Source organism: Spermophilus citellus (assembly GCF_964194105.1).
Source record: "Spermophilus citellus genome assembly, chromosome: 4".
Classification (NCBI taxonomy): Eukaryota; Metazoa; Chordata; class Mammalia; order Rodentia; family Sciuridae; genus Spermophilus; species Spermophilus citellus.
Window position 1 is genome coordinate 91,270,415 of NC_138185.1, and position 72,089 is coordinate 91,342,503.

The window sequence follows — 72,089 nt, forward strand, 5'->3', positions numbered from 1 at the left end:
ATGATCAGTACCCCAATCCCACTTGGCTCACCAAATTTCGTTCTTCTAGGTTAAACCGTTTGTTGCCATCATCAGTTTTAATTTTTAGGTTTCACTCAGTTTTCTCCTATATGGATACATGTAGTTGGAACTCTAAATCAAACACGGTTTTTGCTAGCTCTTTGAAACTTGACACAATAAAGTAGTTCCAAGTTCTATCTCTATGGTTTGTTTCATATTGATATAGCCCTAAGCAGAGACTGGCGCAAATCACTTTCATATAAAGGGGTTGCCAAGCTTCCAAAAAAGTATGAGTTTCCTGAAATCTCAGCACATATTTTTTCACCCAATCTTGATGACACTTTCAGGTAATATTCAGTACCCCAATCCCACTTGGCTCACCAAATTTCGTTCTTCTAGGTTAAACCGTTCCTTGGCAGTATCAGTTTTAATTTTTAGGTTTCACTCTGTTTTCTCCTATATGGATACATGTAGTTGGAACTCTAAAACAAACACGTGTTTGTGCTAGCTCTTTCAAACTTGACACAATAAAGTAGTTCCAAGTTCTATCTCTATGGTTTGTTTCCTATTGATGTAGCCCTAAGCAGAGACCTGCGCAAATCACTTTCATGGAAAGTTGTTGCCAAGCTTCCAAAAAACTACGAGTTTCCTGAAATCTCAGCACACATTTTTTCACCCAATCTTCATGACACTTTCAGGTAAATATCAGTACCCCAATCCCACTTGGCTCACCAAATTTCGTTCTTCTAGGTTAAACCGTTCGTTGGCAGTAACAGTTTTAATTTTTAGGTTTCACTCTGTTTTCCCCTATAAGGATACATGTAGTTGGAACTCTAAATCAAACACGGTTTGTGCTAGCCCTTGGAATGTTGACACAATAAAGTAGTTCCAATTTCTTTCTCTATGGTTTGTTTCCTATTGATGTAGCCCTAAGCAGAGACTGGCGCAAATCACTTTAATGGAAAGGGGTTGCCATGCTACCAAAAAACTACGAGTTTCCTGAAATCTCAGCATACATTTTTTCACCCAATCTTGATGACACTTTCAGGTAATGATCAGTACCCCAATCCCACTTGGCTCACCAAATTTCGTTCTTCTAGGTTAAACCGTTTATTGGCAGCATCAGTTTTAATTTTTAGGTTTCACTCTGTTTTCTCCAATATGGATACATGTAGTTGGAACTCTAATTCAAACACGGTTTGTGCTAGATCTGGGAAACTTGACACAATAAAGTAGTTCCAAGTTCTGTCGCTATGATTTGTTTCCTATTGATGTAGCCATAAGCAGAGACCGGCGCAAATCACTTTCATGGAAAAGGGTTGCCAAACTTCCAAAAAACTACGAGTTTCCTGAAATCTCAGCATACATTTTTTCAACCAATCTTGAAGACACATTCAGGTAATGATCAGTACTGCAATCCCACTTGGCTCACCAATTTCGTTCTTCTAGGTTAAACCGTTCGTTGGCAGTAACAGTTTTAATTTTTAGGTTTCACTCTGCTTTCTCGTATATGGATACATGTAGTTGGAAATCTAAATCAAACACGGTTTGTGCTAGCTCTTTGAAACTTGACACAATAAAGTAGTTCCAAGTTCTATCTCTATGGTTTGTTTCCTATTGATGTAGCCCTAAGCAGTGACTGGCGCAAATCACTTAAATGGAAAGGGGTTTCCATGCTTCCAAAAAACTACGAGTTTCCTGAAATCTCAGCATACATTTTTTCATCCAATATTGATGACACTTTCAGGTAATGATCAGTACCCCAATCCCACTTGGCTCACCAAATTTCGTTCTTCTAGGTTAAACTGTTCGTTGGCAGTCTCAGTTTTAATTTTTAGGTTTCACTCTGTTTTCTCCTATATGGATACATGTAGTTGGAACTCTAAATCAAACACGGTTTGTGCTAGCTCTTTGAAACTTGACACAATAAAGTAGTTCCAAGTTCTATCTCTATGGTTTGTTTCATATTGATATAGCCCTAAGCAGAGACTGGCGCAAATCACTTTCATATAAAGGGGTTGCCAAGCTTCCAAAAAAGTATGAGTTTCCTGAAATCTCAGCACATATTTTTTCACCCAATCTTGATGACACTTTCAGGTAATGATCAGTACCCCAATCCCACTTGGCTCACCAAATTTCGTTCTTCTAGGTTAAACCGTTCCTTGGCAGTATCAGTTTTAATTTTTAGGTTTCACTCTGTTTTCTCCTATATCGATACATGTAGATGGAACTCTAAAACAAACACGGTTTGTGCTAGCTCTTTCAAACTTGACACAATAAAGTAGTTCCAAGTTCTATCTCTATGGTTTGTTTCCTATTGATGTAGCCCTAAGCAGAGACCTGCGCAAATCACTTTCATGGAAAGTTGTTGCCAAGCTTCCAAAAAACTACGAGTTTCCTGAAATCTCAGCACACATTTTTTCACCCAATCTTCATGACACTTTCAGGTAAATATCAGTACCCCAATCCCACTTGGCTCACCAAATTTCGTTCTTCTAGGTTAAACCGTTCCTTGGCAGTAACAGTTTTAATTTTTAGGTTTCACTCTGTTTTCCCCTATAAGGATACATGTAGTTGGAACTCTAAATCAAATACGGTTTGTGCTAGCTCTTGGAAACTTGACACAATAAAGTAGTTCCACATTCTATCTCTATGGTTTCTTTCCTATTGATGTAGCCCTAAGCAGAGACTGGCGCAAATCACTTTCATGGAAAGGGGTTGCCAAGCTTCCAAAAAACTACGAGTTTCCTAAAATCTCAGCACACATTTTTTCACCCAATCTTGATGACACTTTCAGGTAATGATCAGTACCCCAATCCCACTTGGCTCACCAAATTTCGTTCTTCTAGGTTAAACCGTTCGTTGGCAGTAACAGTTTTAATTTTTAGGTTTCACTCTGTTTTCTCCTATATGGATACATGTATTTGGAACTCTAAATCAAACACATTTTGTGCTAGCTCATGGAAACTTGACACAATAAAGTAGTTTCAAGTTCTATCTCTATGGTTTTTCTCCTATTGATGTAGCCCTAAGCAGAGACCTGTGCAAATCACTTTCATGGAAAGTTGTTGCCAAGCTTCCAAAAAACTACGAGTTTCCTGAAATCTCAGCATCCATTTTGTCACCCAATCTTCATGACACTTTCAGGTAAATATCAGTACCCCAATCCCACTTGGCTCACCAAATTTCGTTCTTCTAGGTTAAACCGTTCGTTGGCAGTAACAGTTTTAATTTTTAGGTTTCACTCTGTTTTCCCCTATAAGGATACATGTAGTTGGAACTCTAAATCAAACACGGTTTGTGCTAGCTCTTGGAAACTTGACACAATAAAGTAGTTCCAAGTTCTATCTCTATGGTTTCTTTCCTATTGATGAGCCCTAAGCAGAGACTGGCGCAAATCACTTTCATGGAAAGGGGTTGCCAAGCTTCCAAAAAACTACGAGTTTCCTGAAATCTCAGCACACATTTTTTCACCCAATCTTGATGACACTTTCAAGTAATGATCAGTACCCCAATCCCACTTGGCTCACCAAATTTCATTCTTCTAGGTTAAACCGTTCACTGGCAGTAACAGTTTTAATTTTTAGGTTTCACTCTGTTTTCTCCTATATGGATACATGTATTTGGAACTCTAAATCAAACACGGTTTGTGCTAGCTCTTGGAAACTTGACACAATAAAGTAGTTCCATGTTCTATCTCTATATTTTGTTTCCTATTGATGTAGCCCTAAGCAGAGACCGGCGCAAATCACTTACATGGAAAGGGGTTGCCAAGCTTCCAAAAAACTAGGAGTTTCCTGAAATCTCAGCATACATTTTTTCACCCAACATTGAAGACACTTTCAGGTAATGATCAGTACCCCAATCCCACTTGGCTCACCAAATTTCGTTCTTCTAGGTTAAACCGTTTGTTGCCATTATCAGTTTTAATTTTTAGGTTTCACTCAGTTTTCTCCTATATGGATACATGTAGTTGGAACTCTAAATCAAACACGGTTTGTGCTAGCTCTTTGAAACTTGACACAATAAAGTAGTTCCAAGTTCTATCTCTATGGTTTGTTTCATATTGATATAGCCCTAAGCAGAGACTGGCGCAAATCACTTTCATATAAAGGGGTTGCCAAGCTTCCAAAAAAGTATGAGTTTCCTGAAATCTCAGCACATATTTTTTCACCCAATCTTGATGACACTTTCAGGTAATGATGAGTACCCCAATCCCACTTGGCTCACCAAATTTCGTTCTTCTAGGTTAAACCGTTCCTTGGCAGTATCAGTTTTAATTTTTAGGTTTCACTCTGTTTTCTCCTATATGGATACATGTAGTTGGAACTCTAAAACAAACACGGTTTGTGCTAGCTCTTTCAAACTTGACACAATAAAGTAGTTCCAAGTTCTATCTCTATGGTTTGTTTCCTATTGATGTAGCCCTAAGCAGAGACCTGCGCAAATCACTTTCATGGAAAGTTGTTGCCAAGCTTCCAAAAAACTACGAGTTTCCTGAAATCTCAGCACACATTTTTTCACCCAATCTTCATGACACTTTCAGGTAAATAATAGTACCCCAATCCCACTTGGCTCACCAAATTTCGTTCTTCTAGGTTAAACCGTTCGTTGGCAGTAACAGTTTTAATTTTTAGGTTTCACTCTGTTTTCCCCTATAAGGATACATGTAGTTGGAACTCTAAATCAAACACGGTTTGTGCTAGCTCTTGGAAACTTGACACAATAAAGTAGTTCCACGTTCTATCTCTATGGTTTCTTTCCTATTGATGTAGCCCTAAGCAGAGACTGGCGCAAATCACTTTCATGGAAAGGGGTTGCCAAGCTTCCAAAAAACTACGAGTTTCCTAAAATCTCAGCACACATTTTTTCACCCAATCTTGATGACACTTTCAGGTAATGATCAGTACCCCAATCCCACTTGGCTCACCAAATTTCGTTCTTCTAGGTTAAACCGTTCCTTGGCAGTATCAGTTTTAATTTTTAGGTTTCACTCTGTTTTCTCCTATATGGATACATGTATTTGGAACTCTAAATCAAACACATTTTGTGCTAGCTCATGGAAACTTGACACAATAAAGTAGTTTCAAGTTCTATCTCTATAGTTTTTCTCCTATTGATGTAGCCCTAAGCAGAGACCTGCGCAAATCACTTTCATGGAAAGTTGTTGCCAAGCTTCCAAAAAACTACGAGTTTCCTGAAATCTCAGCATACATTTTGTCACCCAATCTTCATGACACTTTCAGGTATTTATCAGTAACTTAATGCCACTTGGCTCACCAAATTTCGTTCTTCTAGGTTAAACCGTTCATTGGCAGTAACAGTTTTAATTTTTAGGTTTCACTCTGTTTTCCCCTATAAGGATACATGTAGTTGGAACTCTAAATCAAACACGGTTTGTGCTAGCTCTTGGAAACTTGACACAATAAAGTAGTTCCAAGTTCTATCTCTATGGTTTCTTTCCCATTGATGAGCCCTAAGCAGAGACTGGCGCAAATCACTTTCATGGAAAGGGGTTGCCAAGCTTCCAAAAAACTACGAGTTTCCTGAAATCTCAGCACACATTTTTTCACCCAATCTTGATGACACTTTCAAGTAATGATCAGTACCCCAATCCCACTTGGCTCACCAAATTTCATTCTTCTAGGTTAAACCATTCGCTGGCAGTAACAGTTTTAGTTTTTAGGTTTCACTCTGTTTTCTCATATATGGATACATGTAGTTGGAACTCTAAATCAAACACGGTTTGTGCTAGCCCTTGGAATGTTGACACAATAAAGTAGTTCCAAGTTCTTTCTCTATGGTTTGTTTCCTATTGATGTAGCCCTAAGCAGAGACTGGCGCAAATCACTTTAATGGAAAGGGGTTGCCATGCTTCCAAAAAACTACGAGTTTCCTGAAATCTCAGCATACATTTTTTCACCCAATCTTGATGACACTTTCAGGTAATGATCAGTACCCCAATCCCACTTGGCTCACCAAATTTCGTTCTTCTAGGTTAAACCGTTCGTTGGCAGCATCAGTTTTAATTTTTAGGTTTCACTCTGTTTTCTCCAATATGGATACATGTAGTTGGAACTCTAAATCAAACACGGTTTGTGCTAGATCTGGGAAACTTGACACAATAAAGTAGTTCCAAGTTCTATCGCTATGATTTGTTTCCTATTGATGTAGCCCTAAGCAGAGACCGGCGCAAATCACTTTCATGGAAAAGGGTTGTCAAACTGCCAAAAAACTACGAGTTACCTGAAATCTCAGCATACATTTTTTCCTCCAATCTTGAATACACTTTCAGGTAATGATCAGTACCCCAATCCCACTTGGCTCACCAAATTTCGTTCTTCTAGGTTAAACCGTTTGTTGCCATCATCAGTTTTAATTTTTAGGTTTCACTCTGTTTTCTCCTATATGGATACATGTAGTTGGAACTCTAAATCAAACACGGTTTGTGCTAGCTCTTTGAAACTTCACACAAGAAAGTAGTTCCAAGGTCTATCTCTATGGTTTGTTTCCTATATATGTAGCCCTAGGCAGAGATTGGCGCAAATCACTTTAATGGAAAGGGGTTGCCAAGCTTCCAAAAAACTACCAGTTTCCTGAAATCTCAGCACACATTTTTTCACCCAATCTTGATGACACTTTCAGATAATGATCAGTACCCCATTCGCACTTGGCACACCAAATTTCATTTTTCTAGGTTAAACCGTTCGTTGGCAGTAACAGTTTTAATTTTTAGGTTTCACTCTGTTTTCTCCTATATGGATACATGTAGTTGGAACTCTAAATCAAACACGGTTTGTGCTAGCTCTTTGAAACCTGACACAATAAAGTAGTTCCAAGTTCTATCTCTATGGTTTGTTTCCTATTGATGTAGCCCTAAGCAGAGACTGGCGCAAATCACTTTAATGGAAAGCGGTTGCCAAGCTTCCAAAAAACTACGAGTTTCCTGAAATCTCAGCACACATTTTTTCACCCAATCTTGATGACACTTTCAGATAATGATCAGTACCCCAATCGCACTTGGCACACCAAATTTCATTTTTCTAGGTTAAACCGTTCGTTGGCAGTAACAGTTTTAATTTTTAGGTTTCACTCTGTTTTCTCCTATATGGATACATGTAGTTGGAACTCTAAATCAAACACGGTTTGTGCTAGCTCTTGGAAACTTGACACAATAAAGTAGTTCCATGTTCTATCTCTATATTTTGTTTCCTATTGATGTAGCCCTAAGCAGAGACCGGCGCAAATCACTTACATGGAAAGGGGTTGCCAAGCTTCCAAAAAACTAGGAGTTTCCTGAAATCTCAGCATACATTTTTTCACCCAACCTTGAAGACACTTTCAGGTAATGATCAGTACCCCAATCCCACTTGGCTCACCAAATTTCGTTCTTCTAGGTTAAACCGTTTGTTGCCATTATCAGTTTTAATTTTTAGGTTTCACTCAGTTTTCTCCTATATGGATACATGTAGTTGGAACTCTAAATCAAACACGGTTTGTGCTAGCTCTTTGAAACTTGACACAATAAAGTAGTTCCAAGTTCTATCTCTATGGTTTGTTTCATATTGATATAGCCCTAAGCAGAGACTGGCGCAAATCACTTTCATATAAAGGGGTTGCCAAGCTTCCAAAAAAGTATGAGTTTCCTGAAATCTCAGCACATATTTTTTCACCCAATCTTGATGACACTTTCAGGTAATGATCAGTACCCCAATCCCACTTGGCTCACCAAATTTTGTTCTTCTAGGTTAAACCGTTCCTTGGAGTATCAGTTTTAATTTTTAGGTTTCACTCTGTTTTCTCCTATATGGATACATGTAGTTGGAACTCTAAAACAAACACGGTTTGTGCTAGCTCTTTCAAACTTGACACAATAAAGTAGTTCCAAGTTCTATCTCTATGGTTTGTTTCTTATTGATTAGCCCTAAGCAGAGACCTGCGCAAATCACTTTCATGGAAAGTTGTTGCCAAGCTTCCAAAAAACTACGAGTTTCCTGAAATCTCAGCACACATTTTTTCACCCAATCTTCATGACACTTTCAGGTAAATATCAGTACCCCAATCCCACTTGGCTCACCAAATTTCGTTCTTCTAGGTTAAACCGTTCGTTGGCAGTAACAGTTTTAATTTTTAGGTTTCACTCTGTTTTCCCCTATAAGGATACATGTAGTTGGAACTCTAAATCAAACACGGTTTGTGCTAGCTCTTGGAAACTTGACACAATAAAGTAGTTCCACGTTCTATCTCTATGGTTTCTTTTCTATTGATGTAGCCCTAAGCAGAGACTGGCGCAAATCACTTTCATGGAAAGGAGTTGCCAAGCTTCCAAAAAACTACGAGTTTCCTAAAATCTCAGCACACATTTTTTCACCCAATCTTGATGACACTTTCAAGTAATGATCAGTACCCCAATCCCACTTGGCTCACCAAATTTCGTTCTTCTAGGTTAAACCGTTCCTTGGCAGTATCAGTTTTAATTTTTAGGTTTCACTCTGTTTTCTCCTCAATGGATACATGTATTTGGAACTCTAAATCAAACACATTTTGTGCTAGCTCATGGAAACTTGACACAATAAAGTAGTTTCAAGTTCTATCTCTATGGTTTTTTTCCTATTGATGTAGCCCTAAGCAGAGACCTGCGCAAATCACTTTCATGGAAAGTTGTTGCCAAGCTTCCAAAAAACTACGAGTTTCCTAAAATCTCAGCACACATTTTTTCACCCAATCTTGATGACACTTTCAAGTAATGATCAGTACCCCAATCCCACTTGGCTCACCAAATTTCGTTCTTCTAGGATAAACCGTTCATTGACAGTAACAGTTTTAATTTTTAGGTTTCACTCTGTTTTCTCCTATATGGATACATGTAGTTGGAACTCTAAAACAAACACGGTTTGTGCTAGCTCTTTGAAACTTGACACAATAAAGTAGTTCCAAGTTCTATCTCTATGGTTTGTTTCCTTTTGGTGTAGCCCTAAGCAGAGACCTGCGCAAATCACTTTCATGGAAAGTTGTTGCCAAGCTTCCAAAAAACTACGAGTTTCCTGAAATCTCAGCACACATTTTTTCACCTAATATTGATGACACTTTCAGGTAATCATCAGTACCCCAATCCCACTTGGCTCACCAAATTTCGTTCTTCTAGGTTAAACCGTTCGTTGGCAGTAACAGTTTTAATTTTTAGGTTTCACTCTGTTTTCCCCTATAAGGATACATGTAGTTGGAACTCTAAATCAAACACAGTTTGTGCTAGCTCTTGGAATGTTGACACAATAAAGTAGTTCCAAGTTCTTTCTCTATGGTTTGTTTCCTATTGATGTAGCCCTAAGCAGAGACTGGCGCAAATCACTTTCATGTAAAGGGGTTGCCAATCTTCCAAAAAAGTATGAGTTTCCTGAAATCTCAGCACATATTTTTTCACCCAATCTTGATGACACTTTCAGGTAATGATCAGTACCCCAATCCCACTTGGCTCACCAAATTTCGTTCTTCTAGGTTAAACCGTTCGTTGGCAGTATCAGTTTTAATTTTTAGGTTTCACTCTGTTTTCCCCTATATGGATACATGTAGTTGGAACTCTAAATCAAACACGGTTTGTGCTAGCTCTTTGAAACTTCACACAATAAAGTAGTTCCAAGGTCTATCTCTATGGTTTGTTTCCTATATATGTAGCCCTAGGCAGAGATTGGCGCAAATCACTTTCATGGAAAGGAGTTGCCAAGCTTCCAAAAACTACCAGTTTCCTGAAATCTCAGCACATATTTTTTCACCCAATCTTGATGACACTTTCAGATAATGATCAGTACCCCAATCCCACTTGGCACACCAAATTTAATTTTTCTAGGTTAAACCGTTCGTTGGCAGTAACAGTTTTAATTTTTAGGTTTCACTCTGTTTTCTCCTATATGGATACATGTAGTTGGAACTCTAAATCAAACACGGTTTGTGCTAGCTCTTTGAAACTTCACACAATAAAGTAGTTCCAAGGTCTATCTCTATGGTTTGTTTCCTATTGATGTAGCCCTAAGCAGAGACTGGCGCAAATCACTTTAATGGAAAGCGGTTGCCAAGCTTCCAAAAAACTACGAGTTTCCTGAAATCTCAGCACACATTTTTCACCCAATCTTGATGACACTTTCAGATAATGATCAGTACCCCAATCGCACTTGGCACACCAAATTTCATTTTTCTAGGTTAAACCGTTCGTTGGCAGTAACAGTTTTAATTTTTAGGTTTCACTCTGTTTTCTCCTATATGGATACATGTAGTTTGAACTCTAAATCAAACACGGTTCGTGCTAGCTCTTGGAAACTTGACACAATAAAGTAGTTCCATGTTCTATCTCTATATTTTGTTTCCTATTGATGTAGCCCTAAGCAGAGACCGGCGCAAATCACTTACATCGAAAGGGTTTGCCAAGCTTCCAAAAAACTAGGAGTTTCCTGAAATCTCAGCATACATTTTTTCACCCAACCTTGAAGACACTTTCAGGTAATAATCAGTACCCCAATCCCACTTGGCTCACCAAATTTCGTTCTTCTAGGTTAAACCGTTTGTTGCCATTATCAGTTTTAATTTTTAGGTTTCACTCAGTTTTCTCCTATATGGATACATGTAGTTGGAACTCTAAATCAAACACGGTTTGTGCTAGCTCTTTGAAACTTGACACAATAAAGTAGTTCCAAGTTCTATCTCTATGGTTTGTTTCATATTGATATAGCCCTAAGTAGAGACTGGCGCAAATCACTTTCATGTAAAGGGGTTGCCAATCTTCCAAAAAAGTATGAATTTCCTGAAATCTCAGCACATATTTTTTCACCCAATCTTGATGACACTTTCAGGTAATGATCAGTACCCCAATCCCACTTGGCTCACCAAATTTCGTTCTTCTAGGTTAAACCGTTCCTTGGCAGTATCAGTTTTAATTTTTAGGTTTCACTCTGTTTTCTCCTCTATGGATACATGTATTTGGAACTCTAAATCAAACACATTTTGTGCTAGCTCATGGAAACTTGACACAATAAAGTAGTTCCAAGTTCTATCTATATGGTTTCTTTCCTATTGATGTAGCCCTAAGCAGAGACTGGCACAAATCACTTTCATGGAAAGGGGTTGCCAAGCTTCCAAAAAACTACGAGTTTCCTAAAATCTCAGCACACATTTTTTCACCCAATCTTGATGACACTTTCAAGTAATGATCAGTACCCCAATCGCACTTGGCTCAACAAATTTCATTCTTCTAGGTTAAACCGTTCGCTGGCAGTAACAGTTTTAATTTTTAGGTTTCACTCTGTTTTCTCCTATATGGATACATGTAGTTGGAACTCTAAAACAAACACGGTTTGTGCTAGCTCTTTCACACTTGACACAATAAAGTAGTTCCAAGTTCTATCTCTATGGTTTGTTTCCTATTGATGTAGCCCTAAGCAGAGACCTGCAGAAATCACTTTATGGAAAGTTGTTGCCAAGCTTCCAAAAAACTACGAGTTTCCTGAAATCTCAGCACACATTTTTTCACCTAATATTGATGACACTTTCAGGTAATCATCAGTACCCCAATCCCACTTGGCTCACCAAATTTCGTTCTTCTAGGTTAAACCGTTCGTTGGCAGTAACAGTTTTAATTTTTAGGTTTCACTCTGTTTTCTCCTATATGGATACATGTAGTTGGAACTCTAAATCAAACACGGTTTGTGCTAGCTCTTTGAAACTTGACACAATAAAGTAGTTCCAAGTTCTATCTCTATGTTTTGTTTCCTATTGATGTAGCCCTAAGCAGAGACTGGCGCAAATCACTTTAATGGAAAGCGGTTGCCAAGCTTCCAAAAAACTACGAGTTTCCTGAAATCTCAGCACACATTTTTTCACCCAATCTTGATGACACTTTCAGATAATGATCAGTACCCCAATCGCACTTGGCACACCAAATTTCATTTTTCTAGGTTAAACCGTTCGTTGGCAGTAACAGTTTTAATTTTTAGGTTTCACTCTGTTTTCTCCTATATGGATACTTGTAGTTGGAACTCTAAATCAAACACGGTTTGTGCTAGCTCTTGGAAACTTGACACAATAAAGTAGTTCCATGTTCTATCTCTATATTTTGTTTCCTATTGATGTAGCCCTAAGCAGAGACCGGCGCAAATCACTTACATGGAAAGGGGTTGCCAAGCTTCCAAAAAAATAGGAGTTTCCTGAAATCTCAGCATACATTTTTTCACCCAACCTTGAAGACACTTTCAGGTAATGATCAGTACCCCAATCCCACTTGGCTCACCAAATTTCGTTCTTCTAGGTTAAACCGTTTGTTGCCATTATCAGTTTTAATTTTTAGCTTTCACTCTGTTTTCTCCTATATGGATACATGTAGTTGGAACTCTAAATCAAACTCGGTTTGTGCTAGCTCTTTGAAACTTGACACAATAAAGTAGTTCCAAGTTCTATCTCTATGGTTTGTTTCATATTGATATAGCCCTAAGTAGAGACTGGCGCAAATCACTTTCATGTAAAGGGGTTGCCAATCTTCCAAAAAAGTATGAGTTTCCTGAAATATCAGCACATATTTTTTCACCCAATCTTGATGACACTTTCAGGTAATGATCAGTACCCCAATCCCACTTGGCTCACCAAATTTCGTTTTTCTAGGTTAAACCGTTCCTTGGCAGTATCAGTTTTAATTTTTAGGTTTCACTCTGTTTTCTCCTCTATGGATACATGTATTTGGAACTCTAAATCAAACACATTTTGTGCTAGCTCATGGAAACTTGACACAATAAAGTAGTTTCACGTTCTATCTCTATGGTTTTTTTTCCTATTGATGTAGCCCTAAGCAGAGACCTGCGCAAATCACTTTCATGGAAAGTTGTTGCCAAGCTTCCAAAAAACTACGAGTTTCCTGAAATCTCAGCACACATTTTTTCACCCAATCTTCATGACACTTTCAGGAAAATATCAGTACCCCAATCCCACTTGGCTCACCAAATTTCGTTCTTCTAGGTTAAACCGTTCGTTGGCAGTAACAGTTTTAATTTTTAGGTTTCACTCTGTTTTCTCCTATATGGATACATGTAGTTGGAACTCTAAATCAAACACGGTTTGTGCTAGCTCTTGGAAACTTGACACAATAAAGTAGTTCCAAGTTCTATCTCTATGGTTTCTTTCCTATTGATGTAGCCCTAAGCAGAGACTGGCGCAAATCACTTTCATGGAAAGGGGTTGCCAAGCTTCCAAAAAACTACGAGTTTCCTAAAATCTCAGCACACATTTTTTCACCCAATCTTGATGACACTTTCAAGTAATGATCAGTACCCCAATCGCACTTGGCTCACCAAATTTCATTTTTCTAGGTTAAACCGTTCGCTGGCAGTAACAGTTTTAATTTTTAGGTTTCACTCTGTTTTCTCCTATATGGATACATGTAGTTGGAACTCTAAAACAAACACGGTTTGTGCTAGCTCTTTCAAACTTGACACAATAAAGTAGTTCCAAGTTCTATCTCTATGGTTTGTTTCCTATTGATGTAGCCCTAAGCAGAGACCTGCGCAAATCACTTTATGGAAAGTTGTTGCCAAGCTTCCAAAAAACTACGAGTTTCCTGAAATCTCAGCACACATTTTTTCACCTAATATTGATGACACTTTCAGGTAATTATCAGTACCCCAATCCCACTTGGCTCACCAAATTTCGTTCTTCTAGGTTAAACCGTTCGTTGGCAGTAACAGTTTTAATTTTTAGGTTTCACTCTGTTTTCTCCTATATGGATACATGTAGTTGGAACTCTAAATCAAACACGGTTTGTGCTAGCTCTTTGAAACTTGACACAATAAAGTAGTTCCAAGTTCTATCTCTATGTTTTGTTTCCTATTGATGTAGCCCTAAGCAGAGACTGGCGCAAATCACTTTAACGGAAAGCGGTTGCCAAGCTTCCAAAAAACTACGAGTTTCCTGAAATCTCAGCACACATTTTTTCACCCAATCTTGATGACACTTTCAGATAATGATCAGTACCCCAATCGCACTTGGCACACCAAATTTCATTTTTCTAGGTTAAACCTTTCGTTGGCAGTAACAGTTTTAATTTTTAGGTTTCACTCTGTTTTCTCCTATATGGATACATGTAGTTGGAACTCTAAATCAAACACGGTTTGTGCTAGCTCTTGGAAACTTGACACAATAAAGTAGTTCCATGTTCTATCTCTATATTTTGTTTCCTATTGATGTAGCCCTAAGCAGAGACCGGCGCAAATCACTTACATGGAAAAAGGTTGCCAAGCTTCCAAAAAAATAGGAGTTTCCTGAAATCTCAGCATACATTTTTTCACCCAACCTTGAAGACACTTTCAGGTAATGATCAGTACCCCAATCCCACTTGGCTCACCAAATTTCGTTCTTCTAGGTGAAACCGTTTGTTGCCATTATCAGTTTTAATTTTTAGGTTTCACTCAGTTTTCTCCTATATGGATACATGTAGTTGGAACTCTAAATCAAACACGGTTTGTGCTAGCTCTTTGAAACTTGACACAATAATGTAGTTCCAAGTTCTATCTCTATGGTTTGTTTCATATTGATATAGCCCTAAGCAGAGACTGGCGCAAATCACTTTCATATAAAGGGGTTGCCAAGCTTCCAAAAAACTATGAGTTTCCTGAAATATCAGCACATATTTTTTCACCCAATCTTGATGACACTTTCAGGTAATGATCAGTACCCCAGTCCCACTTGGCTCACCAAATTTCGTTCTTCTAGGTTAAACCGTTCCTTGGCAGTAACAGTTTTAATTTTTAGGTTTCACTCTGTTTTCTCCTATATGGATACATGTAGTTGGAACTCTAAATCAAACACGGTTTGTGCTAGCTCTTTGAAACTTGACACAATAAAGTAGTTCAAAGTTCTATCTCTATGGTTTTTTTCCTATTGATGTATCCCTAAGCAGAGACCTGTGCAAATCACTTTCATGGAAAGTTGTTGCCAAGCTTCCAAAAAACTACGAGTTTCCTGAAATCTCAGCACACATTTTTTCACCCAATCTTGATGACACTTTCAGGTAAATATCAGTACCCCAATCCCACTTGGCTCACCAAATTTCGTTCTTCTAGGTTAAACCGTTCGTTGGCAGGAACAGTTTTAATTTTTAAGTTTCACTCTGTTTTCTCCTATATGGATACATGTAGTTGGAACTCTAAATCAAACACGGTTTGTGCTAGCCCTTGGAAACTTGACACAATAAAGTATTTCCAATTTCTATCTCTATGGTTTTTTCCTATTGATGTAGGCCTAAGCAGAGACTGGCGCAAATCACTTTCATGGAAAGGGGTTGCCAAGCTTCCAAAAAACTACGAGTTTCCTGAAATCTCAGCACATCTTTTTTCACCCAAATATGATGACACTTTCAGGTAATGATCAGTACCCCAGTCCCACTGGGCTCACCAAATTTCGTTCTTCTATGTTAAACCGTCCGTTGGCTGTAACAGTTTTAATTTTTAGGTTTCACTCTGCTTTCTCGTATATGGATACATGTAGTTGGAAATCTAAATCAAACACCTTTTGTGCTAGCTCTTGGAAACTTGACACAATAAAGTAGTTCCAAGTTCTATCTCTATGGTTTGTTTCCTATTGATGTAGCCCTAAGCAGAGACTGGCGCAAATCACTTAAATGGAAATGGGTTTCCATGCTTCCAAAAAACTATGAGTTTCCTGAAATCTCAGCACACATTTTTTCACCCAATCTGGATGACACTTTCAGGTAATGATCAGTACCCCAATCCCACTTGGCTCACCAAATTTCGTTCTTCTAGGTTAAACCGTTCGTTGGCAGTAACACTTTTAATTTTTATGTTTCACTCTGTTTTCTCCTATATGGATAAATGTAGTTGGAACTCTAAATAAAACACAGTTTATGCTAGTTCTTGGAAACTTGACACAATAAAGTAGTTCCAAGTTCTATCTCTATGGTTTGTTTCCTAGAGATGTAGCCCTAAGCAGAGACTGGCACAAATCACTTTCATGGAAAGGGGTTGCCAAGCTTCCAAAAAACTACGAGTTTCCTGAAATCTCAGCATACATTTATTCAACCAAACTTGAAGACACTTTCAGGTAATGATCAGTACCCCAATCCGACTTGGCTCACCAAATTTCCTTCTTCTAGGTTAAACCGTTCGTTGGCAGTAACAGTTTTAATTTTTAGGTTTCACTCTGTTTTCTCCTATATGGATATATGTAGTTGGAACTCTAAATCAAACATGGTTTGTGTTAGCTCTTTAAACTTGACACAATAAAGTAGTTCCATGTCCTATCTCTATGGTTTGTTTAGTATTGATGTAGCCCTAAGTAGAGACTGGCGCAAATCACTTTCATGTAAAGGGGTTGCCAATCTTCCAAAAAAGTATGAGTTTCCTGAAATCTCAGCACATATTTTTTCACCCAATCTTGATGACACTTTCAGGTAATGATCAGTACCCCAATCCCACTTGGCTCACCAAATTTCGTTTTTCTAGGTTAAACCGTTCCTTGGCAGTATCAGTTTTAATTTTTAGGTTTCACTCTGTTTTCTCCTCTATGGATACATGTATTTGGAACTCTAAATCAAACACATTTTGTGCTAGCTCATGGAAACTTGACACAATAAAGTAGTTTCACGTTCTATCTCTATGGTTTTTTTTCCTATTGATGTAGCCCTAAGCAGAGACCTGCGCAAATCACTTTCATGGAAAGTTGTTGCCAAGCTTCCAAAAAACTACGAGTTTCCTGAAAATTCAGCACACATTTTTTCACCCAATCTGGATGACACTTTCAGGAAAATATCAGTACCCCAATCCCACTTGGCTCACCAAATTTCGTTCTTCTAGGTTAAACCGTTCGTTGGCAGTAACAGTTTTAATTTTTAGGTTTCACTCTGTTTTCTCCTATATGGATACATGTAGTTGGAACTCTAAATCAAACACGGTTTGTGCTAGCTCTTGGAAACTTGACACAATAAAGTAGTTTCAAGTTCTATCTCTATGGTTTCTTTCCTATTGATGTAGCCCTAAGCAGAGACTGGCGCAAATCACTTTCATGGAAAGGGGTTGCCAAGCTTCCAAAAAACTACGAGTTTCCTAAAATCTCAGCACACATTTTTTCACCCAATCTTGATGACACTTTCAAGTAATGATCAGTACCCCAATCGCACTTGGCTCACCAAATTTCATTTTTCTAGGTTAAACTGTTCGCTGGCAGTAACAGTTTTAATTTTTAGGTTTCACTCTGTTTTCTCCTATATGGATACATGTAGTTGGAACTCTAAAACAAACACGGTTTGTGCTAGCTCTTTCAAACTTGACACAATAAAGTAGTTCCAAGTTCTATCTCTATGGTTTGTTTCCTATTGATGTAGCCCTAAGCAGAGACCTGCGCAAATCACTTTATGGAAAGTTGTTGCCAAGCTTCCAAAAAACTACGAGTTTCCTGAAATCTCAGCACACATTTTTTCACCTAATATTGATGACACTTTCAGGTAATTATCAGTACCCCAATCCCACTTGGCTCACCAAATTTCATTCTTCTAGGTTAAACCGTTCGTTGGCAGTAACAGTTTTAATTTTTAGGTTTCACTCTGTTTTCTCCTATATGGATACATGTAGTTGGAACTCTAAATCAAACACGGTTTGTGCTAGCTCTTTGAAACTTGACACAATAAAGTAGTTCCAAGTTCTATCTCTATGTTTTGTTTCCTATTGATGTAGCCCTAAGCAGAGACTGGCGCAAATCACTTTAACGGAAAGCGGTTGCCAAGATTCCAAAAAACTACGAGTTTCCTGAAATCTCAGCACACATTTTTTCACCCAATCTTGATGACACTTTCAGATAATGATCAGTACCCCAATCGCACTTGGCACACCAAATTTCATTTTTCTAGGTTAAACCTTTCGTTGGCAGTAACAGTTTTAATTTTTAGGTTTCACTCTGTTTTCTCCTATATGGATACATGTAGTTGGAACTCTAAATCAAACACGGTTTGTGCTAGCTCTTGGAAACTTGACACAATAAAGTAGTTCCATGTTCTATCTCTATATTTTGTTTCCTATTGATGTAGCCCTAAGCAGAGACCGGCGCAAATCACTTACATGGAAAAAGGTTGCCAAGCTTCCAAAAAAATAGGAGTTTCCTGAAATCTCAGCATACATTTTTTCACCCAACCTTGAAGACACTTTCAGGTAATGATCAGTACCCCAATCCCACTTGGCTCACCAAATTTCGTTCTTCTAGGTGAAACCGTTTGTTGCCATTATCAGTTTTAATTTTTAGGTTTCACTCAGTTTTCTCCTATATGGATACATGTAGTTGGAACTCTAAATCAAACACGGTTTGTGCTAGCTCTTTGAAACTTGACACAATAAAGTAGTTCCAAGTTCTATCTCTATGGTTTGTTTCATATTGATATAGCCCTAAGCAGAGACTGGCGCAAATCACTTTCATGTAAAGGGGTTGCCAAGCTTCCAAAAAACTATGAGTTTCCTGAAATCTCAGCACATATTTTTTCACCCAATCTTGATGACACTTTCAGGTAATGATCAGTACCCCAGTCCCACTTGGCTCACCAAATTTCGTTCTTCTAGGTTAAACCGTTCCTTGGCAGTAACAGTTTTAATTTTTAGGTTTCACTCTGTTTTCTCCTATATGGATACATGTAGTTGGAACTCTAAATCAAACACGGTTTGTGCTAGCTCTTTGAAACTTGACACAATAAAGTAGTTCAAAGTTCTGTCTCTATGGTTTTTTTCCTATTGATGTATCCCTAAGCAGAGACCTGCGCAAATCACTTTCATGGAAAGTTGTTGCCAAGCTTCCAAAAAACTACGAGTTTCCTGAAATCTCAGCACACATTTTTTCACTCAATCTTGATGACACTTTCAGGTAAATATCAGTACCCCAATCCCACTTGGCTCACCAAATTTCGTTCTTCTAGGTTAAACCGTTCGTTGGCAGGAACAGTTTTAATTTTTAAGATTCACTCTGTTTTCTCCTATATGGATACATGTAGTTGGAACTCTAAATCAAACACGGTTTGTGCTAGCCCTTGGAAACTTGACACAATAAAGTATTTCCAATTTCTATCTCTATGGTTTTTTCCTATTGATGTAGGCCTAAGCAGAGACTGGCGCAAATCACTTTCATGGAAAGGGGTTGCCAAGCTTCCAAAAAACTACGAGTTTCCTGAAATCTCAGCACATCTTTTTTTACCCAAATATGATGACACTTTCAGGTAATGATCAGTACCCCAGTCCCACTGGGCTCACCAAATTTCGTTCTTCTATGTTAAACCGTCCGTTGGCTGTAACAGTTTTAATTTTTAGGTTTCACTCTGCTTTCTCGTATATGGATACATGTAGTTGGAAATCTATATCAAACACCTTTTGTGCTAGCTCTTGGAAACTTGACACAATAAAGTAGTTCCAAGTTCTATCTCTATGGTTTGTTTCCTATTGATGTAGCCCTAAGCAGAGACTGGCGCAAATCACTTAAATGGAAAGGGGTTTCCATGCTTCCAAAAAACTACGAGTTTCCTGAAATCTCAGCACACATTTTTTCACCCAATCTGGATGACACTTTCAGGTAATGATCAGTACCCCAATCCCACTTGGCTCACCAAATTTCGTTCTTCTAGGTTAAACCGTTCGTTGGCAGTAACAGTTTTAATTTTTATGTTTCACTCTGTTTTCTCCTATATGGATAAATGTAGTTGGAACTCTAAATAAAACACAGTTTATGCTAGTTCTTGGAAACTTGACACAATAAAGTAGTTCCAAGTTCTATCTCTATGGTTTGTTTCCTAGAGATGTAGTCCTAAGCAGAGACTGGCACAAATCACTTTCATGGAAAGGGGTTGCCAAGCTTCCAAAAAACTACGAGTTTCCTGAAATCTCAGCATACATTTATTCAACCAAACTTGAAGACACTGTCAGGTAATGATCAGTACCCCAATCCGACTTGGCTCACCAAATTTCCTTCTTCTAGGTTAAACCGTTCGTTGGCAGTAACAGTTTTAATTATTAGGTTTCACTCTGTTTTCTCCTATATGGATACATGTAGTTGGAACTCTAAATCCAACACGGTTTGTGCTAGCTCTTTGAAACTTGACACAATAAAGTAGTTCCAAGTTCTATCTCTATGGTTTGTTTCCTATTGATGTAGCCCTAAGCAGAGACTGGCGCAAATCAATTTCATGGAAAGGGGTTGCCAAGCTTCCAAAAACTATGAGTTTCCTGAAATCTCAGCACACATTTTTTCACCCAATCTGGATGACACTTTCAGGTAATGATCAGTACCCCAATCCCACTTGTCTCACCAAATTTAGTTCTTCTAGGTTAAACCATTCGTTGGCAGTATCAGTTTTAATTTTTAGGTTTCACTCTGTTTTCTCCTATATGGATACATGTAGTTGGAACTCTAAATCAAACACGGTTTGTGCTAGCTCTTTGAAACTTGACACAATAAAGTAGTTCCAAGTTCTATCTCTATGGTTTGTTTCCTATTGATGTAGCCCTAATCAGAGACAGGCGCAAATCACTTTCATAGAAAGGGGTTGCCAAGGTTCCAAAAAACTATGAGTTTCCTGAAATCTCAGCACACATTTTTTCACCCAATCTTGATGACACTTTCAGGTAATGATCAGTACCCCTATCCCACTTGGCTCACCAAATTTCGTTCTTCTAGGATAAACCGTTCATTGACAGTAACAGTTTTAATTTTTAGGTTTCACTCTGTTTTCTCCTATATGGATACATGTAGTTGGAACTCTAAATCAAACACGGTTTGTGCTAGCTCTTGGAAACTTGACACAATAAAGTAATTCCAAGTTCTATCTCTTTGGTTTGTTTCCTATTTATGTAGCCCTAAGCAGAGACAAGCGCAAATCATTTCATGGAAAGGGGTTGCCAAGCTTCAAAAAAACTATGTGTTTCCTGAAATCTCAGCATACATTTTTTCACCCAATCTTGATGACACTTTCAGGTAATGATCAGTACCCCAATCCCACTTGGCTCACCAAATTTCGTTCTTCTAGGTTAAACCGTTCGTTGGCAGTAAGAGTTTTAATTTTTAGGTTTCACTCTGTTTTCTCCTATATGGATACATGTAGTTGGAACTCTAAATCAAACACGGTTTGTGCTAGCTCTTTGAAACCTGACACAATAAAGTAGTTCCAAGTTCTATCTCTATGGTTTGTTTCCTATTGATGTAGCACTAAGCAGAGACCGGCGCAAATCACTTTCATGGAAAGGAGTTGCCAAACTTCCAAAAAAATCCGAGTTTCCTGAAATCTCAGCATACATTTTTTCACCCAATCTTGATGACACTTTCAGGTAATGATCAGTACCCCAATCCCCCTTGGCTCACCAAATTTCGTTCTTCTAGGTTAAACAGTTCGTTGGCAGTAAGAGTTTTAATTTTTGGGTTTCACTCTGTTTTCTCCTATATGGATACATGTAGTTGGAACTCTGAATCAAACACGGTTTGTGCTAGCTCTTTGAAACCTGACACAATAAAGTAGTTCCAAGTTCTGTCTCTATGTTTTGTTACCTATTAATGTAGCGCTAAGCAGAGACCGGCGCAAATCACTTTCATGGAAAGTGGTTGCCAAACTTCCAAAAAACTACGAGTTTCCTGAAATCTCAGCATACATTTTTTCACCCAATCTTGATGACACTTTCAGGTAATGATCAGTATCCCAATCCCACTTGGCTCACCAAATTTTGTTCTTCTAGGTTAAACCGTTCGTTGGCTGTAACAGTTTTAATTTTTAGTTTTCACTCTGTTTTCTCCTATATGGATACATGTAATTGGAACTCTAAATCAAACACGGTTTGTGCTAGCTCTTTGAAACTTGACACAATAAAGTAGTTCCAAGTTCTGTCTCTATGGTTTGTTTCCTATTGATGTAGCCCTAAGCAGAGACCAGTGCAAATCACTTTCATGGAATGGGGTTGCCAAGCTTCCAAAAAACTACGAGTTTCATGAAATCTCAGCACACATTCTTTCACCCAATATTGATGACAATTTCAGGTAATGATCAGTACCCCAATCCCACTTGGCTCACCAAATTTGTTATTCTATGTTAAACCGTTCGTTGGCTGTATCAGTTTTAATTTTTAGGTTTCACTCTGTTTTCTCCTATATGGATACATGTAGTTGGAACTCTAAATCAAACACGGTTTGTGCTAGATCTTGGAAACTTGACACAATAAAGTAGTTCCAAGTTTTATCTCTATGGTTTGTTTCCTATTGATGTAGCCCTAAGCAGAGACCGGCGCAAATCATTTCATGGAAAGGGGTTGCCAAGCTTCCAAAAAACTACGAGTTTCCTGAAATCTCAGCATACATTTTTTCACCCAATCTTGAAGACACTTTCAGGTAATGATCAGTACCCCAATCCCACTTGCCTCACCAAATTTTGTTCTTCTAGGTTAAACCTTTCGTTGGCAGAAACAGTTTTAATTTTTAGGTTTCACTCTGTTTTCTCCTATATGGATACATGTAGTTGGAACTCTAAATCAAACACGGTTCGTGCTAGCCCTTGGAAACTTGACACAATAAGGTAGTTCCAAGTTCTATCTCTATGGTTTTTTTTCTATTGCGTAGCCCTAAGCAGAGACTGGCACAAATCACTTTCAAAAAAGTGGTTGCCAAGCTTCCAAAAAACTACGAGTTTCCTGAAATCTCAGCATACATTTTTTCACCCAATCTTGATGACACTTTCAGGTAATAATCACTGCCCCAATCCCACTTGGCTCCCCAAATTTTGTTCTTCTAGGTTAAACCGTTCGTTGGCAGTAACAGTTTTAATTTTTAGTTTTCACTCTGTTTTCTCCTATATGGATACATGTATTTGGAACTCTAAATCAAACACGGTTTGTGCTAGCCCTTGGAAACTTCACACAATAAAGTAGTTCCAAGTTCTATCTCTATGGTTTGTTTCCTATTGATGTAGCCCTAAGCAGAGACTGGCGCAAATCACTTTCATGGAAAGGGGTTGCCAAGCTTCCAAAAAACTACGAGTTTCCTGAAATCTCAGCATACATTTTTTCACCCAATTTTGATGACACTTTCAGGTAATGATCAGTACCCCAATCCCACTTGGCTCACCAAATTTCGTTCTTCTAGGTTAAACCTTTCGTTGGAAGAAACAGTTTTAATTTTTAGGTTTCACTCTGTTTTCTCCTACATGGATACATGTAGTTGGAACTCTAAATCAAACACGGTTTGTGCTAGCTCTTGGAAACTTGACACAATAAAGTAGTTCCAAATTCTATCTCTATGGTTTGTTTCCTATTGAGTAGCCCTAAGCAGAGACTGGCACAAATCACTTTCAAGGAAAGGGGTTGCCAAGCTTCCAAAAAACTACCAGTTTCCTGAAATCTCAGCATACATTTTTTCACCCAATCTTGAAGACACTTTCAGGTAATGATCAGTACCCCAATCACACTTGGCTCACCAAATTTCATTCTTCTAGGTTAAACCTTTCGTTGGCTGTAACAGTTTTAATTTTTAGGTTTCACTCTGTTTTCTCCTATATGGATACATGTAGTTGGAACTCTAAATCAAACACGGTTTGTGCTAGCTCTTGGAAACTTGACACAATAAGGTTGTTCCAAGTTCTATCTCTATGGTTTGTTTCTATTGAGTAGCCCTAAGCAGAGACTGGCACAAATCACTTTCAAATAAGTGGTTGCCAAGCTTCCAAAAAACTACGAGTTTCCTGAAATCTCAGCATACATTTTTTCACCCAATCTTGATGACACTTTCAGGTAATGATCACTGCCCCAATCCAACTTGGCTCCCCAAATTTCGTTCTTCTAGGTTAAACCGTTCGTTGGCAGTATCAGTTTTAATTTTTAGGTTTCACTCTGTTTTATCCTATATGGATACATATATTTGGAACTCTAAATCAAACACGGTTTGTGCTAGCTCTTGGAAACTTGACACAATAAATTAGTTCCAAGTTCTATCTCTGTGGTTTGTTTCCTATTGATGTAGCCCTAAGCAGAGACTGGCGCAAATCACTTTCATGGAAAGGGGTTGCCAAGCTTCCAAAAAACTACGAGTTTCCTGAGATCTCAGCACACATTTTTTCACCCAAACTTGATGACACTTTCAGGTAATGATCAGTACCCCACATCCACTTGGCTCACCAAATGTCGTTCTTCTAGGTTAAACCGTTCGTTAGCAGTATCAGTTTTCATTTTTAGGTTTCACTCTGTTTTCTCCAATATGGATACATGTATTTGGAACTCTAAATCAAACACGGTTTGTGGTAGCTCTTTGAAACTTGACACAATAATGTAGTTCCAAGTTCTATCTCTATGGTTTGTTTCCTGTTGATGTAGCCCTAAGCAGAGTCCGGCGCAAATCACTTTCATGGAAAGTTGTTGCCAAGCTTCCAAAAAACTACAAGTTTCCTGAAATCTCAGCACACATTTTTTCACCCAATCTTGATGACACTTTCAGGTAATGTTCAGAACCCCACTCCCACTGCGCTTACCAAATTTCGTTTTCTAGGTTAAAACGTTCGTTGGCAGTAACAGATTTAATTTTTAGGTTTCACTCTGTTTTCTCCTATATGGATACATGTAGTTGGAACTCTAAATCAAACACGGTTTGTGCTAGCCCTTGGAATCTTGACACAATAAAGTAGTTCCAAGGTCTATCTCTATGGTTTGCTTCCTATTGATGTAGCCCTAAGAAGAGACTGGCGCAAATTACTTTCATGGAAAGGGGTTCCCAAGCTTCCAAAAAACTACGAGTTTCCTGAAATCTCGGCACACATTTTTTTCACTCAATCATGATGACACTTTCAGGTAATGATCAGTACCCCAAATCCACTTGGCTCACCAAATGTCGTTCTTCTAGGTTAAACCGTTCGTTAGCAGTATCAGTTTTCATTTTTAGGTTTCACTCTGTTTTCTCCAATATGGATACATGTATTTGGAACTCTAAATCAAACACGGTTTGTGGTAGCTCTTTGAAACTTGACACAATAATGTAGTTCCAAGTTCTATCTCTATGGTTTGTTTCCTGTTGATGTAGCCCTAAGCAGAGTCCGGCGCAAATCACTTTCATGGAAAGTTGTTGCCAAGCTTCCAAAAAACTACAAGTTTCCTGAAATCTCAGCACACATTTTTTCACCCAATCTTGATGACACTTTCAGGTAATGTTCAGAACCCCACTCCCACTGGGCTTACCAAATTTCGTTTTCTAGGTTAAAACGTTCGTTGGCAGTAACAGTTTTAATTTTTAGGTTTCACTCTGTTTTCTCCTATATGGATACATGTAGTTGGAACACTAAATCAAACACGGTTTGTGCTAGCCCTTGGAATCTTGACACAATAAAGTAGATCCAAGGTCTATCTCTATGGTTTGCTTCCTATTGATGTAGCCCTAAGAAGAGACTGGCGCAAATCACTTTCATGGAAAGGGGTTCCCAAGCTTCCAAAAAACTACGAGTTTCCTGAAATCTCGGCACACATTTTTTTCACTCAATCATGATGACACTTTCAGGTAATGATCAGTACCCCAATCCCACTTGGCTCACCAAATTTCGTTCTGCTATGTTAAACCGTTCATTGGCAGTAACAGTTTTAATTTTTAGGTTTCACTCTGTTTTCTCCTATATGGATACATATATTTGGAACTCTAAATCAAACACGGTTTGTGCTAGCTCTTGGAAACTTGACACAATAAATTAGTTCCAAGTTCTATCTCTGTGGTTTGTTTCCTATTGATGTAGCCCTAAGCAGAGACTGGCGCAAATCACTTTCATGGAAAGGGGTTGCCAAGCTTCCAAAAAACTACGAGTTTCCTGAGATCTCAGCACACATTTTTTCACCCAAACTTGATGACACTTTCAGGTAATGATCAGTACCCCAAATCCACTTGGCTCACCAAATGTCGTTCTTCTAGGTTAAACCGTTCGTTAGCAGTATCAGTTTTCATTTTTAGGTTTCACTCTGTTTTCTCCAATATGGATACATGTATTTGGAACTCTAAATCAAACACGGTTTGTGGTAGCTCTTTGAAACTTGACACAATAATGTAGTTCCAAGTTCTATCTCTATGGTTTGTTTCCTGTTGATGTAGCCCTTAGCAGAGTCCGGCGCAAATCACTTTCATGGAAAGTTGTTGCCAAGCTTCCAAAAAACTACAAGTTTCCTGAAATCTCAGCACACATTTTTTCACCCAATCTTGATGACACTTTCAGGTAATGTTCAGAACCCCACTCCCACTGCGGTTACCAAATTTCTTTTTCTAGGTTAAAACGTTCGTTGGCAGTAACAGTTTTAATTTTTAGGTTTCACTCTGTTTTCTCCTATATGGATACATGTAGTTGGAACTCTAAATCAAACACGGTTTGTGCTAGCCCTTGGAATCTTGACACAATAAAGTAGTTCCAAGGTCTATCTCTATGGTTTGCTTCCTATTGATGTAGCCCTAAGAAGAGACTGGCGCAAATCACTTTCATGGAAAGGGGTTCCCAAGCTTCCAAAAAACTACGAGTTTCCTGAAATCTCGGCACACATTTTTTTCACTCAATCATGATGACACTTTCAGGTAATGATCAGTACCCCAATCCCACTTGGCTCACCAAATTTCGTTCTGCTATGTTAAACCGTTCATTGGCAGTAACAGTTTTAATTTTTAGGTTTCACTCTGTTTTCTCCTATATGGATACATATATTTGGAACTCTAAATCAAACACGGTTTGTGCTAGCTCTTGGAAACTTGACACAATAAATTAGTTCCAAGTTCTATCTCTGTGGTTTGTTTCCTATTGATGTAGCCCTAAGCAGAGACTGGCGCAAATCACTTTCATGGAAAGGGGTTGCCAAGCTTCCAAAAAACTACGAGTTTCCTGAGATCTCAGCACACATTTTTTCACCCAAACTTGATGACACTTTCAGGTAATGATCAGTACCCCAAATCCACTTGGCTCACCAAATGTCGTTCTTCTAGGTTAAACCGTTCGTTAGCAGTATCAGTTTTCATTTTTAGGTTTCACTCTGTTTTCTCCAATATGGATACATGTATTTGGAACTCTAAATCAAACACGGTTTGTGGTAGCTCTTTGAAACTTGACACAATAATGTAGTTCCAAGTTCTATCTCTATGGTTTGTTTCCTGTTGATGTAGCCCTAAGCAGAGTCCGGCGCAAATCACTTTCATGGAAAGTTGTTGCCAAGCTTCCAAAAAACTACAAGTTTCCTGAAATCTCAGCACACATTTTTTCACCCAATCTTGATGACACTTTCAGGTAATGTTCAGAACCCCACTCCCACTGGGCTTACCAAATTTCGTTTTCTAGGTTAAAACGTTCGTTGGCAGTAACAGTTTTAATTTTTAGGTTTCACTCTGTTTTCTCCTATATGGATACATGTAGTTGGAACTCTAAATCAAACACGGTTTGTGCTAGCCCTTGGAATCTTGACACAATAAAGTAGTTCCAAGGTCTATCTCTATGGTTTGCTTCCTATTGATGTAGCCCTAAGAAGAGACTGGCGCAAATCACTTTCATGGAAAGGGGTTCCCAAGCTTCCAAAAAACTACGAATTTCCTGAAATCTCGGCACACATTTTTTTCACTCAATCATGATGACACTTTCAGGTAATGATCAGTACCCCAATCCCACTTGGCTCACCAAATTTCGTTCTGCTATGTTAAACCGTTCATTGGCAGTAACAGTTTTAATTTTTAGGTTTCACTCTGTTTTCTCCTATATGGATACATGTAGTTGGAACTCTGAATCAAACACGGTTTGTGCTAGCCCTTGGAAACTTGACACAATAAGGTAGTTCCAAGTTCTATCTCTATGGTTTGTTTCCTATTGATGTAGCTCTAAGCAGAGACTGGCGCAAATCACTTACATGGAAAGGGGTTGCCAAGCTTCCAAAAAAATACGAGTTTCCTGAAATCTCAGCATATATTTTTTCAACCAATCTTGAAGACACTTTCAGGTAATGATCAGTTCCCCAATCCCACTTGGCTAACCAAATTTTGATCTTCTATATTAAACCGTTCATTGGCAGTAACAGTTTAAGTTTTTAGTTTTCACTCTGTTTTCTCCTATATGGATACATGTAGTTGGAACTCTAAATCAAACACGGTTTGTGCTAGCTCTTTGAAACTTGACACAATAAAGTAGTTCCAAGTTCTATCTCTATGGTTTGTTTCCTATTGATGTAGCCCTAAGCAGAGACTGGCGCAAATCACTTTCAAGGAAAGGGGTTGCCAAGCTTCCAAAAAACTACGAGTTTCCTGAAATCTCGGCACACATTTTTTTCACTCAATCATGATGACACTTTCAGGTAATGATCAGTACCCCAATCGTACTTGGCTCACCAAATTTCGTTCTTCTAGGTTAAACAGATCGATGGCAGTAACAGTTTTAATTTTTAGGTTTCACTCTGTTTTCTCCTATATGGATACATGTAGTTGGAACTCTAAATCAAACACGGTTTGTGCTAGCTCTTTGAAACTTGACACAATAAAGTAGTTCCAAGGTCTCTCTCTATGGTTTGTTTCCTATTGATGTAGCCCTAAGCAGAGTCCGGCGCAAATCACTTTCATGGAAAGGGGTTGCCAAGCTTCAAAATAACTACGAGTTTCCTGAAATCTCAGCAAACATTTTTTCACCCAATCTTGATGACACTTTCAGGTATGAATCAGTACCCCACTCCCAATTGGCTCACCAAATTTCGTTCTTCTAGGTTAAACCGTTCGTTGGCAGTAACAGTTTTAATTTTTAGGTTTCACTCTGTTTTCTCCTATATGGATACATGTAGTTGGAACTCTGAATCAAACACGGTTTGTGCTAGCCCTTGGAAACTTGACACAATAAAGTAGTTCCAAGTTCTATCTCTATGGTTTGTTTCCTATTGATGTAGCTCTAAGCAGAGACTGGCGCAAATCACTTTCATGGAAAGGGGTTGCCAAGCTTCCAAAAAAATACGAGTTTCCTGAAATCTCAGCATATATTTTTTCAACCAATCTTGAAGACACTTTCAGGTAATGATCAGTTCCCCAATCCCACTTGGCTCACCAAATTTTGTTCTTCTATATTAAACCGTTCATTGGCAGTAACAGTTTAAGTTTTTAGTTTTCACTCTGTTTTCTACTATATGGATACATGTAGTTGGAACTCTAAATCAAACACGGTTTGTGCTAGCTCTTGGAAACTTGAAACAATAAAGTAGTTCCAAGGTCTATCTCTATGGTTTGTTTCCTATTCATGTAGCCCTAAGCAGAGACTGGCGCAAATCACTTTCATGGAAAGGGGTTGCCAAGCTTCATAAAATACGAGTTTCCTGAAATCTCAGCACACATTTTTTCACCCAATCTTGATGACACTTTCAAGTAATGATCAGTACACCAATCCCTCTTGGCTCACCAAATTTCTTTCTTCTAGGTTAAACCGTTCGTTGGCTGTAACAGTTTTAATTTTTAGGTTTCACTCTGTTTTCTCCTATATAGATACATGTAGTTGGAACTCTAAATCAAACACTGTTTGTGCTAGCTGTTGGAAACTTGACAAAATAAAGTAGTTCAAAGTTCTATCTCTATGGTTTGTTTCCTATTGATGTAGCGCTAAGCAGAGTCCGGCGCAAATCACTTTCATGGAAAGGGGTTGCCAAACTTCCAAAAAACTACGAGTTTCCTGAAATCTCAGCATACATTTTTTCACCCAATCTTGAAGACACTTTCAGGTAATGATCAGTACCCCAATCCCACTTGGTTCACCAAATTTCGTTCTTCTAGGTTAAACCGTTCGTTGGCAGTAACAGTTTTAATTTTTAGGTTTCACTCTGTTTTCTCCTATATGGATACATGTAGTTGGAACTCTAAATCAAACACGGTTTGTGCTAGCCCTTGGAAACTTGACACAATAAAGTAGTTCCAAGCTCTATCTCTATGGTTTGTTTCCTATTGAGTGGCCCTAAGCAGAGACTGGCACAAATCACTTTCAAGGAAAGGGGTTGCCAAGCTTCCAAAAAACTACGTGTTTCCTGAAATCTCAGCATACATTTTTTCACCCAATCTTGATGACACTTTCAGGTAATGATCACTACCTTAATCCCACTTGGCTCACCTAATTTCGTTCTTCTAGGTTAAACCGTTCGTTGGCAGTAACCGTTTTAAATTTTAGTTTTCACTCTGTTTTCTCCTATATGGATACATGTAGTTGGAACTCTAAATCAAACACGGTTTGTGCTAGCTCTTGAAAACTAGACACAATAAACTAGTTCCAAGTTCTATCTCTATGGTTTGTTTCCTATTGATGTAGCCCTAAGCAAAGACCGGCGCAAATCATTTCATGGAAAGGGGTTGCCAAGCTTCCAAAAAACTACGAGTTTCCTGAAATCTCAGCATACATTTTTTCACCCAATCTTGAAGACACTTTCATGTAATGATCAGTACCCCAATCCCACTTGGCTCACCAAATTTCGTTCTTCTAGTTTAAACCGTTCGTTGGCAGTAACAGTTTTAATTTTTAGTTTTCACTCTGTTTTCTCCTGTATGGATACATGTAGTTGGAACTCTAAATCAAACACGGTTTGTGCTAGCTCTTTGAAACTTGACACAGTAACGTAGTTCCAAGTTCTATCTCTATGGTTTGTTTCCTATTGATGTAGCCCTAAGCAGAGACTGGCGCAAATCACTTTCATGGAAATTTGTTGCCAAGCTTCCAAAAAACTACGAGTTTCCTGACATCTCAGCACAAATTTTTTCACCCAATCTTGATCACACTTTCAGGTAATGATCAGTACCCCAATCCCACTTGGCTCACCAAATTTTATTCTTCTAGGTTAAACAGTTCGTTGGCAGTATCAGTTTTAATTTTTAGGTTTCACTCTGTTTTCTCCTATATGGATACATGTAGTTGGAACTCTAAATCAAACACGGTTTGTGCTAGCTCTTTGAAACTTGACACAATAAAGTAGTTCCAAGTTCTATCTCTATGGTTTGTTTCCTATTGATGTAGCCCTAAGCAGAGACTGGCGCAAATCACTTTCAAGGAAAGGGGTTGCCAAGCTTCCAAAAAACTACGAGTTTCCTGAAATCTCGGCACACATTTTTTTCACTCAATCATGATGACACTTTCAGGTAATGATCAGTACCCCAATCGTACTTGGCTCACCAAATTTCGTTCTTCTAGGTTAAACAGATCGATGGCAGTAACAGTTTTAATTTTTAGGTTTCACTCTGTTTTCTCCTATATGGATACATGTAGTTGGAACTCTAAATCAAACACGGTTTGTGCTAGCTCTTTGAAACTTGACACAATAAAGTAGTTCCAAGGTCTCTCTCTATGGTTTGTTTCCTATTGATGTAGCCCTAAGCAGAGTCCGGCGCAAATCACTTTCATGGAAAGGGGTTGCCAAGCTTCAAAATAACTATGAGTTTCCTGAAATCTCAGCAAACATTTTTTCACCCAATCTTGATGACACTTTCAGGTATGAATCAGTACCCCACTCCCAATTGGCTCACCAAATTTCGTTCTTCTAGGTTAAACCGTTCGTTGGCAGTAACAGTTTTAATTTTTAGGTTTCACTCTGTTTTCTCCTATATGGATACATGTAGTTGGAACTCTGAATCAAACACGGTTTGTGCTAGCCCTTGGAAACTTGACACAATAAAGTAGTTCCAAGTTCTATCTCTTTGGTTTGTTTCCTATTGATGTAGCCCTAAGCAGAGACTGGCGCAAATCACTTTCATGGAAAGGGGTTGCCAAGCTTCCAAAAAAATACGAGTTTCCTGAAATCTCAGCATATATTTTTTCAACCAATCTTGAAGACACTTTCAGGTAATGATCAGTTCCCCAATCCCACTTGGCTAACCAAATTTCGTTCTTCTATGTTAAACCGTTCATTGGCAGTAACGGTTTAAATTTTTAGGTTTCACTCTGTTTTCTCCTATATGGATACATGTAGTTGGAACTCTAAATCAAACACGGTTTGTGCTAGCTCTTGGAAACTTGAAACAATAAAGTAGTTCCAAGGTCTATCTCTATGGTTTGTTTCATATTGATGTAGCCCTAAGCAGAGACTGGCGCAAATCACTTTCATGGAAAGGGGTTGCCAAGCTTCAAAAAAATACGAGTTTCCTGATATCTCAGCACACATTTTTTCACCCAATCTTGATGACACTTTCAAGTAATGATCAGCACCCCAATCCCACTTGGCTCACCAAATTTCGTTCTTCTATGTTAAACATTTTGTTGGCAGTATCAGTATTAATTTTTAGGTTTCACTCTGTTTTCACCTATATGGATACATGTATTTGGAATTCTAAATCAAACACGGTTTGTGGTAGTTCTCGGAAACTTGACACAATAAAGTAGTTCCAAGGTCTCTCTCTATGGTTTGTTTCCTATTGATGTAGCCCTAAGCAGAGTCCGGCGCAAATCACTTTCATGGAAAGGGGTTGCCAAGCTTCAAAATAACTACGAGTTTCCTGAAATCTAAGCACACCTTTTTTCACCCAATCTTGATTACACTTTCAGATAATGATCAGTAAGCCAATCCCACTTGGCTCACCAAATTTCCTTCTTCTAGGTTAAACTGTTCGTTGGCAGTAAAGTTTTAATTTTTAGGTTTCACTCTGTTTTCTCCTATATGGATACATGTAGTTGGAACTCTAAATCAAAGACGGTTTGTGCTAGCTCTTTGAAAATTGATACAATAAAGTAGTTCCAAGTTCTATCTCTACGGTTTTTTTCCTATTGATGTAGCCCTAAGCAGAGAACGGCGCAAATCACTTTCATGGAAAGGGGTTGACAAGCTTCCAAAAAACCACGAGTTTTCTGAAGTCTCAGCACACATTTTTTCACACAATCTGGATGACACTTTCAGGAATAGATCAGTACCCCAATCCCACTTGGCTCACCAAATTTCGTTCTTCTAGGTTAAACCATTCGTTGGCAGTAACAGTTTTAATTTTTAGGTTACACTCTGTTTTCTCCTATATGGATACATGTATTTGGAACTCTAAATCAAACACGGTTTGTGCTAGCTCTTGAAAACTTGACACAATAAAGGAGTTCCAAGTTCTGTCTCTATGGTTTGTTTCCTATTTATGTAGCCCTAAGCAGAGACTGGCGCAAATCACTTTCATGGAAAGGGGTTGCCAAGCTTCCAAAAAACTACAAGTTTCCTGAAATCTCAGCACACTGTTTTTCACCCAATCTTGATGACACTTTCAGGTAATGATCAGTACCCCAATCCCACTTGGTTCCCCAAATTTTGTTCATCTAGGTTAAACAGTTCGTTGGCAGTAACAGTTATAATTTTTAGGTTTCACTCTGTTTTCTCCTATATGGATACATGTAGTTGGAACTCTAAATCAAACACGGTTTGTGGTAGCTCTTTGAAACTTGACACAATAAAGTAGTTCCAAGTTCTATCTCTATGGTTTGTTTCCTTTTGATGTAGCCCTAAGAAGAGACTGGCGCAAATCTCTTTCATGGAAAGGGGTTGCCAAGCTTCCAAAAAACTACGAGTTTCCTGAAATCTCAGCACACATTTTTTCACCCAATCTTGATGACACTTTCAGGTAATGATCAGTACCCCAATCACACTTGGCTCACCAAATTTCATTCTTCTAGGTTAAACCTTTCGTTGGCTGTAACAGTTTTAATTTTTAGGTTTCACTCTGTTTTCTCCTATATGGATACATGTAGTTGGAACTCTAAATCAAAGACGGTTTGTGGTAGCTCTTTGAAACTTGACACAATAAAGTAGTTCCAAGTTATATCTCTACGGTTTGTTTCCTATTGATGTAGCCCTATGCAGAGATCGGCGCAAATACTTTCATGGAAAGGGGTTGACAAGCTTCCAAAAAACCACGAGTTTCCTGAAATCTCAGCACACATTTTTTCACCCAATCTTGATGACACTTTCAGATAATGATTAGTACCCCAATCCCACTTGGCTCACCAAATTTAGTTCTTCTAAGTTAATCCGTTCGTTGGCAGTAACAGTTTTAATTTTAAGGTTTCACTCTGTTTTCTCCTATATGTATACATGTAGTTGGAATTCTAAATCAAAGACAGTTTGTGCTAGCTCTTTGAAAATTGACACAATAAAGTAGTTCCAAGTTCTATCTCTATGGTTTGTTTCCTATTGATGTAGCCCTTAGCAGAGACCGGCGCAAATCACTTTTATGGAAAGGGGTTGACAAGCTTCCAAATAACCACGAGTTTCCTGAAATCTCAGCACACATTTTTTCACCCAATCTTGATGACACTTTCAGATAATGATCAGTACCCCAATCCCACTTGGCTCACCAAATTTCGTTCTTCTAGGTTAAACCGTTCTTTGGCAGTAACGGTTTTAATTTTTAGGTTTCACTCTGTTTTCTCCTATATGTATACATGTACTTGGGACTCTAAATCAAAGACGGTTTGTGCTAGCTCTTTGAAACTTGACACAATAAAGTAGTTCCAAGTTCTATCTGTATGGTTTGTTTCCTATTGATGTAGCCCTAAGCAGAGACTGGCACAAATCCCTTTCATTGAAATGGGTTGCCAAGCTTCCAAAAAACTACGAGTTTCTTGAAATCGCAGCACACATTTTTTCACCCAATCTTGATGACACTTTCAGGTAATGATCAGTACCCCAATCCCACTTGGCTCACCAAATTTCGTTCTTCTAGGTTAAACCGTTCGTTGGCTGTAACAGTTTTAATTTTTAGGTTTCACTCTGCTTTCTCCTATATGGATACATGTAGTTGGAACTCTAAATCAAACACGGTTTGTCTAGCTCTTTGAAACTAGACACAATAAACTAGTTCCAAGTTCTATCTCTATGGTTTGTTTCCTATTGATGTAGCCCTAAGCAGAGACTGGCGCAAATCACTTTCATGGAAACGGGTTGCCAAGCTTCCAAAAAACTACGAGTTTTGTGAAATCTCAGCACACATTTTTTCACCCAATCTTTCAGGTAATGATCAGTACCCCAATCACACTTATCTCACCAAATTTCGTTCTTCTAGGTTTAACTGTTCGTTGGCAGTAACAGTTTTAATTTTTAGGTTTCACTCTGTTTTCTCCTATATGGATACATGTAGTTGGAACTCTAAATCAAACACGGTTTGTGCTAGCTCTTGAAAACTTGACACAATTAAGTAGTTCCATGTTCTATCTCTAAGGTTCTTTCCTATTGATGTAGCCCTAAGCAGAGACCGGCGCAAATCCTTTCATGGAAAGGGGTTGCCAAGCTTCCAAAAAACTACGAGTTTCCTGAAATCTCAGCACACATTTTTTCACCCAATCTTGATGACACTTTCAGGTAATGATCAGTACCCCAATCCAACTTGGCTCACCACATTTCGTTCTTCTAGGTTAAACCGTTCGTTGGCAGTAACAGTTTTAATTTTTAGGTTTCACTCTGTTTTCTCCTATATGGGTACATGTAGTTGGAACTCTAAATCAATTCGGTTTGTGCTAGCTCTTGGAAAGTTGACACAATAAAGTAGTTCCAACTTGTGTCTCTAAGGTTTCTTTCCTATTGATGTAGCCCTAAGCAGAGATCGGCGCAAATCCTTTCATGGAAAGGGGTTGCCAAGCTTCCAAAAAACTACGAGTTCCCTGAAATCTCAGCACAAATTTTTTCACCCAATCTTGATGACACTTTCAGGAAATGATCAGTACCCCCATCCCACTTGGCACACGTAATATCGTTCTTCTAGGTTAAACCGTTCGTTGGCAGTAACAGTTTTAATTTTTAGGTTTCACTCTGTTTTCTCCTATATGGATACATGTAGTTGGAACTCTAAATCAAACACGGTTTGTGCTAGCTCTTTGAAACTTGACACAATAGAGTAGTTCCAAGTTCTATCTCTATGGTTCGTTTGCTATTGATGTAGCCCTAAGCAGAGACCGGGGCAAATCAATTCCATGGAAAGGGGTTGCCAATCTTCCAAAAAAGTATGAATTTCCTGAAATTTCAGCACACATTTTTTCACCCAAACTTGATGACACTTTCAGGTAATGATCAGTAACCCAATCCCACTTGGTTCACCAAATTTCGTTCTTCTAGGTTAAACCGTTCGTTGGCAGTAACAGTTTTAATTTTTAGGTTTCACTCTGTTTTCTCCTATATGGATACATGTAGTTGGAACTCTAAATCAAACACGGTTTGTGCTAGCTCTTTGAAACTTGACACAATAAAGTAGTTCCAAGTTCTATCTCTATGGTGTGTTTCCTATTGATGTCGCCCTCAGCAGAGACCGGCACAAATCACTTTCATGGAAAGGGGTTGCCAAACTTCCAAAATACTACGAGTTTCCTGAAATCTCAGCACACATTTTCTCACCCAATCTTGATGACTCTTTCAGGTAATGATCAGTACCCCAATCCCACTTGGCTCACCAAATTTCGTTCTTCTAGGTTAAACCGTTCGTTGGCACTAACAGTTTTAATTTTTAGGTTTCACTCTGTTTTCTCCTATATGGATACATGTAGTTGGAACTCTAAATCAAACACGGTTTGTGCTAGCTCTTGGAAACTTGACACAATAAAGTAGTTCCAAGTTCAATCTCTATGATTTGTTTCCTATTGATGTAGCCCTAAGCAGAGACTGGCGCAAATACTTTAATGAAAAGGGGTTGCCAACCTTATAAAAAACTACGAGTTTCCTCAAATCTCAGCACACATTTTTTCACCCAATCTTGATGACACTTTCAGGTAATGATCAGTACCCCAATCCCACTTGGCTCACCAAATTTCGTTCTTCTAGGTTAAACCGTTCATTGGCAGTAACAGTTTTAATTTTAGGTTTCACTCTGTTTTGTCCTATATGGATACATGTAGTTGGAACTCTAAATCAAACACAGTTTGTCTAGCTCTTTGAAACTAGACACAATAAAGTAGTTCCAAGTTCTATCACTATGGTTTGTTTCCTATTGATGTAGCCCTAAGCAGAGAGCGGCGCAAATCACTTTCATGGAAAGGGGTTTCCAAGCTTCCAAAAAACTACAAGTTTTCTGAAATCTCAGCACACATTTTTTCACCCAATCTTGATGACTCCTTCAGGTAATGATCAGTACCCCAATCCCACTTGGCTCACAAAATTTCGTTCTTCTAGGTTAAACCGTTCGTTGGCAGTAACAGTTTTAATTTTTAGGTTTCACTCTGTTTTCTCCTATATGGATACATGTAGTTGGAACTCTAAATCAAACACGGTTTGTCTAGCTCTTTGAAACTAGACACAATAAACTAGTTCCAAGTTCTATCTCTATGGTTTGTTTCCTTTTGATGTAGCCCTAAGAAGAGACTGGCGCAAATCTCTTTCATGGAAAGGGGTTGCCAAGCTTCCAAAAAACTACGAGTTTCCTGAAATCTCAGCACACATTTTTTCACCCAATCTTGATGACACTTTCAGGTAATGATCAGTACCCCAATCCCACTTGGCTCACCAAATTTCGTTCTTCTAGTTTAAACCGTTCGTTGGCAGTATCAGTTTTAATTTTTAGGTTTTAATCTGTTTTCTCCTATATGGATACATGTAGTTGGAACTCTAAATCAAACACGGTTTGTGCTAGCTCTTGAAAACTTGACACAACAAAGTAGTTCCAAGTTCTATCACTATGGTTATTTTCCTACTGATGTAGCCCTAAGCAGAGAGCGGTGCAAATCACTTTCATGGAAAGGGGTTTACAAAGCTTCCAAAAAACTACAAGTTTTCTGAAATCTCAGCACACATTTTTTCACCCAATCTTGATGACTCCTTCAGGTAATGATCAGTACCCCAATCACACTTGTCTCACCAAATTTCGTTCTTCTAGGTTAAACGGTTCATTGGCAGTAACAGTTTTAATTTTTAGGTTTCACTCTGTTTTCTCCTATATGGATACATGTAGTTGGAACTCTAAATCAAACACGGTTTGTGCTAGCTCTTGAAAACTTGACACAACAAAGTAGTTCCAAGTTCTATCACTATGGTTTGTTTTCTATTGATGTAGCCCTAAGCAGAGAGCGGCGCAAATCACTTTGATGGAAAGGGGTTTCCAAGCTTCCAAAAAACTACAAGTTTTCTGAAATCTCAGCACACATTTTTTCACCCAATCTTGATGACTTCTTCAGGTAATGATCAGTACCCCAATCCCACTTGGCTCACCAAATTTCGTTCTTCTAGGTTAAACCGTTCGTTGGCAGTAACAGTTTTAATATTTAGGTTTCACTCTGTTTTCTCCTATATGGATACATGTAGTTGGAACTCTAAATCAAACATGGTTTGTGCTAGCACTTGAAAACTTGACACAATAAAGTAGTTCCAAGTTCTATCTCTATGGTTTGTTTCCTATTGATGTAGCCCTAAGCAGAGACTGGCGCAAATCACTTTCATGGAAAGGGGTTGCCAAGCTTCCAAAAAACTACGAGTTTCCTGAAATCTCAGCACACATTTTTTCACCCAATCTTGATGACTCTTTCAGGTAATGATCAGTACCCCAATCCCACTTGGCTCACCAAATTTCATTGTTCTAGGTTAAACCGTTCGTTGGCAGTAACAATTTTAATTTTTAGGTTTCACTCTGTTTTCTCCTATATGGATACATGTAGTTGGAACTCTAAATCAAACACGGTTTGTGCTAGCTCTTTAAAACTTGACACAATAAAGTAGTTCCAAGTTCTATATCTATGGTTTGTTTCCTATTGATGTAGCCCTAAGCAGAGACTGGCGCATATCACTTTCATGCAAAGGGGTTGCCAAGCTTCCAAAAAAAAAACGAGTTTCCTGAAGTCTCAGCACACATTTTTTCACCCAATCTTGATGACACTTTCAGGTAATGATCAGTACCCCAATGCTACTTGGCTCACCAAATTTCATTCTTCTAAGTTAAACCCTTAGTTGGCAGTAACAGTTTTAATTTTTAGGTTACACTCTCTTTTCTCCTATATGGATACATGTAGTTGGAACTCTAAATGAAACATGGTTTGTGCTAGCTCTTGAAAACTTGACACAATAAAGTAGTTCCATGTTCTATCTCTATGGTTTGTTTCCTATTGATGTAGCCCTAAGCAGAGACTGGCGCAAATCACTTTCATGGAAAGGGGTTGCCAAGCTTCCAAAAAACTACGAGTTTTCTGAAATCTCAGCACACATTTTTTCACCCAATCTTGATGAATATTTCAGGTAATGATCAGTACCCCAATCTCACTTGGCTCACCAAATTTCATTGTTCTAGGTTAAACCGTTCATTGGAAGTAACAGTTTTAATTTTTAGGTTTCACTCTGTTTTCTCCTATATGGATACATGTAGTTTGAACTCTAAATCACACACGGTTTGTGCTAGCTCTTGAAAACTGGACACAATAAAGTAGTTCCAAGTTCTATCTCTATGGTTTGTTTCCTATTGATTTAGCCCTAAGCAGAGACTGGCGCAAATCACTTTCATGGAAAGGGGTTGCCAAGCTTCCAAAAAACTACGAGTTTCCTGAAATGTCAGCACACATTTTTTCACCCAATCTTGATGACACTTTCAGGTAATGATCAGTACCCCAATCCCACTTGGCTCACAAAATTTCGTTATTCTAGATTAAACCGTTCGTTGGCAGTATCAGTTTAATTTTTAGGTTTTACTCTGTTTTCTCCTATATGGATACATGTAGTTGGAACTCTAAATAAAACACGGTTTGTGCTAGCTCTTGAAAACTTGACACAACAAAGTAGTTCCAAGTTCTATCACTATGATTTGTTTCCTATTGATGTAGCCCTAAGCAGAGAGCGGCGCAAATCACTTTCATGGAAAGGGGTTGCCAAGCTTCCAAAAAACTACGAGTTTTCTGAAATCTCAGCACACATTTTTTCACCCAATCTTGATGACTCTTTCAGGTAATGATCAGTACCCCAATCCCACTTGGCTCACCAAATTTTGTTATTCTAGGTTAAACGGTTCATTGGCAGTAACAGTTTTAATTTTTAGGTTTCACTCTGTTTTCTCCTATATGGATACATGTAGTTGGAACTCTAAAACAAACACGGTTTGTGCTAGGTCTTTGAAACTTGACACAATAAAGTAGTTCCAAGTTCTATCTCTACGGTTTGTTTCCTATTGATGTAGCCCTAAGCAGAGACTGGCGCAAATCACTTTCATGGAAAGGGGTTGCCAAGCTTCAAAAAAAATACAAGTTTCCTGAAATCTCAGCACACATTTTTTCACCCAATCTGGATGACACTTTCACGTAATGATCAGTACCCCAATCACACTTAACTCACCAAATTTCGTTCTTCTAGGTTAAACCGTTCGTTGGCAGTAACACTTTTAATTTTTAGGTTTCACTCTGTTTTCTCCTATATGGATACATGTAGTTGGAACTCTAAATCAAACACGGTTTGTGCTAGCTCTTGAAAACTTGACACAATAAAGTAGTTACAAGTTCTATCTCTATGGTTTGTTTCCTATTGATGTAGCCCTAAGCAGAGACCAGCGCAAATGACTCTCATGGAAATGGGTTGCCTAACTTCCAAAAAACTACGAGTTTCCTGAAATCTCAGCACACATTTTTTCACCCAATCTTGATGACAATTTCAGGTAATGATCAATACCCCAATTAAACTTGGCTCAGCAAATTTCGTTCTTCTAGGTTAAACCGTTCATTGGCAGTAACAGTTTTAATTTTAGGTTTCACTCTGTTTTGTCCTATATGGATACATGTAGTTGGAACTCTAAATCAAACACAGTTTGTCTAGCTCTTTGAAACTAGACACAATAAAGTAGTTCCAAGTTCTATCTCTATGGTTTGTTTCCTATTGATGTAGCCCTAAGCAGAGACTGGCGCAAATCGCATTCATGGAAAGGGTTTGCCAAGCTTCCAAAAAACTACGAGTTTCCTGAAATCTCAGCACACATTTTTTCACCCAATCTTGATGACTCTTTCAGGTAATGATCAGTACCCCAATCCCACTTGGCTCACCAAATTTCATTGTTCTAGGTTAAACCGATCGTTGGCAGTAACAGTTTTAATTTTTAGGTTTCACTCTGTTTTCTCCTATATGGATACATGTAGTTAGAACTCTAAATCAAACACGGTTTGTGCTAGCTCTTGAAATCTTGACACAACAAAGTAGTTCCAAGTTCTATCACTATGGTTTGTTTCCTATTGATGTAGCCCTAAGCAGAGAGCGGCGCAAATCACTTTCATGGAAAGGGGTTGCCAAGCTTCCAAAAAACTACAAGTTTTCTGAAATCTCAGCACACATTTTTTCACCCAATCTTGATGACTCCTTCAGGTAATGATCAGTACCCCAATCCCACTTGATTCACAAAATTTCGTTCTTCTAGGTTAAACCGTTCGTTGGCAGTAACAGTTTTAATTTTTAGGTTTCACTCTGTTTTCTCCTATATGGATACATGTAGTTGGAACTCTAAATCAAACACGGTTTGTCTAGCTCTTTGAAACTAGACACAATAAACTAGTTCCAAGTTCTATCTCTATGGTTTGTTTCCTTTTGATGTAGCCCTAAGAAGAGACTGGCGCAAATCTCTTTCATGGAAAGGGGTTGCCAAGCTTCCAAAAAACTACGAGTTTCCTGAAATCTCAGCACACATTTTTTCACCCAATCTTGATGACACTTTCAGGTAATGATCAGTACCCCAATCCCACTTGGCTCACCAAATTTCGTTCTTCTAGTTTAAACCGTTCGTTGGCAGTATCAGTTTTAATTTTTAGGTTTTAATCTGTTTTCTCCTATATGGATACGTGTAGTTGGAACTGTAAATCAAACACGGTTTGTGCTAGCTCTTGAAAACTTGACACAACAAAGTAGTTCCAAGTTCTATCACGATGGTTATTTTCCTATTGATGTATCCCTAAGCAGAGAGCGGTGCAAATCACTTTCATGGAAAGGGGTTTACAAAGCTTCCAAAAAACTACAAGTTTTCTGAAATATCAGCACACATTTTTTCACCCAATCTTGATGACTCTTTCAGGTAATGATCAGTACCCCAATCACACTTGTCTCACCAAATTTCGTTCTTCTAGGTTAAACGGTTCATTGGCAGTAACAGTTTTAATTTTTAGGTTTCACTCTGTTTTCTCCTATATGGATACATGTAGTTGGAACTCTAAATCAAACACGGTTTGTGCTAGCTCTTGAAAACTTGACACAACAAAGTAGTTCCAAGTTCTATCACTATGGTTTGTTTTCTATTGATGTAGCCCTAAGCAGAGAGCGGCGCAAATCACTTTGATGGAAAGGGGTTTCCAAGCTTCCAAAAAACTACAAGTTTTCTGAAATCTCAGCACACATTTTTTCACCCAATCTTGATGACTTCTTCAGGTAATGATCAGTACCCCAATCCCACTTGGCTCACCAAATTTCGTTCTTCTAGGTTAAACCGTTCGTTGGCAGTAACAGTTTTAATTTTTAGGTTTCACTCTGTTTTCTCCTATATGGATACATGTAGTTGGAACTCTAAATCAAACATGGTTTGTGCTAGCACTTGAAAACTTGACACAATAAAGTAGTTCCAAGTTCTATCTCTATGGTTTGTTTCCTATTGATGTAGCCCTAAGCAGAGACTGGCGCAAATCACTTTCATGGAAAGGGGTTGCCAAGCTTCCAAAAAACTACGAGTTTCCTGAAATCTCAGCACACATTTTTTCACCCAATCTTGATGACTCTTTCAGGTAATGATCAGTACCCCAATCCCACTTGGCTCACCAAATTTCATTGTTCTAGGTTAAACCATTCGTTGGCAGTAACAATTTTAATTTTTAGGTTTCACTCTGTTTTCTCCTATATGGATACATGTAGTTGGAACTCTAAATCAAACACGGTTTGTGCTAGCTCTTTAAAACTTGACACAATAAAGTAGTTCCAAGTTCTATATCTATGGTTTGTTTCCTATTGATGTAGCCCTAAGCAGAGACTGGCGCATATCACTTTCATGCAAAGGGGCTGCCAAGCTTCCAAAAAAAAACGAGTTTCCTGAAGTCTCAGCACACATTTTTTCACCCAATCTTGATGACACTTTCAGGTAATGATCAGTACCCCAATGCTACTTGGCTCACCAAATTTCATTCTTCTAAGTTAAACCCTTAGTTGGCAGTAACAGTTTTAATTTTTAGGTTACACTCTCTTTTCTCCTATATGGATACATGTAGTTGGAACTCTAAATGAAACATGGTTTGTGCTAGCTCTTGAAAACTTGACACAATAAAGTAGTTCCATGTTCTATCTCTATGGCTTGTTTCCTATTGATGTAGCCCTAAGCAGAGACTGGCGCAAATCACTTTCATGGAAAGGGGTTGCCAAGCTTCCAAAAAACTACGAGTTTTCTGAAATCTCAGCACACATTTTTTCACCCAATCTTGATGAATCTTTCAGGTAATGATCAGTACCCCAATCTCACTTGGCTCACCAAATTTCATTGTTCTAGGTTAAACCGTTCATTGGCAGTAACAGTTTTAATTTTTAGGTTTCACTCTGTTTTCTCCTATATGGATACATGTAGTTTGAACTCTAAATCAAACACGGTTTGTGCTAGCTCTTGAAAACTGGACACAATAAAGTAGTTCCAAGTTCTATCTCTATGGTTTGTTTCCTATTGATGTAGCCCTAAACAGAGACTGGCGCAAATCACTTTCATGGAAAGGGGTTGCCAAGCTTCCAAAAAACTACGAGTTTCCTGAAATGTCAGCACACATTTTTTCACCCAATCTTGATGACACTTTCAGGTAATGATCAGTACCCCAATCCCACTTGGCTCACAAAATTTCGTTATTCTAGGTTAAACCGTTCGTTGGCAGTATCAGTTTAATTTTTAGGTTTTACTCTGTTTTCTCCTATATGGATACATGTAGTTGGAACTCTAAATAAAACACGGTTTGTGCTAGCTCTTGAAAACTTGACACAACAAAGTAGTTCCAAGTTCTATCACTATGATTTGTTTCCTATTGATGTAGCCCTAAGCAGAGAGCGGCGCAAATCACTTTCATGGAAAGGGGTTGCCAAGCTTCCAAAAAACTACGAGTTTTCTGAAATCTCAGCACACATTTTTTCACCCAATCTTGATGACTCTTTCAGGTAATGATCAGTACCCCAATCCCACTTGGCTCACCAAATTTTGTTATTCTAGGTTAAACGGTTCATTGGCAGTAACAGTTTTAATTTTTAGGTTTCACTCTGTTTTCTCCTATATGGATACATGTAGTTGGAACTCTAAAACAAACACGGTTTGTGCTAGGTCTTTGAAACTTGACACAATAAAGTAGTTCCAAGTTCTATCTCTACGGTTTCTTTCCTATTGATGTAGCCCTAAGCAGAGACTGGCGCAAATCACTTTCATGGAAAGGGGTTGCCAAGCTTCAAAAAAAATACAAGTTTCCTGAAATCTCAGCACACATTTTTTCACCCAATCTGGATGACACTTTCACGTAATGATCAGTACCCCAATCACACTTAACTCACCAAATTTCGTTCTTCTAGGTTAAACCGTTCGTTGGCAGTAACACTTTTAATTTTTAGGTTTCACTCTGTTTTCTCCTATATGGATACATGTAGTTGGAACTCTAAATCAAACACGGTTTGTGCTAGCTCTTGAAAACTTGACACAATAAAGTAGTTACAAGTTCTATCTCTATGGTTTGTTTCCTATTGATGTAGCCCTAAGCAGAGACCGGCGCAAATGACTTTCATGGAAATGGGTTGCCTAACTTCCAAAAAACTACGAGTTTCCTGAAATCTCAGCACACATTTTTTCACCCAATCTTGAAGACAATTTCAGGTAATGATCAATACCCCAATTAAACTTGGCTCAGCAAATTTCGTTCTTCTAGGTTAAACCGTTCATTGGCAGTAACAGTTTTAATTTTTAGGTTTCACTCTGTTTTCTCCTATATGGATACATGTAGTTGGAACTCTAAATCAAACACGGTTTGTGCTAGCTCTTGAAAACTTGACACAATAAAGTAGTTCCAAGTTCTATCTCTATGGTTTGTTTCCTATTGATGTAGCCCTAAGCAGAGACCGGCACAAATCACTTTCATGGAAAGGGGTAGCCAAGCTTCCAAAAAACTACGAGTTTCCTGAAATCTCAGCACACATTTTTTCACCCAATCTTGATGACCCTTTCAGGAAATGATCAGGACCCCAATCCCACTTGGCTCACCAATTTTCGTTCTTGTATGTTAAACCATTCGTTGACAGTAACAGTTTTAATTTTTAGGTTACACTCTGTTTTCTCCTATATGGATACATGTAGTTGGAACTCTAAATCAAACACAGTTTGTGCTAGCTCTTTGAAACTTGACACAATAAAGTAGTTGCAAGTTCTATCTCTATGGTTTGTTTCCTATTGATGTAGCCCTAAGCAGAGACTGGCGCAAATCACTATCATGGAAAGGGGTTGCCAAGCTTCCAAAAAACTACGAGTTTCCTGAAATCTAAGCACACCTTTTTTCACCCAATCTTGATTACACTTTCAGATAATGATCAGTAAGCCAATCTCACTTGGCTCACCAAATTTCATTGTTCTAGGTTAAACCGTTCATTGGAAGTAACAGTTTTAATTTTTAGGTTTCACTCTGTTTTCTCCTATATGGATACATGTAGTTTGAACTCTAAATCACACACGGTTTGTGCTAGCTCTTGAAAACTGGACACAATAAAGTAGTTCCAAGTTCTATCTCTATGGTTTGTTTCCTATTGATTTAGCCCTAAGCAGAGACTGGCGCAAATCACTTTCATGGAAAGGGGTTGCCAAGCTTCCAAAAAACTACGAGTTTCCTGAAATGTCAGCACACATTTTTTCACCCAATCTTGATGACACTTTCAGGTAATGATCAGTACCCCAATCCCACTTGGCTCACAAAATTTCGTTATTCTAGATTAAACCGTTCGTTGGCAGTATCAGTTTAATTTTTAGGTTTTACTCTGTTTTCTCCTATATGGATACATGTAGTTGGAACTCTAAATAAAACACGGTTTGTGCTAGCTCTTGAAAACTTGACACAACAAAGTAGTTCCATGTTCTATCACTATGATTTGTTTCCTATTGATGTAGCCCTAAGCAGAGAGCGGCGCAAATCACTTTCATGGAAAGGGGTTGCCAAGCTTCCAAAAAACTACGAGTTTTCTGAAATCTCAGCACACATTTTTTCACCCAATCTTGATGACTCTTTCAGGTAATGATCAGTACCCCAATCCCACTTGGCTCACCAAATTTTGTTATTCTAGGTTAAACGGTTCATTGGCAGTAACAGTTTTAATTTTTAGGTTTCACTCTGTTTTCTCCTATATGGATACATGTAGTTGGAACTCTAAAACAAACACGGTTTGTGCTAGGTCTTTGAAACTTGACACAATAAAGTAGTTCCAAGTTCTATCTCTACGGTTTGTTTCCTATTGATGTAGCCCTAAGCAGAGACTGGCGCAAATCACTTTCATGGAAAGGGGTTGCCAAGCTTCAAAAAAAATACAAGTTTCCTGAAATCTCAGCACACATTTTTTCACCCAATCTGGATGACACTTTCACGTAATGATCAGTACCCCAATCACACTTAACTCACCAAATTTCGTTCTTCTAGGTTAAACCGTTCATTGGCAGTAACACTTTTAATTTTTAGGTTTCACTCTGTTTTCTCCTATATGGATACATGTAGTTGGAACTCTAAATCAAACACGGTTTGTGCTAGCTCTTGAAAACTTGACACAATAAAGTAGTTACAAGTTCTATCTCTATGGTTTGTTTCCTATTGATGTAGCCCTAAGCAGAGACCAGCGCAAATGACTTTCATGGAAATGGGTTGCCTAACTTCCAAAAAACTACGAGTTTCCTGAAATCTCAGCACACATTTTTTCACCCAATCTTGATGACAATTTCAGGTAATGATCAATACCCCAATTAAACTTGGCTCAGCAAATTTCGTTCTTCTAGGTTAAACCGTTCATTGGCAGTAACAGTTTTAATTTTAGGTTTCACTCTGTTTTGTCCTATATGGATACATGTAGTTGGAACTCTAAATCAAACACAGTTTGTCTAGCTCTTTGAAACTAGACACAATAAAGTAGTTCCAAGTTCTATCTCTATGGTTTGTTTCCTATTGATGTAGCCCTAAGCAGAGACTGGCGCAAATCACATTCATGGAAAGGGTTTGCCAAGCTTCCAAAAAACTACGAGTTTCCTGAAATCTCAGCACACATTTTTTCACCCAATCTTGATGACTCTTTCAGGTAATGATCAGTACCCCAATCCTACTTGGCTCACCAAATTTCATTGTTCTAGGTTAAACCGATCGTTGGCAGTAACAGTTTTAATTTTTAGGTTTCACTCTGTTTTCTCCTATATGGATACATGTAGTTAGAACTCTAAATCAAACACGGTTTGTGCTAGCTCTTGAAAACTTGACACAACAAAGTAGTTCCAAGTTCTATCACTATGGTTTGTTTCCTATTGATGTAGCCCTAAGCAGAGAGCGGCGCAAATCACTTTCATGGAAAGGGGTTTCCAAGCTTCCAAAAAACTACAAGTTTTCTGAAATCTCAGCACACATTTTTTCACCCAATCTTGATGACTCCTTCAGGTAATGATCAGTACCCCAATCCCACTTGGCTCACAAAATTTCGTTCTTCTAGGTTAAACCATTCGTTGGCAGTAACAGTTTTAATTTTTAGGTTTCACTCTGTTTTCTCCTATATGGATACATGTAGTTGGAACTCTAAATCAAACACGGTTTGTCTAGCTCTTTGAAACTAGACACAATAAACTAGTTCCAAGTTCTATCTCTATGGTTTGTTTCCTTTTGATGTAGCCCTAAGAAGAGACTGGCGCAAATCTCTTTCATGGAAAGGGGTTGCCAAGCTTCCAAAAAACTACGAGTTTCCTGAAATCTCAGCACACATTTTTTCACCCAATCTTGATGACACTTTCAGGTAATGATCAGTACCCCAATCCCACTTGGCTCACCAAATTTCGTTCTTCTAGTTTAAACCGTTCGTTGGCAGTATCAGTTTTAATTTTTAGGTTTTAATCTGTTTTCTCCTATATGGATACATGTAGTTGGAACTCTAAATCAAACACGGTTTGTGCTAGCTCTTGAAAACTTGACACAACAAAGTAGTTTCAAGTTCTATCACTATGGTTATTTTCCTATTGATGTAGCCCTAAGCAGAGAGCGGTGCAAATCACTTTCATGGAAAGGGGTTTACAAAGCTTCCAAAAAACTACAAGTTTTCTGAAATATCAGCACACATTTTTTCACCCAATCTTGATGACTCTTTCAGGTAATGATCAGTACCCCAATCACACTTGTCTCACCAAATTTCGTTCTTCTAGGTTAAACGGTTCATTGGCAGTAACAGTTTTAATTTTTAGGTTTCACTCTGTTTTCTCCTATATGGATACATGTAGTTGGAACTCTAAATCAAACACGGTTTGTGCTAGCTCTTGAAAACTTGACACAACAAAGTAGTTCCAAGTTCTATCACTATGGTTTGTTTTCTATTGATGTAGCCCTAAGCAGAGAGCGGCGCAAATCACTTTGATGGAAAGGGGTTTCCAAGCTTCCAAAAAACTACAAGTTTTCTGAAATCTCAGCACACATTTTTTCACCCAATCTTGATGACTTCTTCAGGTAATGATCAGTACCCCAATCCCACTTGGCTCACCAAATTTCGTTCTTCTAGGTTAAACCGTTCGTTGGCAGTAACAGTTTTAATTTTTAGGTTTCACTCTGTTTTCTCCTATATGGATACATGTAGTTGGAACTCTAAATCAAACATGGTTTGTGCTAGCACTTGAAAACTTGACACAATAAAGTAGTTCCAAGTTCTATCTCTAGGGTTTGTTTCCTATTGATGTAGCCCTAAGCAGAGACTGGCGCAAATCACTTTCATGGAAAGGGGTTGCCAAGCTTCCAAAAAACTACGAGTTTCCTCAAATCTCAGCACACATTTTTTCACCCAATCTTGATGACTCTTTCAGGTAATGATCAGTACCCCAATCCCACTTGGCTCACCAAATTTCATTGTTCTAGGTTAAACCATTCGTTGGCAGTAACAATTTTAATTTTTAGGTTTCACTCTGTTTTCTCCTATATGGATACATGTAGTTGGAACTCTAAATCAAACACGGTTTGTGCTAGCTCTTTAAAACTTGACACAATAAAGTAGTTCCAAGTTCTATATCTATGGTTTGTTTCCTATTGATGTAGCCCTAAGCAGAGACTGGCGCATATCACTTTCATGCAAAGGGGCTGCCAAGCTTCCAAAAAAAAACGAGTTTCCTGAAGTCTCAGCACACATTTTTTCACCCAATCTTGATGACACTTTCAGGTAATGATCAGTACCCCAATGCTACTTGGCTCACCAAATTTCATTCTTCTAAGTTAAACCCTTAGTTGGCAGTAACAGTTTTAATTTTTAGGTTACACTCTCTTTTCTCCTATATGGATACATGTAGTTGGAACTCTAAAAGAAACATGGTTTGTGCTAGCTCTTGAAAACTTGACACAATAAAGTAGTTCCATGTTCTATCTCTATGGTTTGTTTCCTATTGATGTAGCCCTAAGCAGAGACTGGCGCAAATCACTTTCATGGAAAGGGGTTGCCAAGCTTCCAAAAAACTACGAGTTTTCTGAAATCTCAGCACACATTTTTTCACCCAATCTTGATGAATCTTTCAGGTAATGATCAGTACCCCAATCTCACTTGGCTCACCAAATTTCATTGTTCTAGGTTAAACCGTTCATTGGCAGTAACAGTTTTAATTTTTAGGTTTCACTCTGTTTTCTCCTATATGGATACATGTAGTTTGAACTCTAAATCAAACACGGTTTGTGCTAGCTCTTGAAAACTGGACACAATAAAGTAGTTCCAAGTTCTATCTCTATGGTTTGTTTCCTATTGATGTAGCCCTAAACAGAGACTGGCACAAATCACTTTCATGGAAAGGGGTTGCCAAGCTTCCAAAAAACTACGAGTTTCCTGAAATGTCAGCACACATTTTTTCACCCAATCTTGATGACACTTTCAGGTAATGATCAGTACCCCAATCCCACTTGGCTCACAAAATTTCGTTATTCTAGGTTAAACCGTTCGTTGGCAGTATCAGTTTAATTTTTAGGTTTTACTCTGTTTTCTCCTATATGGATACATGTAGTTGGAACTCTAAATAAAACACGGTTTGTGCTAGCTCTTGAAAACTTGACACAACAAAGTAGTTCCAAGTTCTATCACTATGATTTGTTTCCTATTGATGTAGCCCTAAGCAGAGAGCGGCGCAAATCACTTTCATGGAAAGGGGTTGCCAAGCTTCCAAAAAACTACGAGTTTTCTGAAATCTCAGCACACATTTTTTCACCCAATCTTGATGACTCTTTCAGGTAATGATCAGTACCCCAATCCCACTTGGCTCACCAAATTTTGTTATTCTAGGTTAAACGGTTCATTGGCAGTAACAGTTTTAATTTTTAGGTTTCACTCTGTTTTCTCCTATATGGATACATGTAGTTGGAACTCTAAAACAAACACGGTTTGTGCTAGGTCTTTGAAACTTGACACAATAAAGTAGTTCCAAGTTCTATCTCTACGGTTTCTTTCCTATTGATGTAGCCCTAAGCAGAGACTGGCGCAAATCACTTTCATGGAAAGGGGTTGCCAAGCTTCAAAAAAAATACAAGTTTCCTGAAATCTCAGCACACATTTTTTCACCCAATCTGGATGACACTTTCACGTAATGATCAGTACCCCAATCACACTTAACTCACCAAATTTCGTTCTTCTAGGTTAAACCGTTCGTTGGCAGTAACACTTTTAATTTTTAGGTTTCACTCTGTTTTCTCCTATATGGATACATGTAGTTGGAACTCTAAATCAAACACGGTTTGTGCTAGCTCTTGAAAACTTGACACAATAAAGTAGTTACAAGTTCTATCTCTATGGTTTGTTTCCTATTGATGTAGCCCTAAGCAGAGACCGGCGCAAATGACTTTCATGGAAATGGGTTGCCTAACTTCCAAAAAACTACGAGTTTCCTGAAATCTCAGCACACATTTTTTCACCCAATCTTGAAGACAATTTCAGGTAATGATCAATACCCCAATTAAACTTGGCTCAGCAAATTTCGTTCTTCTAGGTTAAACCGTTCATTGGCAGTAACAGTTTTAATTTTTAGGTTTCACTCTGTTTTCTCCTATATGGATACATGTAGTTGGAACTCTAAATCAAACACGGTTTGTGCTAGCTCTTGAAAACTTGACACAATAAAGTAGTTCCAAGTTCTATCTCTATGGTTTGTTTCCTATTGATGTAGCCCTAAGCAGAGACCGGCACAAATCACTTTCATGGAAAGGGGTAGCCAAGCTTCCAAAAAACTACGAGTTTCCTGAAATCTCAGCACACATTTTTTCACCCAATCTTGATGACCCTTTCAGGAAATGATCAGGACCCCAATCCCACTTGGCTCACCAATTTTCGTTCTTGTATGTTAAACCATTCTTTGACAGTAACAGTTTTAATTTTTAGGTTACACTCTGTTTTCTCCTATATGGATACATGTAGTTGGAACTCTAAATCAAACACAGTTTGTGCTAGCTCTTTGAAACTTGACACAATAAAGTAGTTGCAAGTTCTATCTCTATGGTTTGTTTCCTATTGATGTAGCCCTAAGCAGAGACTGGCGCAAATCACTATCATGGAAAGGGGTTGCCAAGCTTCCAAAAAACTACGAGTTTCCTGAAATCTAAGCACACCTTTTTTCACCCAATCTTGATTACACTTTCAGATAATGATCAGTAAGCCAATCCCACTTGGCTCAACAAATTTCGTTCTTCTAGGTTAAACTGTTCGTTGGCAGTAAAGTTTTAATTTTTAGGTTTCACTCTGTTTTCTCCTATATGGATACATGTAGTTGGAACTCTAAATCAAAGACGGTTTGTGCTAGCTCTTTGAAAATTGACACAATAAAGCTGTTCCAAGTTCTATCTCTACGGTTTGTTTCCTATTGATGTAGCCCTATGCAGAGACCGGCGCAAATCACTCTCATGAATAGGGGTGGACAAGCTTCCAAAAAACCACGAGTTTTCTGAAATCTCAGCACACATTTTTTCACCCAATCTTGATTACACTTTCAGATAATGATCAGTAAGCCAATCCCACTTGGCTCACCAAATTTCGTTCTTCTAAGTTAAACCGTTCATTGGCAGTAAAGTTTTAATTTTTAGGTTTCACTCTGTTTTCTCCTATATGGATACATGTAGTTGGAACTCTAAATCAAAGACGGTTTGTGCTAGCTCTTTGAAAATTGATACAATAAAGTAGTTCCAAGTTCTATCTCTACGGTTTTTTTCCTATTGATGTAGCCCTAAGCAGAGAACGGCGCAAATCACTTTCATGGAAAGGGGTTGACAAGCTTCCAAAAAACCACGAGTTTTCTGAATTCTCAGCACACATTTTTTCACACAAACTGGATGACACTTTCAGGAATAGATCAGTACCCCAATCCCACTTGGCTCACCAAATTTCGTTCTTCTAGGTTAAACCATTCGTTGGCAGTAACAGTTTTAATTTTTAGGTTACACTCTGTTTTCTCCTATATGGATACATGTAGTTGGAACTCTAAATCAAACACGGTTTGGGCTAGCTCTTGAAAACTTGAAACAATATAGTAGTTCCAATTTCTATCTCTATGGTTTGTTTCCTATTGATGTAGCCCTAAGCAGAGACCGGCACAAATCTCTTTCATGGAAAGGTGTTGCCAGGCTTCCATAAAACTACGAGTTTCCTGAAATCTCAGCACACATTTTTTCACCCAATCTTGATGAATATTTCAGGTAATGATCAGTACCCCAATCTCACTTGGCTCACCAAATTTCATTGTTCTAGGTTAAACCATTCATTGGCAGTAACAGTTTTAATTTTTAGGTTTCACTCTGTTTTCTCCTATATGGATACATGTATTTGGAACTCTAAATCAAACACGGTTTGTGCTAGCTCTTGAAAACTGGACACAATAAAGTAGTTCCAAGTTCTATCTCTATGGTTTGTTTCCTATTGATGTAGCCCTAAGCAGAGACTGGCGCAAATCACTTTCATGGAAAGGGGTTGCCAAGCTTCCAAAAAACTACGAGTTTCCTCAAATCTCAGCACACATTTTTTCACCCAATCTTGATGACACTTTCAGGTAATGATCAGTACCCCAATCCCACTTGGCTCACAAAATTTCGTTCTTCTAGGTTAAACCGTTCGTTGGCAGTATCAGTTTTAATTTTTAGGTTTTACTCTGTTTTCTCCTATATGGATACATGTAGTTGGAACTCTAAATAAAACACGGTTTGTGCTAGCTCTTGAAAACTTGACACAACAAAGTAGTTCCAAGTTCTATCACTATGATTTGTTTCCTATTGATGTAGCCCTAAGCAGAGAGCGGCGCAAATCACTTTCATGTAAACGGGTTGCCAAGCTTCCAAAAAACTACGAGTTTTCTGAAATCTCACCACACATTTTTTCACCCAATCTTGATGACTCTTTCAGGTAATGATCAGTACCCCAATCCCACTTGGCTCACCAAATTTCGTTCTTCTAGGTTAAACGGTTCATTGGCAGTAACAGTTTTAATTTTTAGGTTTCACTCTGTTTTCTCCTATATGGATACATGTAGTTGGAACTCTAAAACAAACACGGTTTGTGCTAGGTCTTTGAAACTTGACACAATAAAGTAGTTCCAAGTTCTATCTCTACGGTTTCTTTCCTATTGATGTAGCCCTAAGCAGAGACTGGCGCAAATCACTTTCATGGAAAGGGGTTGCCAAGCTTCAAAAAAAATACAAGTTTCCTGAAATCTCAGCACACATTTTTTCACCCAATCTGGATGACACTTTCACGTAATGATCAGTACCCCAATCACACTTAACTCACCAAATTTCGTTCTTCTAGGTTAAACCGTTCGTTGGCAGTAACACTTTTAATTTTTAGGTTTCACTCTGTTTTCTCCTATATGGATACATGTAGTTGGAACTCTAAATCAAACACGGTTTGTGCTAGCTCTTGAAAACTTGACACAATAAAGTAGTTACAAGTTCTATCTCTATGGTTTGTTTCCTATTGATGTAGCCCTAAGCAGAGACCGGCGCAAATGACTTTCATGGAAATGGGTTGCCTAACTTCCAAAAAACTACGAGTTTCCTGAAATCTCAGCACACATTTTTTCACCCAATCTTGAAGACAATTTCAGGTAATGATCAATACCCCAATTAAACTTGGCTCAGCAAATTTCGTTCTTCTAGGTTAAACCGTTCATTGGCAGTAACAGTTTTAATTTTTAGGTTTCACTCTGTTTTCTCCTATATGGATACATGTAGTTGGAACTCTAAATCAAACACGGTTTGTGCTAGCTCTTGAAAACTTGACACAATAAAGTAGTTCCAAGTTCTATCTCTATGGTTTGTTTCCTATTGATGTAGCCCTAAGCAGAGACCGGCACAAATCACTTTCATGGAAAGGGGTAGCCAAGCTTCCAAAAAACTACGAGTTTCCTGAAATCTCAGCACACATTTTTTCACCCAATCTTGATGACCCTTTCAGGAAATGATCAGGACCCCAATCCCACTTGGCTCACCAATTTTCGTTCTTGTATGTTAAACCATTCTTTGACAGTAACAGTTTTAATTTTTAGGTTACACTCTGTTTTCTCCTATATGGATACATGTAGTTGGAACTCTAAATCAAACACAGTTTGTGCTAGCTCTTTGAAACTTGACACAATAAAGTAGTTGCAAGTTCTATCTCTATGGTTTGTTTCCTATTGATGTAGCCCTAAGCAGAGACTGGCGCAAATCACTATCATGGAAAGGGGTTGCCAAGCTTCCAAAAAACTACGAGTTTCCTGAAATCTAAGCACACCTTTTTTCACCCAATCTTGATTACACTTTCAGATAATGATCAGTAAGCCAATCCCACTTGGCTCAACAAATTTCGTTCTTCTAGGTTAAACTGTTCGTTGGCAGTAAAGTTTTAATTTTTAGGTTTCACTCTGTTTTCTCCTATATGGATACATGTAGTTGGAACTCTAAATCAAAGACGGTTTGTGCTAGCTCTTTGAAAATTGACACAATAAAGCTGTTCCAAGTTCTATCTCTACGGTTTGTTTCCTATTGATGTAGCCCTATGCAGAGACCGGCGCAAATCACTCTCATGAATAGGGGTTGACAAGCTTCCAAAAAACCACGAGTTTTCTGAAATCTCAGCACACATTTTTTCACCCAATCTTGATTACACTTTCAGATAATGATCAGTAAGCCAATCCCACTTGGCTCACCAAATTTCGTTCTTCTAAGTTAAACCGTTCATTGGCAGTAAAGTTTTAATTTTTAGGTTTCACTCTGTTTTCTCCTATATGGATACATGTAGTTGGAACTCTAAATCAAAGACGGTTTGTGCTAGCTCTTTGAAAATTGATACAATAAAGTAGTTCCAAGTTCTATCTCTACGGTTTTTTTCCTATTGATGTAGCCCTAAGCAGAGAACGGCGCAAATCACTTTCATGGAAAGGGGTTGACAAGCTTCCAAAAAACCACGAGTTTTCTGAATTCTCAGCACACATTTTTTCACACAAACTGGATGACACTTTCAGGAATAGATCAGTACCCCAATCCCACTTGGCTCACCAAATTTCGTTCTTCTAGGTTAAACCATTCGTTGGCAGTAACAGTTTTAATTTTTAGGTTACACTCTGTTTTCTCCTATATGGATACATGTAGTTGGAACTCTAAATCAAACACGGTTTGGGCTAGCTCTTGAAAACTTGAAACAATATAGTAGTTCCAATTTCTATCTCTATGGATTGTTTCCTATTGATGTAGCCCTAAGCAGAGACCGGCACAAATCTCTTTCATGGAAAGGTGTTGCCAGGCTTCCATAAAACTACGAGTTTCCTGAAATCTCAGCACACATTTTTTCACCCAATCTTGATGAATATTTCAGGTAATGATCAGTACCCCAATCTCACTTGGCTCACCAAATTTCATTGTTCTAGGTTAAACCATTCATTGGCAGTAACAGTTTTAATTTTTAGGTTTCACTCTGTTTTCTCCTATATGGATACATGTATTTGGAACTCTAAATCAAACACGGTTTGTGCTAGCTCTTGAAAACTGGACACAATAAAGTAGTTCCAAGTTCTATCTCTATGGTTTGTTTCCTATTGATGTAGCCCTAAGCAGAGACTGGCGCAAATCACTTTCATGGAAAGGGGTTGCCAAGCTTCCAAAAAACTACGAGTTTCCTCAAATCTCAGCACACATTTTTTCACCCAATCTTGATGACACTTTCAGGTAATGATCAGTACCCCAATCCCACTTGGCTCACAAAATTTCGTTCTTCTAGGTTAAACCGTTCGTTGGCAGTATCAGTTTTAATTTTTAGGTTTTACTCTGTTTTCTCCTATATGGATACATGTAGTTGGAACTCTAAATAAAACACGGTTTGTGCTAGCTCTTGAAAACTTGACACAACAAAGTAGTTCCAAGTTCTATCACTATGATTTGTTTCCTATTGATGTAGCCCTAAGCAGAGAGCGGCGCAAATCACTTTCATGTAAACGGGTTGCCAAGCTTCCAAAAAACTACGAGTTTTCTGAAATCTCACCACACATTTTTTCACCCAATCTTGATGACTCTTTCAGGTAATGATCAGTACCCCAATCCCACTTGGCTCACCAAATTTCGTTCTTCTAGGTTAAACGGTTCATTGGCAGTAACAGTTTTAATTTTTAGGTTTCACTCTGTTTTCTCCTATATGGATACATGTAGTTGGAACTCTAAAACAAACACGGTTTGTGCTAGCTCTTTGAAACTTGACACAATAAAGTAGTTCCAAGTTCTATCTCTACGGTTTGTTTCCTATTGATGTAGCCCTAAGCAGAGACTGGCGCAAATCACTTTCATGGAAAGGGGTTGCCAAGCTTCAAAAAAAATACAAGTTTCCTGAAATCTCAGCACACATTTTTTCACCCAATCTGGATGACACTTTCACGTAATGATCAGTACCCCAATCACACTTAACTCACCAAATTTCGTTCTTCTAGGATAAACCGTTCGTTGGCAGTAACCCTTTAAATTTTAGGTTTCACTCTGTTTTCTCCTATATGGATACATGTGGTTGGAACTCTAAATCAAACACGGTTTGTGCTAGCTCTTTGAAACTTGACACAATAAAGTAGTTCCAAGTTCCATCTCTATGGTTTTTTTCCTATTGATGTAGCCCTAAGCAGAGACTGGCACAAATCACTTTCATGGAAAGAGGTTGCCAAGCTTCCAAAAAACTACGAGTTTCCTGAAATCTCAGCACACATTTTTTCACCAAATCTTGATGACACTTTCATGTAATGATCAGTACCCCAATCCCACTTGGCTCACCAATTTTCGTTCTTGTATGTTAAACCATTCGTTGGCAGTAACAGTTTTAATTTTTAGGTTACACTCTGTTTTCTCCTATATGGATACATGTAGTTGGAACTCTAAATCAAACACAGTTTGTGCTAGCTCTTTGAAACTTGACACAATAAAGTAGTTGCAAGTTCTATCTCTATGGTTTGTTTCCTATTGATGTAGCCCTAAGCAGAGACTGGCGCAAATCACTATCATGGAAAGGGGTTGCCAAGCTTCCAAAAAACTACGAGTTTCCTGAAATCTAAGCACAACTTTTTTCACCCAATCTTGATTACACTTTCAGATAATGATCAGTAAGCCAATCCCACTTGGCTCACCAAATTTCGTTCTTCTAGGTTAAACTGTTCGTTGGCAGGAAAGTTTTAATTTTTAGGTTTCACTCTGTTTTCTCCTATATGGATACATGTAGTTGGAACTCTAAATCAAAGACGGTTTGTGCTAGCTCTTTGAAAATTGACACAATAAAGCTGTTCCAAGTTCTATCTCTACGGTTTGTTTCCTATTGATGTAGCCCTAAGCAGAGACCGGCGCAAATCACTCTCATGGATAGGGGTTGACAAGCTTCCAAAAAACCACGAGTTTTCTGAAATCTCAGCACACATTTTTTCACCCAATCTTGATTACACTTTCAGATAATGATCAGTAAGCCAATCCCACTTGGCTCACCAAATTTCGTTCTTCTAAGTTAAACCGTTCATTGGCAGTAAAGTTTTAATTTTTAGGTTTCACTCTGTTTTCTCCTATATGGATACATGTAGTTGGAACTCTAAATCAAAGACGGTTTGTGCTAGCTCTTTGAAAATTGATACAATAAAGTAGTTCCAAGTTCTATCTCTACGGTTTTTTTCCTATTGATGTAGCCCTAAGCAGAGAACGGCGCAAATCACTTTCATGGAAAGGGGTTGACAAGCTTCCAAAAAACCACGAGTTTTCTGAAGTCTCAGCACACATTTTTTCACACAATCTGGATGACACTTTCAGGAATAGATCAGTACCCCAATCCCACTTGGCTCACCAAATTTCGTTCTTCTAGGTTAAACCATTCGTTGGCAGTAACAGTTTTAATTTTTAGGTTACACTCTGTTTTCTCCTATATGGATACATGTAGTTGGAACTCTAAATCAAACACGGTTTGGGCTAGCTCTTGAAAACTTGAAACAATATAGTAGTTCCAAGTTCTATCTCTATGGTTTGTTTCCTATTGATGTAGCCCTAAGCAGAGACCGGCACAAATCTCTTTCATGGAAAGGTGTTGCCAGGCTTCCATAAAACTACGAGTTTCCTGAAATCTCAGCACACATTTTTTCACCCAATCTTGATGAATATTTCAGGTAATGATCAGTACCCCAATCTCACTTGGCTCACCAAATTTCATTGTTCTAGGTTAAACCATTCATTGGCAGTAACAGTTTTAATTTTTAGGTTTCACTCTGTTTTCTCCTATATGGATACATGTATTTGGAACTCTAAATCAAACACGGTTTGTGCTAGCTCTTGAAAACTGGACACAATAAAGTAGTTCCAAGTTCTATCTCTATGGTTTGTTTCCTATTGATGTAGCCCTAAGCAGAGACTGGCGCAAATCACTTTCATGGAAAGGGGTTGCCAAGCTTCCAAAAAACTACGAGTTTCCTCAAATCTCAGCACACATTTTTTCACCCAATCTTGATGACACTTTCAGGTAATGATCAGTACCCCAATCCCACTTGGCTCACAAAATTTCGTTCTTCTAGGTTAAACCGTTCGTTGGCAGTATCAGTTTTAATTTTTAGGTTTTACTCTGTTTTCTCCTATATGGATACATGTAGTTGGAACTCTAAATAAAACACGGTTTGTGCTAGCTCTTGAAAACTTGACACAACAAAGTAGTTCCAAGTTCTATCACTATGATTTGTTTCCTATTGATGTAGCCCTAAGCACAGAGCGGCGCAAATCACTTTCATGGAAAGGGGTTGCCAAGCTTCCAAAAAACTACGAGTTTTCTGAAATCTCAGCACACATTTTTTCACCCAATCTTGATGACTCTTTCAGGTAATGATCAGTACCCCAATCCCACTTGGCTCACCAAATTTCGTTCTTCTAGGTTAAACGGTTCATTGGCAGTAACAGTTTTAATTTTTAGGTTTCACTCTGTTTTCTCCTATATGGATACATGTAGTTGGAACTCTAAAACAAACACGGTTTGTGCTAGCTCTTTGAAACTTGACACAATAAAGTAGTTCCAAGTTCTATCTCTACGGTTTGTTTCCTATTGATGTAGCCCTAAGCAGAGACTGGCGCAAATCACTTTCATGGAAAGGGGTTGCCAAGCTTCAAAAAAATACAAGTTTCCTGAAGTCTCAGCACACATTTTTTCACCCAATCTGGATGACACATTCACGTAATGATCAGTACCCCAATCACACTTAACTCACCAAATTTCGTTCTTCTAGGATAAACCGTTCGTTGGCAGTAACACTTTTAATTTTTAGGTTTCACTCTGTTTTCTCCTATATGGATACATGTGGTTGGAACTCTAAATCAAACACGGTTTGTGCTAGCTCTTTGAAACTTGACACAATAAAGTAGTTCCAAGTTCCATCTCTATGGTTTTTTTCCTATTGATGTAGCCCTAAGCAGAGACTGGCACAAATCACTTTCATGGAAAGAGGTTGCCAAGCTTCCAAAAAACTACGAGTTTCCTGAAATCTCAGCACACATTTTTTCACCAAATCTTGATGACACTTTCATGTAATGATCAGTACCCCAATCCCACTTGGCTCACCAATTTTCGTTCTTGTATGTTAAACCATTCGTTGGCAGTAACAGTTTTAATTTTTAGGTTACACTCTGTTTTCTCCTATATGGATACATGTAGTTGGAACTCTAAATCAAACACAGTTTGTGCTAGCTCTTTGAAACTTGACACAATAAAGTAGTTGCAAGTTCTATCTCTATGGTTTGTTTCCTATTGATGTAGCCCTAAGCAGAGACTGGCGCAAATCACTATCATGGAAAGGGGTTGCCAAGCTTCCAAAAAACTACGAGTTTCCTGAAATCTAAGCACACCTTTTTTCACCCAATCTTGATTACACTTTCAGATAATGATCAGTAAGCCAATCCCACTTGGCTCACCAAATTTCGTTCTTCTAGGTTAAACTGTTCGTTGGCAGGAAAGTTTTAATTTTTAGGTTTCACTCTGTTTTCTCCTATATGGATACATGTAGTTGGAACTCTAAATCAAAGACGGTTTGTGCTAGCTCTTTGAAAATTGACACAATAAAGCTGTTCCAAGTTCTATCTCTACGGTTTGTTTCCTATTGATGTAGCCCTAAGCAGAGACCGGCGCAAATCACTCTCATGGATAGGGGTTGACAAGCTTCCAAAAAACCACGAGTTTTCTGAAATCTCAGCACACATTTTTTCACCCAATCTTGATTACACTTTCAGATAATGATCAGTAAGCCAATCCCACTTGGCTCACCAAATTTCGTTCTTCTAAGTTAAACCGTTCATTGGCAGTAAAGTTTTAATTTTTAGGTTTCACTCTGTTTTCTCCTATATGGATACATGTAGTTGGAACTCTAAATCAAAGACGGTTTGTGCTAGCTCTTTGAAAATTGATACAATAAAGTAGTTCCAAGTTCTATCTCTATGGTTTTTTTCCTATTGATGTAGCCCTAAGCAGAGAACGGCGCAAATCACTTTCATGGAAAGGGGTTGACAAGCTTCCAAAAAACCACGAGTTTTCTGAAGTCTCAGCACACATTTTTTCACACAATCTGGATGACACTTTCTGGAATAGATCAGTACCCCAATCCCACTTGGCTCACCAAATTTCGTTCTTCTAGGTTAAACCATTCGTTGGCAGTAACAGTTTTAATTTTTAGGTTACACTCTGTTTTCTCCTATATGGATACATGTAGTTGGAACTCTAAATCAAACACGGTTTGGGCTAGCTCTTGAAAACTTGAAACAATATAGTAGTTCCAAGTTCTATCTCTATGGTTTGTTTCCTATTGATGTAGCCCTAAGCAGAGACCGGCACAAATCTCTTTCATGGAAAGGTGTTGCCAGGCTTCCATAAAACTACGAGTTTCCTGAAATCTCAGCACACATTTTTTCACCCAATCTTGATGAATATTTCAGGTAATGATCAGTACCCCAATCTCACTTGGCTCACCAAATTTCATTGTTCTAGGTTAAACCATTCATTGGCAGTAACAGTTTTAATATTTAGGTTTCACTCTGTTTTCTCCTATATGGATACATGTATTTGGAACTCTAAATCAAACACGGTTTGTGCTAGCTCTTGAAAACTGGACACAATAAAGTAGTTCCAAGTTCTATCTCTATGGTTTGTTTCCTATTGATGTAGCCCTAAGCAGAGACTGGCGCAAATCACTTTCATGGAAAGGGGTTGCCAAGCTTCCAAAAAACTACGAGTTTCCTCAAATCTCAGCACACATTTTTTCACCCAATCTTGATGACACTTTCAGGTAATGATCAGTACCCCAATCCCACTTGGCTCACAATATTTCGTTCTTCTAGGTTAAACCGTTCGTTGGCAGTATCAGTTTTAATTTTTAGGTTTTACTCTGTTTTCTCCTATATGGATACATGTAGTTGGAACTCTAAATAAAACACGGTTTGTGCTAGCTCTTGAAAACTTGACACAACAAAGTAGTTCCAAGTTCTATCACTGTGATTTGTTTCCTATTGATGTAGCCCTAAGCAGAGAGCGGCGCAAATCACTTTCATGTAAAGGGGTTGCCAAGCTTCCAAAAAACTACGAGTTTTCTGAAATCTCAGCACACATTTTTTCACCCAATCTTGATGACTCTTTCAGGTAATGATCAGTACCCCAATCCCACTTGGCTCACCAAATTTCGTTCTTCTAGGTTAAACGGTTCATTGGCAGTAACAGTTTTAATTTTTAGGTTGCACTCTGTTTTCTCCTATATGGATACATGTAGTTGGAACTCTAAAACAAACACGGTTTGTGCTAGCTCTTTGAAACTTGACACAATAAAGTAGTTCCAAGTTCTATCTCTACGGTTTGTTTCCTATTGATGTAGCCCTAAGCAGAGACTGGCGCAAATCACTTTCATGGAAAGGGGTTGCCAAGCTTCAAAAAAAATACAAGTTTCCTGATATCTCAGCACACATTTTTTCACCCAATCTGGATGACACTTTCACGTAATGATCAGTACCCCAATCACACTTAACTCACCAAATTTCGTTCTTCTAGGTTAAACCGTTCGTTGGCAGTAACACTTTTAATTTTTAGGTTTCATTCTGTTTTCTCCTATATGGATACATGTGGTTGGAACTCTAAATCAAACACGGTTTGTGCTAGCTCTTGAAAACTTGACACAATAAAGTAGTTACAAGTTCTATCTCTATGGTTTGTTTCATATTGATGTAGCCCTAAGCAGAGACCGGAGCAAATGACTTTCATGGAAATGGGTTGCCTAACTTCCAAAAAACTATGAGTTTCCTGAAATCTCAGCACACATTTTTTCACCCAATCTTGATGACAATTTCAGGTAATGATCAATACCCCAATTAAACTTGGCTCAGCAAATTTCGTTCTTCTAGGTTAAACCGTTCGTTGGCAGTAACAGTTTTAATTTTTAGGTTTCACTCTGTTTTCTCCTATATGGATACATGTGGTTGGAACTCTAAATCAAACACGGTTTGTGCTAGCTCTTTGAAACTTGACACAATAAAGTAGTTCCTAGTTCCATCTCTATGGTTTTTTTCCTATTGATGTAGCCCTAAGCAGAGACTGGCGCAAATCACTTTCATGGAAAGAGGTTGCCAAGCTTCCAAAAAACTACGAGTTTTCTGAAATCTCAGCACACATTTTTTCACCCAATCTTGATTACACTTTCAGATAATGATCAGTAAGCCAATCCCACTTGGCTCACCAAATTTCGTTCTTCTAAGTTAAACCGTTCATTGGCAGTAAAGTTTTAATTTTTAGGTTTCACTCTGTTTTCTCCTATATGGATACATGTAGTTGGAACTCTAAATCAAAGACGGTTTGTGCTAGCTCTTTGAAAATTGATACAATAAAGTAGTTCCAAGTTCTATCTCTACGGTTTTTTTCCTATTGATGTAGCCCTAAGCAGAGAACGGCGCAAATCACTTTCATGGAAAGGGGTTGACAAGCTTCCAAAAAACCACGAGTTTTCTGAAGTCTCAGCACACATTTTTTCACACAATCTGGATGACACTTTCAGGAATAGATCAGTACCCCAATCCCACTTGGCTCACCAAATTTCGTTCTTCTAGGTTAAACCATTCGTTGGCAGTAACAGTTTTAATTTTTAGGTTACACTCTGTTTTCTCCTATATGGATACATGTATTTGGAACTCTAAATCAAACACGGTTTGGGCTAGCTCTTGAAAACTTGAAACAATATAGTAGTTCCAAGTTCTATCTCTATGGTTTGTTTCCTATTGATGTAGCCCTAAGCAGAGACCGGCACAAATCTCTTTCATGGAAAGGTGTTGCCAGGCTTCCATAAAACTACGAGTTTCCTGAAATCTCAGCACACATTTTTTCACCCAATCTTGATGAATATTTCAGGTAATGATCAGTACCCCAATCTCACTTGGCTCACCAAATTTCATTGTTCTAGGTTAAACCATTCATTGGCAGTAACAGTTTTAATTTTTAGGTTTCACTCTGTTTTCTCCTATATGGATACATGTATTTGGAACTCTAAATCAAACACGGTTTGTGCTAGCTCTTGAAAACTGGACACAATAAAGTAGTTCCAAGTTCTATCTCTATGGTTTGTTTCCTATTGATGTAGCCCTAAGCAGAGACTGGCGCAAATCACTTTCATGGAAAGGGGTTGCCAAGCTTCCAAAAAACTACGAGTTTCCTCAAATCTCAGCACACATTTTTTCACCCAATCTTGATGACACTTTCAGGTAATGATCAGTACCCCAATCCCACTTGGCTCACAATATTTCGTTCTTCTAGGTTAAACCGTTCGTTGGCAGTATCAGTTTTAATTTTTAGATTTTACTCTGTTTTCTCCTATATGGATACATGTAGTTGGAACTCTAAATAAAACACGGTTTGTGCTAGCTCTTGAAAACTTGACACAACAAAGTAGTTCCAAGTTCTATCACTATGATTTGTTTCCTATTGATGTAGCCCTAAGCAGAGAGCGGCGCAAATCACTTTCATGGAAAGGGGTTGCCAAGCTTCCAAAAAACTACGAGTTTTCTGAAATCTCAGCACACATTTTTTCACCCAATCTTGATGACTCTTTCAGGTAATGATCAGTACCCCAATCCCACTTGGCTCACCAAATTTCGTTCTTCTAGGTTAAACGGTTCATTGGCAGTAACAGTTTTAATTTTTAGGTTTCACTCTGTATTCTCCTATATGGATACATGTAGTTGGAACTCTAAAACAAACACGGTTTGTGCTAGCTCTTTGAAACTTGACACAATAAAGTAGTTCCAAGTTCTATCTCTACGGTTTGTTTCCTATTGATGTAGCCCTAAGCAGAGACTGGCGCAAATCACTTTCATGGAAAGGGGTTGCCAAGCTTCAAAAAAAATACAAGTTTCCTGATATCTCAGCACACATTTTTTCACCCAATCTGGATGACACTTTCACGTAATGATCAGTACCCCAATCACACTTAACTCACCAAATTTCGTTCTTCTAGGTTAAACCGTTCGTTGGCAGTAACACTTTTAATTTTTAGGTTTCATTCTGTTTTCTCCTATATGGATACATGTGGTTGGAACTCTAAATCAAACACGGTTTGTGCTAGCTCTTGAAAACTTGACACAATAAAGTAGTTACAAGTTCTATCTCTATGGTTTGTTTCATATTGATGTAGCCCTAAGCAGAGACCTGAGCAAATGACTTTCATGGAAATGGGTTGCCTAACTTCCAAAAAACTATGAGTTTCCTGAAATCTCAGCACACATTTTTTCACCCAATCTTGATGACAATTTCAGGTAATGATCAATACCCCAATTAAACTTGGCTCAGCAAATTTCGTTCTTCTAGGTTAAACCGTTCGTTGGCAGTAACAGTTTTAATTTTTAGGTTTCACTCTGTTTTCTCCTATATGGATACATGTGGTTGGAACTCTAAATCAAACACGGTTTGTGCTAGCTCTTTGAAACTTGACACAATAAAGTAGTTCCAAGTTCCATCTCTATGGTTTTTTTCCTATTGATGTAGCCCTAAGCAGAGACTGGCGCAAATCACTTTCATGGAAAGAGGTTGCCAAGCTTCCAAAAAACTACGAGTTTCCTGAAATCTCAGCACACATTATTTCACCCAATCTTGATGACCCTTTCAGGAAATGATCAGGACCCCAATCCCACTTGGCTCACCAATTTTCGTTCTTGTATGTTAAACCATTCGTTGGCAGTAACAGTTTTAATTTTTAGGTTACACTCTGTTTTCTCCTATATGGATACATGTAGTTGGAACTCTAAATCAAACACAGTTTGTGCTAGCTCTTTGAAACTTGACACAATAAAGTAGTTCCAAGTTCTATCTCTATGGTTTGTTTCCTATGGATGTAGCCCTAAGCAGAGACTGGCGCAAATCACTATCATGGAAAGGGGTTGCCAAGCTTCCAAAAAACTACGAGTTTCCTGAAATCTAAGCACACCTTTTTTCACCCAATCTTGATTACACTTTCAGATAATGATCAGTAAGCCAATCCCACTTGGCTCACCAAATTTCGTTCTTCTAGGTTAAACTGTTCGTTGGCAGTAAAGTTTTAATTTTTAGGTTTCACTCTGTTTTCTCCTATATGGATACATGTATTTGGAACTCTAAATCAAAGACGGTTTGTGCTAGCTCTTTGAAAATTGACACAATAAAGCTGTTCCAAGTTATATCTCTATGGTTTGTTTCCTATTGATGTAGCCCTAAGCAGAGACCTGCGCAAATCACTCTCATGGATAGGGGTTGACAAGCTTCCAAAAAACCACGAGTTTTCTGAAATCTCAGCACACATTTTTTCACCCAATCTTGATTATACTTTCAGATAATGATCAGTAAGCCAATCCCACTTGGCTCACCAAATTTCGTTCTTCTAAGTTAAACCGTTCATTGGCAGTAAAGTTTTAATTTTTAGGTTTCACTCTGTTTTCTCCTATATGGATACATGTAGTTGGAACTCTAAATCAAAGACGGTTTGTGCTAGCTCTTTGAAAATTGATACAATAAAGTAGTTCCAAGTTCTATCTCTACGGTTTTTTTCCTATTGATGTAGCCCTAAGCAGAGATCGGCGCAAATACTTTCATGGAAAGGGGTTGACAAGCTTCCAAAAAACCACGAGTTTCCTGAAATCTCAGCACACATTTCTTCACCCAATCTTGATGAGACTTTCAGGTAATGATCAGTACACCAATCCCACTTGGCTCACCAAATTTCGTTCTTCTAGGTTAATCCGTTCGTTGGCAGTAACAGTTTTAATTTTTAGGTTTCACTCTGTTTTCTCCTATATGGATACATGTAGTTGGAACTCTAAATCAAAGACGGTTTGTGCTAGCTCTTTGAAACTTGACACAATAATGTAGTTCCAAGTTCATTCTCTATGGTTTGTTTCCTATTCATGTAGCCCTAATGAGAGACCGGGGTAAATCACTTTAATGGAAAGGGGTTGCCAAGCTTCCAAAAAACTACGAGTTTCCTGAAATCCCAGCACATATTTTTACACCCAATCTTGATGAGACTTTCAGGTAATGATCAGTACCCCAATCCCACTTGGCTCACCAAATTTCGTTCTTCTAGGTCAAACCATTCGTTGGCAGTAACTGTTTAAATATTTAGGCTTCACTCAGTTTTCTCCTAAATGGATACATATAGTTGGAACTCTAAATCAAAGACGGTTTGTGCTAGCTCTTTGAAAATTGACACAATAAATTAGTTCCAAGTTCTATCTCTACGGTTTTTTTTTCCTATTGATGTAGCCCTAAGCAGAGACCGGCGCAAATCACTTTCATGGAAAGGTTGACAAGCTTCCAAAAAACCACGAGTTTCCTGAAAATTCAGCACACATTTTTTCACCCAATCTTGACGACACTTTCAGATAATGATCAGTACCCCAATCCCACTTGGCTCCCCAAATTTCGTTCTTCTAGTTTAAACCGTTCGTTGGCAGTAACAGTTTTAATTTTTAGGTTTCACTCTGTTTTCTCCTATATGGATAAGAAAAGTTGGAACTCTAAATCAAACACGGTTTGTGCTAGCTCTAGAAAACTTGACACAATAAAGTAGTTCCAAGTTCTATCTCTATGGTTTGTTTCCTATTGATGTATCCCTAAGCAGAAACCGGCGCAAATCACTTTCATGAAAGGGGTTGCCAAGCTTCTAAAAAACTAGGAGTTTCCTGAAATCTCAGCACACATTTTTTCACCCAATCTTGATGACACTTTCAGGTAATGATCAGTACTCCAATCCCACATGGCTAACCAAATTTCGTTCTTCTATGTTAAACCGTTCGTTGGCTGTAACAGTTTTAAATTTTAGGTTTCACTCTGTTTTCTCCTATATGGATACGAATAGTTGGAACTCTAAATCAAACACGGTTTGTGCTAGCTCTTTTAAACTTGACACAATAAAGTAGTTCCAAGTTCTATCTCTATGGTTTGTTTCCTATTGATGTAGCCCTAAGCAGAGACCTACGCAAATCACTTCCATGGAAAGGGGTTGCCAAGCTTCCAAAAAACTACGAGTTTCCTGAAATCTCAGCACACGTTTTTTCACCCATCTTGATGACACTTTCAGGTAATGATCAGTAGCCCAATCCCACTTGGCTGACCAAATTTCGTTCTTCTAGGTTAAACCGTTCTTTAGCTGTAACAGTTTTAATTTTTAGGTTTTACTCTGTTTTCTCCTATATGGATACATATAGTTGGAACACTAAATCAAACACAGTTTGTGCTAGCTCTTTGAAACTTGACACAATAAAGTAGTTCCAAGGTCTATCTCTATGGTTTGTTTCCTATTGATATAGCCCTAAGCAGAGACCGGCGCAAATCACTTCTATGGAAAGGGGTTGCCAAGGTTTCAAAAAACTAAGAGTTCCTGAAATCTCAGCACATTTTTTTAACCCTAACTTGATGACACTTTCAGATAAGAATCAGTACCCCAATCCCACTTGGCTCACCAAATTTCGTTCTTCTAGGTTAAACCGTGTGTTGGCAGTAACAGTTTTAATTTTTAGGTTTCACTCTGTTTTCTTCTATATGGATACATATAGTTGGAACTCTAAATCAAACACGGTTTGTGCTAGTTCTTTGATACTTGACACAATAAAGTAGTTCCAAGTTCTATCTCTACGGTTTGTTTCCTATTGATGTAGCCCTAAGCAGAGATCAGCACAAATCACTTTCATAGAAAGGGGTTGACAAGCTTCAAAAAAACCACGAGTTTCCTGAAATCTCAGCACACATTTTTTCACCCAATCTTGATGACACTTTCAGATAATGATCAGTACCCGAATCCCACTGGGCTCACCAAACTTCGTTCTTCTAGGTTAAACCGTTCGTTGGCAGTAAAGTTTTAATTTTTAGGTTTCACTCTGTTTTCTCCTATATGGATACATATATTTGGAACTCTAAATCAAACAAGGATTGTGCTAGCTCTTTGAAACTTGACACAATAAAGTAGTTCCAAGTTCTAACACTATGGTTTGTTTCCTATTGATGTAGCCCTAAGCAGAGAAGGGCGCAAATCACTTTCATGGAAAGGGGTTGCCAAGCTTCCAAAAAACTATGAGTTTCCTGAAATCTCAGCACACATTTTTTCACCCAAACATGATGACACTTTCAGGTAATGATCATTACACCAATCCCACTTGGCTCACCAAATTTCCTTCTTCTAGGTTAAACCGTTCGTTGGCAGTAACAGTTTTAATTTTTAGGTTTCACTCTGTTTTCTCCTATATGGATACATGTATTTGGAACTCTAAATCAAACACAGTTTGGGCTAGCTCTTTGAAACTTGACACAATAAAGTAGTTCCAAGTCCTATCTCTATGCTTTGTTTCCTATTGATGTATTCCTAAGCAGAGACTTGCGCAAATCACTTTCATGGAAAGGGATTGCCCAGCTTCCAAAAAACTACGAGATTCCTGAAATCTCAGCACACATTTTTTCACCCACACTTGATGACACTTTCAGGTAATGATCAGTACCACAATCCCACTTGGCTCACCAAATTTCGTTCTTCTAGGTTAAACCGTTCGTTGGCAGTAACAGTTTTAATTTTTAGGTTTCACTCTGTTTTCTCCTATATGGATACATGTACTTGGAACTCTAAATCAAACATGGTTTGTGCTAGCTCTTTGAAACTTGACACAATAAAGTAGTTCCAAGTCCCTTCTCTATGGTTTTTTTTCTTATTGATTTATTCCTAAGCAGAGACTTGTGCAAATCACTTTCATGGAAAGGGATTGCCAAGCTTCCAAAAAACTACGGGTTTCCTGAAATCTCAGCACATATTTTTTCACCCAATCTTGATGACACTCAGGTAATGATCAGTACCCCAATCTCAATTGGCGCACCAAATTTCGTTCTTCTAGGTTAAACCGTTCCTTGCAGTAACAGTTTTAATTTTTAGGTTTCACTCTGCTTTCTCCTATATGGATACATATAGGTGGAACCCTAAATCAAACACGGTTTGTGCTAGCTCTTTGAAACTTGACACAATAATGCACTTCTAAGTTTTATATCTATGGTTTCTTTCCTATTGATGTAGCCCTAAGCAGAGACTGGCTCAAATCACTTTCATGGAAAGGGGTTGCAAAGCTTCCAAAAAACTATGAGTTTTCTGAAATCTCAGCACACGTTTTTTCACCCAATCTTAATTACACTTTCAGGTAATGATCAGTACCCCAATCCAACTTGGCTTACCAAAATTCCTTCTTCTAGGTTAAACCGTTCCTTGGCAGTAACAGTTTTAATTTTTAGGTTTCACTCTGTTTTCTCCTATATGGATACATGTAGTTGGAATCCTAAATCAAACACGGTTTGTGCTAGCTCTTTGAAACTTGACACAATAATGTAGTTCCAAGTTCTATCTCTATGGTTTGTTTCCTATTGATGTAGCCCTAAGCAGAGAATGGCGGAAATAACTTTCATGGAAAGGGGTTGCCAAGCTTCCAAAAAACTACGAGTTTCCTGAAATCTCAGCACACATTTTTTCAACCAATCTGGATGACACTTTCAATTAATGATCAGTACCGCAATCCCACTTGACTCACCAAATTTTGTTCTTCTAGGTTAAACAGTTCGTAGGCAGTAACAGTTTTAATTTTTAGGTGTCACTCTGTTTTCTCCTATATGGATACATGTAGTTGGAACTCTAAATCAAACACGGATTGTGCTAGCTCTTTGAAACTTGACACAATAAAGTAGTTCCAAGTTCTATCTCTATGGTTTGTTTCCTATTGATGTAGCCCTAAGCAGAGACCGGCGAAATCACTTTCATGGAAAGGGTTTGCCAAGCTTCCAAAAAACTACGAGTTTCCTGAAATCTCAGAACACATTTTTTCACCCAATCTTGATGACACTTTCAGGTAATGATCAGTACCCCAACCCCACTTGACGCAAGAAATTTCGTTCTTCTAGGTTAAACCGTTCGTTGGCAGTAACAGTTTCAATTTTTAGGTTTCACTCTGTTTTCTCCTATATGGATACATGTAGTTGGAACTCTAAATCAAACACGGTTTCTGCTAGCTCTTTGAAACTTGGCACAATAAAGTAGTTCCAAGTTCTATCTCTATGGTTTGTTTCCTATTGATGTAGCCCTAAGCAGAGACTGGCGCAAATCACTTTCATGGAATGGGGTTCCCAAGCTTCCAAAAAACTATGAGTTTCCTGAAATCTCAGCACACATTTTTTCAACCAATCTTGATGACACTTTCAGGTAATGATCAGTACCCCATTCCCACTTGGCACACCAAATTTCATTTTTCTAGTTTAAACCGTTCCTTGGGAGTAAGAGTTTAATTTTTAGGTTTCACTCTGTTTTCTCCTATATGGATACATATAGATGGAACCCTAAATCAAACAGGGTTTGTTCTAGCTCTTTGAAATTTGACACAATAAAGTGGTTCCAAGTTCCATCTCTATTGTTTGTTTCCTATTGATGTAGCCCTAAGCAGAGACTGGCGCAAATCAATAACATGGAAAGGGGTTGCCAAGATTTCAAAAACTACGAGTTTCCTGAAATCTCAGCACACATTTTTTCACACAAACTTGATGACACTTTCACGTAATGATCAGTACCCCAATCCCACTTGGTTCACCAAATTTCGTTCTTCTAGTTTAAACCGTTCATTGGCAGTAACAGTTTTAATTTTTAGGTTTCACTCTGTTTTCTCCTGTATGGATACATGTAGTTGGAACTCTAAATCAAACACGGTTTGTGCTAGCTCTTGAAAACTGGACACAATAAAGTAGTTCCAAGTTCTATCTCTATGGTTTGTTTCTTATTGATGTAGCCCTAAGTAGAGAAGGGCGCAAATCACTTTCATGGAAAGTGTTGCCAAGCTTCCAAAAAACTATGAGTTTCCTGAAATCTCAGCACACATTTTTTCACCCAATCTTGATGACACTTTCAGGTAATGATCAGTACCCCAATCCCACTTGGCACACTAAATTTCGTTCCTCTAGGTTTAACCGTTCGTT